This window comes from Taudactylus pleione, unplaced genomic scaffold (genome assembly GCF_031769625.1).
Source record: "Taudactylus pleione unplaced genomic scaffold, aTauple2 ptg000016l, whole genome shotgun sequence".
NCBI lineage: Eukaryota > Metazoa > Chordata > Amphibia > Anura > Myobatrachidae > Taudactylus > Taudactylus pleione.
Window position 1 is genome coordinate 13930685 of NW_028284418.1, and position 72089 is coordinate 14002773.

The window sequence follows — 72089 nt, forward strand, 5'->3', positions numbered from 1 at the left end:
GGAGGGAGTCTGTTTGAAATTCTGGAAAGTCTCCATTAAACGTGTAAGAGAATTAATTTTTCCTGAGAGTTATTCGATGATTCACCCGCACATAAACGCTTTGGAGGCCTGCCAGACTATCAGAGGATCGTCTTGGGCACTTTGGAGATTATCAGGCCTCAGTTCTTCCCAAAACATCTCTAATTTACTACGAGAAGAGGAGAAATTAGTATGAAACCCGACATAATTTAAAAGACCATATATCTAGCGTGGAAGAGAAAGAAACCCATACTAATGAATGATCTAGGAGGAACATAGGATTGATAGTGGTGTCTATAACATTAGAAACAATAGTATCTGACAGCAATATGTAGTCAATTCTAGAGAGGATATTGTGAGCGGCAGACAGACAAGTGTACTCTTTGTCAACAGTATGAATAGCCCTCCATATATCAGTGAGCTCCAATTGTTGTGCAATAAAGTGTTTACCAAGTTTTATTTGGAGATCTAGAATGGAAAGGAGAGTTACTGTCCATAAAGCGTGATATTATACTAAAACCAAAACGTAGTGAGGCATAAAGGTATAATTTAGTTAAAAGGGTACTAACGAATTGTTTAGTATAGGAATTGGAAGCATAGATGGTACATAAATCATACAGTAGAGAAAATAGCTTAACCTCTAGTATAGGGTATCTACCTTCTGGGTCAATAATCAAAGAAACAATCTCCAGTTGAAGTATCTTCCTGGCTAGTATTAACACACCTCTAGGTTTATAATTAAATGGGGCTGCAGATACCACAGACCATCCCAGAGTATTCAGCTTTTGAGACTCCGGAAGGAGAAGGTGCGTCTTGTAAAAAGACTATGGGGTCAATCCAATTCGGGGTGAACTGGGAGTGGCTATTTTCTCTTCGAAATCGCATAGCGAATTCATTTTGCTATCCAAATAGCAACTCGCACTGAACCAGAGACTGAATTCACATTCCTCCATTAGCACCTCCCTGAGAGTGAGACACAGAGCCGGATTATAGGCGGGGCAAACAGGGCGGTCGTCCAGGGGCCCCCACACACTGACCCACTCCCCCACTACAATAGAGGCCAATTCCCGGGATCGGGGGGATCCCGGGATTTTAGGCCAAAAACGCCTGGATTGACTGCGCATTGCGCAGTTTAGCCGGGCAGCATGAAGCACTTTGCTTAGACCGGCCCTTGGTGGCGAGCATGCAGCGCGGTGTGGCATAGCAGGCGTGACTTCAGAGGTTACGCAGCACGCTGCGCAGCCCCACCCCCCTCAGCGGCTGCGGAGGTGAGCTCTGCAGAGTGGATATTGAGTGGGGACTGGGGGAGCCCGAAATGAAATGCCGCAGTAGCCTCCTTAACTGGACTCTGGACTGTCGACTACGACGCTGCCGCCGCCGCCGCCACTGCTGTGTGAAGAGGATGAAGAATTGAGGAGCAGAACGGAGGCTGTTCTGTTTGCTGCCTGGAGGGTGAGTTTATTGTGTTTGTTTTCTTTTTTTATTAGTGTGGTGCTGGCTGGGGCTGCCATAAAAGTAGTTTTATTTCTGTGGGGGCCCCTAAAAGTTAGATTTTTTTTTGTGCTGTGGGCCCCCACAAGTTTGTTGCCCAGGGGCCCCCACAGACCTTAATCTGGCCCTGGTGAGACATGAAAAGGAAAATCTTTATTTTGGGGTTATAATGTCGGGACACTGTGCTGAACCCCTTGGACACCCCCTCCCCCAATGACTAATAAGTTTCCAATTAGCTTAATTAGTTCAATAATTCAATGTTATATTTGGGGGTAAAAAAAAAATTGTTCTCAAATTACACCAAAATCAACTTTTGCATTAGTGTAGGCACCCACATTGAATTACAATATTTGTTTTAATTGAAAAATAATAGTTTATATTTTTTTTTCAATTTTTCAAGGTGCCCTCAAAGTACCCCAAAATCAAATTTTATTTTTTTTTTTACCTTTTTTCATTTAATTCGTTTGTGATTAAGCGAAATTTTTTTTTTTTTTTATCATTTTCTTGCATTTAAAAAAACTAAATCAGCCATTTGACACCATTCAAAAACCTACAGTACCTTTCTAATGCCTTCTATATGGTCCTGCTAATGAAATTAACCAGTTTGGGGGGTCCAGGTTGGTCTCTCCACTTTTTCATGCACTTCGCTCACATTTCATTTGGCAGTGAAATCGCACCCCTCCGCTGCGAGTACGGCGAATAGGCATTTTTAATTGGATTGGAGAATTCTCAGAAGCACACATCAATGCGAAGTCTGCGAGTTTCAAGAAACAAACTCACTACTTGCAATTCGACGCCTATGTCTAACTGGAGTCTGTTTAAAATATACCAGCAATTTCTTCCTTTTGATCGTGGAGTGGATACCTCCACATTCCAAGATCCCACTTTGAAAACAGACATCAGAATGGGAAGGATAGTGGTAAATAACATGAAGGGGGGAGACACACAAAACAAAAAGGAAACATTACAAAACCACGGAGATCTGCAAAGGATCTTCCAAAGTTATAAACAGTATATGAACTTTACAGTAATAAAGAATCTAATCTAGTGAAAATAAAATTGAGTAATTATGCTCCTAGCCCACCAATTAGCTCAGTGGGATGAGAATTGTGATCCATAAATATATTGAAAAACAAAGGCAGAATTTCTGGGGAAAAAGAAAAAACAAATAATGCAAGAATATATAGACATACATTAATCACAAAAACACGGTAGAAATTGTGAGTCATCCATAAATAAGCTATAACACGGTCCATTCATGTGTCATCAGACGATACAGGACTGAAGCCACAATGTGAACAAGTAACCTCCCATAGTGTAGATATTTTTGCAAAAAGAGAAAAACAGAAGGCTCTTTGTTAAGTAGTGATAACTAATAAAAAAAATCTAAAACTTCACTTTTATTTACAAAGCTTAAAAATAAGTGTCCTGACATGACATAAACATATAATATATATTACAATTATTAATTTGCGAAAGTACGTAAATTAACATTTAGATTCAACGCCCCTCTCTTGTACTTACTGTATACCATTCATTTTAAATACAATCATCTCTTTCAGAGGGCATGAAATTGCTCCAATCCTAGTCTTATTAGTCCTCACTGTATCCCCCACAGAAAAAATTGTGCTGAATGGAGATACAAACAATTAAGCTGCATACACACACAACGATTTTGTAAATGAACGATTTTAGTTCATTTTTTCAAGGGAAAAATTAACACTGTGATTCAGACAAGGCATCAATAACATGTTCAACAATAATAAATGCTAGCAATAATTTTCAGCAAAATTGCAATTTGCAGACATTTTTAACAATTGTCAGTGTGAATCATGTTTAGCAGTAAAAAAACAATATTTGATGACACAGCGTATTTACACATGCTCTGCCAATATTTTGTATAACGGGAATAGTAAACCTTGCTAGTTCACACGCAGGTAAGCCTTTATAGTTATGTGAACTATCTTACAGTATAACGGTCTTAAGATGTGCAATACAAAATTATTATAGCACAATTAACTAATAATTTTTGAACAGTCTTGTTCAGCTTAACTCATTCAGGCATTATCAGTAATTGTTGGCTTGAAACAAAAAGCATGCTTAATTTGCATTTGGTATATGTAAATCCTCAGTGAATACTCTGTATATTAATGAATATATACACAGTGTATAATTGTAGTGTATATTATATGTTTGTATGTCGTGTCAGGACACTTATGTTTAAACCTTTGTAAATAAAAGTGACATTTTAGATTTTTTTGCTTAGTTAACACTATTTAAGAGTGCCCCAACAATTTTTCTTTTTGCAAAAAAGACATTGAGCGGTGTTGGTATATTTGTATGAGTAAAAATTTCTATGTTGTTCAGTGCGGAATCAATCCTTTTTCCTTTTCCCATGGTGTAGAGCCAGATCAAGGAAAATATATATTGGTATGGAAACAAAATACAGGTTGAGTCTCCCATATCCAAATATTCCGAAATACGGAATATTTTTAGCATGATTGAGATAGTGAAATTTTTGATGGTTCAATGTAAGTGAATTTCATGTATGTACACAAACTTTGTTTGAGTCACAAAATTATTGAAAGTATTGTATAAAATTACCTTCCGGCTGTGTGTATAAGGTGTATGTGAATCATAAATGCATTCTGTGTTTAGATTTGGGCCCTTTTCCTAAGACATTTCAATATGGTATGCAATTATTCCAAAATACAGAATATTCCAATATCCAAAATAGCCTTGGTCCCAAGCATTTTGGATATGGGAGACTCAACCTGTAGTATCAAATATGTAGGTAAAGATCAATGAAACGAGAATGAGAAAAAGTTCTTGAAGATTACGCCTTGTCGGCTTCCGGAGGAACCTCACCCTTCAATTATGCTTCTGCATTAGCAGGGGTATTTAAGCCTTTGAAGTTGTTACCATCGAACAAACGAAGGCGCGCTGGGTACAGGAGAGCAAACTTTCGGACAGATTGGGCTAACTGCGAACAGATAGAGGAAAAGCCTTTCTACAGTAGCTCTGGTCATTTCCAGGGAATAGTCTTTTTATGGAAGTAGTTTAGAGATCTGAACAAGCCAGCTCGTGGCTTAGAAGTAGAAGAGGGTCTGGGAGGGCTGGTTCTATGAGCCTTTTCAATTACCAAATCTTCACAAACATCTTGTACTGTATATCTAATAACTCAGGGAGAGTTTGCCGTAGGAACTGGTATAAAGTAGGACCTTTAAGGGATTCTAGAAGCCCAATGCTGCGCAATCTATTTTCAAGGTCATTCAGTTTTGCCCAGACTTGGGTGTCAGATTTTTGATGAGTAGAGGTGAGTTCTTCCAAAGAAGCTAAATCCTGAAATTGTTCACCTACTTTGGGTTCCAGGTTCAGTACACGTTTTGACAGTTGTTTGCATTGACTTTTGATGTCAGCTACTGCCTGGCTGTTGTAATGCTCCTCCATGTGCGGCTAGCAGAGGTTGCAGTCTCCCGGACCGCTTTTTCAACATCCTCATATGAATGAGGAGAGCTGGCAGTAGACATCGCTGAGGATGGAGGTACTGTCGGGCATTTACGTAACTGTGTCTCCGGCACGGTTGCTCCAGGGTCAGCGTGGGTTGCGGGCGCCACCTTGAAGAGGGACCCGCGATCATATTAGGCTCTGGAGCGTGGTGGAATGCCGGACATGGAGGATAACCTCTCCATGCAACGAGTGGGAGTATCTGCGGTGGTTCAGGCAATAGAGCATCCCAAAGCTGTCCCCCTATGGGAGTGGATGCACCTGAGCTGCACTGAGAACATTGCACCCAAAGGCTGTGTCTGAAGATGCAAATATATCGAAAGGAAATAAACTAACAAACATGTGGGCAGATGACCATATGGCCGCTTTGCAAAGTTGCTCTCCACAGAGGCACCACAGCAAGCCGTCCAAGAAGTTCCCACTGGCCACCGTTCCTCTCTCCTACTAGAGCTTGCGAAGGACCTGCGGGATCATCGAGACTGAAGGGAATACATAAATGAGTGGAAACATCCACAGAACAGACAAAGCATCTACCAGGAGAGCGTCGGGATCCCTGGTGTGGGAGCAGTATCTCAGTAACTGGTGGTTATCACAAGATGTCATCATATCTATGCCCGGTAGACCCCAACAACTGACCAAAAGCTGAAAGATGTCTGGATGCAGAGCCCACTCTCCAGAATTAACATCCTGATGGCTGAAGAAGTCCGAGTCCCAATTCTGGACTCTGGGGATGAACACTGCTGACAGTGCCAGAAGATGATGCTCTGCCCAGAGAAGAATGCGGCTGACCTCCTTATTGGCACCCCGACTGCGATTGCCGCTCTGGTGGTTTATGTAGGCAATGGCAGTCTCATTGTCTGACTGTATCTTGACTAGATGACCCTGGAGTAGAGAGACTGTGCCAGGCAAAGAGCTCTGCACACTGCACTGAACTCCAGGATGTTAATGGACAGTTGACTCTCCTGAGGCGTCCATTGACCCTGGAACGTCAGATGACCCCCCCCACCGCTGAAGACTTGCTGCGGTGGTAAGAAGCACCCAGACCTGAATCCAAAATGGAGGACCCCTGTCCAGGTGGGACCGGTGGAGCCACCACAAAAATGAGAAATAGAATTCTGAGGGAGAAGTCCTGACGTAGGAATGAGATTTGTTCCACCAAGCTAAGATGACTAGCAGAAGAGGACAGGAGTGGACCTGGACATACTCCACCATGTCAAAGGTGTTAACGAGAGACTCCAGAATTTGCATACAGGAGTGGATTGACACCCAATGGTGGCTCAGGAATGTGCAAATCTTGACAGCAGACCCAGTATCTTGTCTGCCAGAAGGAAGACTGTGTCCTGGAATCCAATAAGGCCCTTAAGTAGCATATCTTGAAAAGGTGGACTTCCACCAATTGATTATTCATCCATGCGACTGCAGAAGATCCACCGTCAGACAGATGTGGTCCCTCAACATGTCCAGAGACTTTGCCAGATAAGGCAGGATTTGGACGCCCCTGCGGCGAAGGGGCACTGCCATGAGCTTTGTGAAAACACGTGGCGCAGTGGACAGTCCAAAAGGTAATGCCTGAAAATGGTAGTGATTGTTCCCTACCACAAATGTGAGGAAGCACTGGTGGCTGCCTCGGATAGGTGTATATATAAATAAATATCCTGGATGTCCAATGATGCCATAAAATCCCCTGATTCCAAGGCCAAAATAATGGAACAGGGAGACTCCATGCAGAACCTGGGAACTCAGAGAAACCTGTTCAGTGCCTTCAGATTGAGGATAGGCTGAAATGATCCATCCGGTTTCTGGACCAGGAAGAGATTGGCATAGAATCCCATACCTCCCTGAGATAGGGAGACCAAGATGATGACCTTTAAGGCCAGAAGGGAGTAAATGGACCCTCAGAAGCTCCTGCCTTTCATGGGTATTAGTTGGCTAGTGGAAAAGTACTGGGTCGGAGGACGCCCCAGAAAAGTTAAAGCGTAGCCCTGAGAAACAACGCTTCTGAACCAGGCATCCGCAGTTTCCAAACTTGGGAAAAACACAGGAGCCGGCCTCCCACTCTGGTGACCACCAGGTGGAGGCCTGCCCCATCATGCAGCATACTTGTCCGCGGGCTTGGGCGTCTGGTGGACCAAGGCTACTTAGCCCTGGACCTAGAGCCCCTGAAGTACCCTGGCTTCAAGAAAAAGACTGACCCTTTGCCTTTCCCTGCGGGCGAAGGGAACAAAAAGTTGTTCTGGACCAAGGAGCCACAGATGGAAAAAGCTGTATTGGACACTGCCACTGTAGTGGTTATCTTGATCAATTCTGGACCAGAGACCCAATATGGAAGCACATCTAGGCCTTTTCAGAGTCCGAGTCAGCAGGGGGCTTTCCTGGACACTACAATGGACAGATACCTTAGAGCAGTGCTTCCCAACCACGGTCTTCAAGACAAACCAACAGTCCACGTTTTAGTGATATCAATGGCTGAGCACAGATTGTTAAATCAAAATAACTGAGGTATTAATTAATACACCTGTGCTCAAGTATGGCTATCCATAAAACCTGGACTGTTAGTATGCCTTGAGGACCGTGGTTGGGAATCCCTGCCTTAGAGGTTAAAACCCGTGTCAATGGTCATCTCACTCAGGTAGGAAGTCGCTTCCCAAATGTGTCCCACAGTGGGCAATAACTCCCCTTCTGTGCATTCCCGAACCTAGACTTTCCTCAGGTGCAGCCGCCCATCGGCCAATAGCCTTAACCACCCAAGCAGATGCGATGACTGGGCGAGCAATAGCATATGCATTGGTATAGATTGTTTTCAGGAAATTCTCTAGCTTCCTATACATTGGATCCTTAAGGGAAGCCATATTGGGAAAAGACACCTAGTGGGTAAAATTAAGCAATGCACATAGACACCTGGAAGAACCTATTAGGATGAACACATGCTTCGATAAAGGAGGTTCTCCAACTGCGCAGAATGAGGAAACTCAGTAGTCACTTTTTTCTGATGCTTGAATACCGGAGCCTTGGACAGGATTCTGCTCAGAATCCTCAATTAGGAGAACAGACTTAACAGCCCTGATCAGTGCCTCTAGGTCTACCTGAGACATAGCATCCTCCGGCACAGAGAAAGTTTAAATGTCGGAGGTAACCAAAACACTACGAGCCTCCACCCGAAAGGGGTGTAGAGCACTCCCGTCTGGATGGCTTGCGCCTGGATGTACTGTTCCTATCTAACATCTGTTGGAAAGATGCAGAAACCTGCGCTAACTCCTGTAAAAACTGTGTAAAAGATTGCATCCATGGCAGCTCTAAAGCTGGCAGCTGAGGAATCTGCGCTGGCAGGATGCTAGCAACCAGGAGGGTACCCGTAGTAAAACTAGGAAGGAGAGCTGACCTGGGAGCTGCAGACTGATTAACCAATGGAGATATTACCTGTGTCAGAATTACATGCCTACAACTGTGAAGTTGTGTTTTTTTTTATATTGTGAATCAAACAATATTTAGAACATAACAGAAAACTTCAGCGTGCATAACTATTCATCCCCTTAAAGTCAGTACTTCGTCGAGCCACCTTTTGTGGCAATTACAGCTGCATGTCACTTTGGATAAGTCTCTATGAGCTTGCCACATCTTGCCCCTGGGATTTTTGCCCATTCCTCAAGGCAAAACTGCTCCAGCTCCTTCGTGTTGGTTGGTTTCCGCTTGTGAACAGCAATCTTCAAGTCTGACCACAGATTCTCAATTGAATTGAAATCTGGGCTTTGACTACATTCCAGCATATTTAAATGTTTCCCCTTAAACCACTCGAGTGTTGGTTTAGCAGTATGCTTCGGGTCATTGTTCTGCTGGAAGGTGAACCTCCGTCCCAGTCTCAAATCACAGGCAGACAAACAGGTTTTGCTCAAGAATATCCCTGTATTTAGCACCAGCAATCTTTCCCTCGACTTGAATCAGTTTCCCAGTCCCTGCCGCTGAAAAACATCCCCACAGCATGATGCTGCCACCACGTTTCACTGTGGGGATGGTGTTCTTGGGGTGATGGGATATGTTGGGTTTGCGCCAGACATAGCGTTTTACTTGGTGGCCGAAGATACATTTTAGTCTCATCTGACCAGAGCACCTTCCTCCATACATTTGGGGAGTCGCCCACATGCCTTTTGGCAAACTCAAATCGTGTCTTATTTTGTAATGGCTTTTTTCTGGCCATTCTTCCATAATGCCCAGCTCTATGTAGTGTACAGCTTATAGTGTTCACATGCACAGATACACCAGTCTCTGCTGTGGAACTCTGCAGCTCCTTCAGGGTTGCCTTTGGTCTCTGTGCTGACTCTATGATTAATGCCCTCTTTGCCCGGTCTGTGAGTTTTGGTGGGCGGCCCTCTCTTGGCAAGTTTGTTGTGGTACCATGTTCTTTCCATTTGATGATGATGGATTTGATGGTGCTCCGGGGGATCATCAAAGATTTGGATATTTTTTTTTTTATAACCCAAACCAGAATTGTACTTCTCAACAACTTTGTCCCTGACTTGTTTGGAGAGCTCCTTGGTCTTCATGGTGTGATGCCTCTTGGTTAGTGGTGTTTCAGCCTCTGGGGCCTCAGAAAAGGTGTGTTTATACTGACAGATCATGTGACACTTAGATTTCACACAGGTGGACTTCATTTCACTAATTATGTGACTTCTGAAGGTAATTGGTTGCACCAGAACTTTTGAGGGGCTTCATAGCAATGGTGGTGATTACATATGCACATGCCAAATTTTCGGAGTTTTATTTATAAAGATTCTTTTCTATATATATTTTTCTCATTTCACTTCACCAAATGAGACTATTTTGTGCAGACCAATGACATAAAATTCAGATTAATAATAAAATAAAAAATTACAGGTTGTAATGTATCAAAAAAGGTAAAAAGCCAAGGGGGTGAATACTATTGCAAGGCACTGTGTGTGTATATATTATATATGCACACATATACAGACACACACATACATATATATATGCAGAGCAGAAGCACTGACTGTACTGGGGTACCCCTAAAATGAGCGGTATACAATAGCAGAACACACAAAACACACCAGCAGAAAGCACTGTAAAAACTCATATGCACACAGAACACTCAATGAATAGTGGGCAATAATGCTCAACAATCCAGCCTTAACAGCAGGAAGGAGCTATATACATAACATGACCACTGGGAGCGAGGTATGTAGGGAGACAGGAGTCCAAGCTCCTCTCCTGGTGAAACACTGAAGCAGGCTATGCTGTAAAATGGCCACCCAGAATCCTAGGGGAGGTGGAGAGATAGGAGTGCACCAGAGGCAGACTACTAGAGGAAGCGCGCCCCGTAGTGGGTGGAGGGGCTAATAGGAGTAGCCTGCCTCCCGTCTGGTCCAGACCCCAGAGCAAATTGCCGCCACCAATAAGCAGTTCCTAAAGTGCCCCAGGTGGTCAAATGGGCTGAGCAGAAGAACCGGAGCCCCCACTACCAACCAGTGTGGAAGACCACAGTTGATGAAAGCCGCGAGTATGCCACTTTTACCTAATCCCCGATGTGTGGCTGGCTGTTGCAGATGTATCCCATGTGCAGGAGTCCGCGGCTGAAGTCACTGGGGTTGATGGAGCGGCAGTGAGGGTGTCCTATAGGATGGCTTTCACTGCCCGCTCTAAAAAAAACAAATAAATAAAAGTAATGGGGGACCACCTAAAGCAGCTCCCTTAAAACAGTTCCTGCTCCTGCAGACACCAAATTAAAACTGGCTGCTGGTGGCAGGGTATAGAGGAGAGGGAGCCTGAGCTGATGGGAACACGTTTAAGTTTTTGGTGCCCAGAGTTTCCTCTCCAGGCTATACCCAAAGTCATCCCTGTGCCCCCTAGTGGAGCAAAAAGAAAGGCTGAAATGCACCTTGATTACAGCACACAAACCTGTATTTGTAGTAACAGCATGTTGACACTCTCTATCCCCCATAAATTCAGTTTCACTTCTATATTATGCATTATTCAAGAGTCTGGGCCATATTCTATTTGGAGCGAAAGTCCATTGCCGGACTTTTCGCTGCCATTGCTGGTTTCAGGTGCGAAAAAGTATCGCGCGCGTGCCAGCGCATCTTCGTATTCAATTTGAAATTGTCGAAAATGGGACCCGGTGAATTCGTAATCAGCTAAAAGTCCTGTCATTATTGGGGAAACCAGCCTGAAACCCCCCAAAAGACATGGGGGTTAGCTATGGGTACCCCCGAATAGCCCTGCTAAAGGTATGTATGGACTTTAAACAGCCTCAATAGCTGTAGTTTTGCCTTTTTTAGTAAGTAGTGAAGAACGGCATTTTGCTACTTTTTTTGGACAAAATTGGGGTACATGAAAATGGGTGCTAGCATATTTTAAAGTGGCTAATAGTATTAAAAAACGTAATAAATACACCTGCCGCAACCTGCAATAAAAGGGGTGCTGGGTGGTTTTTGGAAGTCTGCACCCCAAAACCCCAATTCTGCAATTCTTCTTGCCACCTATTCCTAGGTGATACTTTTTCGCCGGGTCTGAATCATTGACTTTGCGCACCAGGCGAAAAGTGGAATTGGCGAAAATGACGTCATCGGTAAAAAAGTTTTGCAGAGAACGGCTTTTCGCTCAAAATTGAATATGGCCCTCTGTATTTTATGGAGGTGGATGTTTATCTAGCTAGTTTCCACTCACTTTGTTTTTCCTGTTGATGTTCGAACTGATAAACAACATTCCATAACGCTCCTCTCGCCCACTTTTCTGTAGCAGGCTTTGGTATTAATCACCCTGGTTCTGAAGGTCTCCAATCTGACCCTTTGATTTGCTGCCTGAGCACTGATTAAAGGCAGGGGAGTAACTGCTGGTAAGTAATTGCAGCTACATTAAGTGATGATTTATGCAGAATCTGAGACTGGTGGGAGGTCATCTGCTTTACAGGACAAGGCTATAGCTACAAATAGCAGCATAACTGTGTAAGACCAATAACATTTATAAATTTGTTTGCAATTCAAACCCTCAGATAGGAAGGGTGAACAATGTTTTACAGTGAATAAACATATATAATATACCAACTGACCGAATGATTCATTTTAGTTGGTCATCTAAACATAAAATAGAATTTGATGAAGATGTTATGTCTTGGTGACATTCAGAAAGCTATAAAAGGTAAATGTTCCACAACCTAACTTGTCATTACATGTAATCTTGTTCTGTACCCACAAAGCAATCTACTATCCCAAGTAATCATTTATTTTAGGCTTGCATAGGCTGGCTGCAATTCCCTTCAATTATCTTGCAGGCAGGAAGTCTGGTAGGCTTAGGATAGAAATACCCCCAGCATGATGAAAGCCATCTCTCATGCACATGTGTACATGGTACTTGTTTTCTTGCTATAAATTTCTTCCCGTTTTAAAATAGGTGAATCTTGAGGCAAGATGGAGCACAAAGGGTGTATTTGGCAAATGTGCAGACCACCATTTTTACATGAGATACAGAACATCCAGTATAGGATTAAAAGAGGTTCTTCTACCCAACCATTGCTCTCTACAATCAGTCAGAAAGAATATAACAGTACTAAGCCTTGGAGAGAGATAAAGTGGGGGAAGATAAAGTACCAACCAATCAGCTCCTGTCAGGCTGTATTTGAGAAATGACTGTTAGGAGCTTATTAGTTGGTACTTTATCTCCATCCACTTTCCCTCTCTCCAAGGCTTAGTACATAGACTCCTATGTGTATGTAGCACTTTCCTTTAACTGCAACAAACGCATGTAGTGATCAGCAGCTACTTATGACAATGGATGGAGTGTGAACAGTGTAGGTGGTCACAGGGAGGCCGGCTGTCACAGTCTGATGACAAAAGACCACTAGTCAAAATCCCGCTGTGGCGCTAAACTTTACAGAATTGCTATCCTGTTAAAGTTCAGCCACAACGGATTAATATGTTTGTTCTAAGGTTACCCTAAATCCGAAAGCCGCACATCCATTTCCAGAATTATTATTTCAGCATTGCGTGTATATCAGTCCTCACAATTCAGGAAATCTTGTTACAAATTAGAATAATCATGTTAAGAAATATATTTAGCGCTGAGATGCAGATATCCCTAATGTATAAATCTTTTTTTTCCATGTCTAAAATATTTTTGTAAACACTTGGAATGTCACTAGCAGCTATTTATACACAGGAACGTTAGCATTCCTTGCGGTAAAAGGTACATTGGCTAACAAGTGTAAAATATTGCGGTTCTTGTCATTATTGGTCAGCTGTCCAATAAATTCACATCTCCGTGGCAAAAACATTAAATAAATTCTGCCTTAAAAGTTCCTATACAGAGGGTGACCCGGCCTTTCCACCAAACCCACCAGGGGTAGATTTACTAAAGCTTCTAAAACAGAGAAGTGCTGGTGCTGCCCATAGCAACCAACCAATCAGATTCTAGCTCTCATTTCTCTATTGCATTCTAGAAAAGGAGAGACAATCTGATTTGTTGCTATGGCCACACTGCCACTTGTCTGTTTTAGAAGCTTTAGTAAATCTACCCCCAGGTCTCTGTTACAAATGTACATACAAGTGTGGCACCATATATGACAGTTCTGACCATATGGGGTTATGGTAGACTGGTCAGGTTATAGAGGACACTGTTACTATGGTCCGATGGTGTTATTGTCACACTGTATTTACCAGCCAAACAACATACATTTTATAATAAGAAAAACGCAGCTTACATACAAATTTCACAAAACCACACCAAATAAACAGCTTATAATAATTAAAACAATTAAAATTATTTAATATAAGACATTTAGATAAATCTCTGCACAAGGCCCTAACATCTCATTGTTGAGTGGAAAGTGTTAATGGGACGTTTGTAGGAAGGTAGTGATACATCTGGTGCACATTACAGGAGATTTGATAGATAGAAGACCAGATATTGGTAAATATGTTGCTATAGTACAGCTTATGGCATTGGTGATAGGTCCTGGTTTGGTAAAAAGAAGAACTGGGGAACTCTGAAAGTAGACTGAAATGTGAGCTACTATAAATGAAAGGCAGGTGGGCTGTGAGGGACTCAGGTATACATTGGATGGTGGTGTAGTGTAGAAGGGATGATTAGGTACACTGACAGATGGAAGAGTAGAGTAAACGGTAGGACATATGGTGACGGAAGGCGGGTCACATACAAGTCTCTCAGAGTCTTGTGCAATGTATGTGATATGTGCAGGCTCCTGCTGTATGGAAGGTGAGAAGCTGTTGGACTGTGATGAAAGGTATATGGGGGGGGGGGGGGGAAGAGGTGTTCTGCTGGAGGACATAAGCTGAAAGCATGAAAGCTGCACAGAAATGCCAGTTGCACATGTCTGTTTCAGTATTGATGACTGATAATGCTATTGCCTTACAGCAGTCACACACTCTTCCCCACCAACAGCTGGTTATTATACTGCCTTATGTACCAGTATTTCCCACACCTCTTACATAGTAATCTTCTCATTCATGTCATTTCTTTGCATCATGATCCCCTCTGTATTGTACATTGTATAATATGTCAGTGCATTATAAATTAAGAATAATACATAAGGAATGCTGATGGATGGAAGGTAGGTAGTTGGGAGTATTGGGGGCCCATGGTAGTGTGAGGTTCTTCATATTCTCAATAAAAGATTGATGATGAAGGAAGTTATACATCAGTGTATTTCTGTGCTCCCAGAGTAATGTAGCTGTATACATGTGAAAGATGAAGTTATTTGTTCAAACTCCGGAATGTCCTGCAACCGTTATGTAAATGAGACGATTTACTGGTATGTTAGGGATGACAAAACAATAAACTTAAATGCAAAAACCGATTGTTTCCCAGTATAAGCAGTTTTGCATTATTCATATCAACAGGCAGCTGCACACAAATCAAGCCTTTGTTTCTCCATTAAAGCCCACGCTGTATATTATATGAGGAAAATCTTAATTTCACATTCACTATAGACATAATAGAATAAACAAACAGGTGATTTAGTTTAAATGGTTGGTGTTGCCCCCTAGTGGCCGTTCTGTACACTGCAGGCAGCTGTTATTTAACCCATAATATGGACATCTGTGTTGATGGTGAACACACTCTGCTAGGAGAGGATTGCAGCCCTGCTACACTGCACCAAGAATCATGGGGGTGGTGATATACAAGACTGGTCCAGTTTGCACAGTGCAATAAATAATATCCTTTCAATTGGCTGTACATGGTACAGAACAATTAAAGGAACATGTATACTAGAATATGAAACGGTTTACATAAGAAGACAGCCACGTCTTTCAAAGAGTTGCTATCTACTGCATCTTTGGTGCTATTACTCTGTAATGCAAATGGGATAGTAGTAGAAGATAAAAGACTGGTTTAACAGATATTCTTCCAGTTAATGATCCTTCCCACTTTATCTTCAGATACAGTTATTAAAAGTAACTTTTTTATGTTTTAACTTACAATTGCCTAGGGAAATCCATTTTTTGTTTTTAGAAGACACAAATGTCGTTTTATATGGCAGTGACAGGTTTAGTTGGAGATCTAACGACATCTTCCTGTACTAGGTTGAGTGGCGTCCACACTTTATACAGAAACCAATGGGCGCATATGATCCCTACATCACCCACAGCATCACTGATGTAATGCAGGTGAGAGAATGCCTGACATACAGCTGCTGGGATGACCGACTAGTACAGTTATTGGTAGATAGGTGTGTGTGTAGGTGTGTGTGTAGGTGTGTGTGTGTGTGTTAAGGAAGGTTTCAGTTTTCCTGTCCCTCTATGATTCTCTCTCGTCTCTGTTGTGCCTCCAGCACTGCCAGCTCCTTTGCCTCCTTCTTCTGATTTCGAGCTTCATACTCCAACCTACAGAATAAATAGTTTAAAGAATATGTTGTAGAATACAATAGTCATGTTTTGTAGTTAGCCATGCAAATGGTGCTACTTAAAATATGAAGATGTAGCTGCATGAGACTTCAACTCTGTCAAGTCTAAAGCTGGGTACACACTGTACAATTTTTACTCAAGATGTGATGAACTCGCGATTTGTCCTTGCGAGGAAAACCTCCGTTATTCACACGCACACGCTATATAATGTTTTAACTTCATCTGCCCTAGTGATCGGGAGGAAAGATCGTGTTCCTGTGCACACTGCTCAGATTATCTGTATAGTGGACGATTAATTAAAATAAAAATCTTTCAACAGATCGGTCCTCAGCATCTACACACTGCTAATTGTTTACAATACCGTTAAGCTGGCACACTTAGTGATGTGTACCCAGCCTAACATCGCTGGCAACTGGACCCGACGCGGGAGCCAGCATCAGGGTGCATGCACACTTGCCGATGCAGGCAGTGTCGGAGGGGGGGTCATGCTGCATTTGGCAGCATGGCCCTCGCTAATGACATCCCTGTACATGTAGGGCTGACGGAGGATGTTGCTGACAACGTGCTGGAGTGCGCATAGTCGGCGATATAGCAGGTACACACTAGACAATGTGCTCAATATGTCGCTCCGATCCGCCATATCTGACGACATATCGTCTAGTGTGTACCCAGCATTAACAGCATCCTGGAAGATGCTATCAGACCAATTTACTGGAGATTGTACTGTGTACACATTACACAATCCTCTGTCAGATGATCCTCAGCTTTACAGTCTATGTAAGATGCCTCACACAGGTTACAAAATGGTAAGGTCACCTCTGCTATACTGATACACAAATCCTGGTCCTGCTACAAATGACTGCTTAGTAAATGAAGACCATTCACCACACCCATTTTGTCCTGGTGATATTTGTCTGAATTACACTGAGGAACATTAAAAAATACATCCAGTAAGCCAGGGCCAAATTCAATAGCAGTAGAAAGGTCCAAGATTAGACTGATGTCTATGGACAGTAGGTGGAAATATAACCAGAGGAAGAAAATTAAGAAATATCAGGAAAAATAGTCTTAGACTAATGGGCAAACAACCCCCCATCAAATGCAGACCTGTTTTTTATAATCCTCTGCACAATATCATCAGTTGTGAGGTTGTTGCCACTGTCTATCGTCTGGAATATGCCACGCCGTTTAGGTTCCTGAAATAGTGAAATGACAGAAAATAATAACTGGGAAAAGAAAAGCATAGGGGGAACACTGACAGATATTAGGAGCGCTGCAAACAAATAAAGATACATTTAGGACTGCCTAAGGGGAAATGAGATGAAAGTTTATAAACAGAAGAGACACAAGTGAAATCTAGATTACTCAACTCGCCTTTAGGCTACAAATATAAAAGCTTATGCAGATCGTAAGATGCAATGGGAACACAAGTGGCCAAGAATGGTACAAGCTCATATCAAGAAACAAAAAGCATAGAAATGAGCTACAAATCCTCTCGATATGAGAGTAGCTGTCTAAGGACATATTGTGAGACACTCACTGCATAGGGGTCAGACCCATCCTTGTCGGGAAGAACCTCCGTCTTTCCATGACAAACAAGATCAACCTAAAGTTAGAAATAAGTTATTACGCTGCTCTGAAGCTAAAAGGATAAGCAACAGCTTCTGTCTCATTTTCATGTGAGCCATTTACAACATGCTTGCCTAATTCTCTAAGCAAACACTACTACCCCCCAAATAATCTGTGCTCATTCGCATCTGTTCTTCTTGCTAATCACAATTTACCTTGAAATGATCCAGTAAATCAGAAGTGACGGAATATGGAGCCCCAATGACGACTTCCGAAACATACTGCAATGGCAAAAAAAGGATCAACAGTGCAGAATAAGTGTGCAACGAAGAGACAAGAAAGAGGAGATGACAATCAGACAAAGGGCGAAATACAGAAAACACAGGTAAGGACAAAGCTGCTCACTGCAGAAGTACATACTAGTAACACAAGGCATTACTCACCCTGCAGGCCAAAACACTCAGCGTCCTCTCATGGATGTTCATTATAGGATAATTCTTCCTCTTATAGTGATTGACTTCCTGCAGAGAGACATTGTTAGCATACAGGAGAGGAACACAAACCAATATGGAAGTCACTGGGGTTCCTAATCACCTGGTCAAAATGCAATCCCACAATGACATATGGCTTCTGTGCCAAGCTGTGTACCTTCTCCAGGAAGTCTATATGACCAATATCTGCAGCAAATTATGAAGGATCCAAAAAATTCAGGAGATAAAGAACCATACAGAGATCCCAAGATTTGGTGGTAGCCGGATGTGTGGATAAATACTACACATACTGTACAAGCCAACGAAGTACAGCACAAAAGTGACCGAAGATACACTCACCACCTTCTCTCAGAGACCTCCAGGTGCTGAGACTTCTGCTTGTTGATAGTCACTGTTCTATATAAGCCTCTTGTGTGTTAGGTTTGTAGATTTTTGTAACTGAAGACACACATATATCATATCATACTCACAGAAACACGGATCATCGCTCCATTTTGTAGGATTCCAAAGGCATCAAACAAGTTAGTTATTCTGTGTATTCCATGTGTATCATATAGTACAGTGTGTATGAGGCCCAAGTAAAATAGAAGAGGTAAAGAGAAAGGTACATGGAATTATTTAGAAAAGGTAATAGGAATTAATAACATAAGCAGTAGAAGACGCCATGTAAACCATTTATAAGGCAAAAATGGAAACAGATATAAAAGAACAGGTGATGTTGGCAGCAAGGTTATACAGAGCGTTAACAGAAATGGATGTAAGGTGGGAGTGACTGTGGGGGAACACAACAGGTACAGTTGGTGATAGAATGTAAAGGATACGGAACAAATCGAAGGCTCCCGCCACATATATAATGCAGTCTCCAGGTTCAGGCTCCTTCCCGGAGGCAAACTGCATAATCTTTTGTGATGTCTGAAGGAACTGAGACACCCCTGTCCATGGACTGTGACCCCTGGCATCCTACATAATGCAACACTTTAAAGATTAGCTTATGAATCTTAAAAAGAAAAAAAAAAAAAAAACACCAGTCCTGCAAATATATAATTAGAAACCATATGCTGGAAAACATGTTACCAAATTAAATAACAAGGTTTATACCCTAAAACTTATATCATAGGAAGGAGTTATGGCAAAGCATGGTCACAAGTACACCATAGATGAACGCTTATGCTTTTCAACATGTTAGCAAGCAACAGTTACGAACAGAGTCATCAGGGAGCAGCAACAGACATGACATCACTGAAAAATGCACAATAGGTGATCATTAACTTATCATGCGCCCTTAATACTAGAGGTTTATTTACCGAGCATCGAGTTCTAAAACCTGGTGCTTCCGACCGTGTTTATGCCCGAAATTTAAAAAGGGCAATGCTTTTACTAGCGACACAGTTTACATTTCAGGCAGAACGCCGGGTTTTAGTAGAACCCGATGCTTAGTAAATAACCACCTAGGTATCAGTTTAGTGTGATTTGAGAATGCCAGGAGGAAAACAGAGTTCAAAAGGGAACTCTCTTCTACCGAGAAGATAATAGTCGAAGTCACCACTTAGAAAAAGTATTTTTGGCCTTAGCAGAGTCTAGTATACATGTCCATGCAGAAAAGTTTCAGATAATGAAGTCACATGATGGAGTATAAGCTATTTGTTGGGAACATATGAGAAGAGGCCAGATGATATACGCACTTATGTGATTGAAGAGACAAGGAGGAATTTATTGGTGCACAACAAAAATGTTTTGTAACCCAAAGTGATCAAACAGTAGTTCTGGTTCAGCTTAGAAAATTAAAGCAAATTATTTTGCTGCTTGGTATGGGTTACTGCAATAATGGTCATACATGTCTATAATAATAGCTATTAGCACCAACCTACGGTTAGTGTGGACATATGCATTAGGGAGATGGCAGAGACAATAGTGCTGAACAAAATGGCATTTAAAGCAGCTTCAGTTCAGCAAGTTCATGTGTTTGCTTTCAAGCTTGGGACAACCAGTGTACATATTTCTGGACATTTTTTTCAATTAAGATCTTTCAGGTGCCACTTATGGAGCTGCTATTTGGTGTGCCATTCATTGCTGGGGTTCCCACACGGCACATTGTGAGCAGCACCCGCAACTGAGGGCTTGATTCAGCAGTGCACTGCTGAACGCAGATTCCCGATTATCAGGAACCTGCGCATGTGCAGGAAACATTCTGTGAGTGTGCTGAATGGGCCCCTTCTAACACGCTCGCAAGCCCTTGAATGCCTTTGCCTGATTGACAGGCAGAGGCATTTAAGGGGCAGGGGCGGCCAGCGTTTCCGGAAATGGGGAGTGGCCATCTCAGAGACTGCATGGATGTACGCAGACTGCTGGGCTCGCTAGCCGGTCAGAGTGAGTAAGCTGAGGCTTACTCAGCTGTCTGGCTGCCTGCCGCCGTCCACCATCACGACCATCGACCACCGATGGTGGCGATGGTGATCCCAGCCTGAGACCTCCAACGCAGTGCTGGGATCGCAAATGCAGCAGAGGGTGTCATACCCATCCTGCTGCATTTGCATAATAGCAAGGAACGCAACTGCAAAGCTGCCTGCGTGCGATCCTAGCTGATTCAGCGATCCTTGCTGAATTAGGTCCTGAATGTTTAGTCATAAGCAATGTCATGTATAAGTAAAGGTTACCCCCATCCAATCTATTAGCATTAGTAACAGTGAGTGCTGGCAGCAGTGGCGTAACTAGCATATTTGGAGCCCAGGGCAAGTTAAAAAACGGATTCCCCCCCCATCAAGTATGTGCGCGCGCCAAAGGTGTGTGCCAAAAAATGGGGCGTGGTCACATGCCACAAGGGGCGTGGTCACTGGAAAATGGGGGTGGTCAACATGACACCACCGTTTCTCGTCACTCTGGAAACATTCCTTTCCATTCCATATGCACCTTAATGCCCCCAGTAGTAGTGCCCCTCTTGCAATGCTCACTGTAGTAGTGCCCCTTATGCAATGTCCCCAGTAGCAGTGCCCCTTATGCAGTGCACCATTATATAGTGCCCAATTATACAGTGCCCCTTATACAGTGCCCCCAGTAGTGGTCCCCCTATGCAGTGCCCCCAGTAGTGGTCCCCCCTATGCAGTGCCCCCAGTAGTGGTCCCCCCTATGCAGTGCCCCCAGTAGTGGTCCCCCCTATGCAGTGCCCCCAGTAGTGGTCCCCCCTATGCAGTGCCCCCAGTAGTGGTCCCCCCTATGCAGTGCCCCCAGTAGTGGTCCCCCCTATGCAGTGCCCCCAGTAGTGGTCCCCCTATGCAGTGCTCCCAGTAGTGCCCTTTATACAGTGCTCCCAGTAGTGGTCCCCCAATGCAGTGCCCAAAGTAGTGCCCCCCTATGCAGTACCCCCTTTAGTGTCCCTTAAATAGTGCCCCTGTAGTCCCCCCCCCACCCATGCAGTGCCCTCAGTAGTAGTCCCTCCTATGCAGTGCCCCCAGTAGTGGCCCTTACATAGTGGTCCCCCTTATATAGTGCTCCCAGTAGTAGTCCTCTATGCAGGGCCCCCAGTAGTGCCCCAGTAGTAGTCCTCCCCTATGCAGTGCCAGTGCCCTTTACATACATAAAACAAAGACACACAAAAAAACAACAACAGTTACTTGAATCCCCGCACCTGCCGATGTCCGCTCCTCCGCTCCTCCGTCCTCCCGGCCCACTCTGCAGTATGGGAGAGATGTCATGACGTTTCTCCCATCACCCACTGCGGGAGCCAGAAGGTGGAGCTCATGAGTGAGCTCCAGCCAGATTCCGGCCGTGGGTGCAGCAGCCAATGAGAGTCTGTCTGACTCTCATTGGCTGCCAAAACAAACACACCGCCGCCGGGTAGTACGAGTGTACTACCTGGTGCCAGCGGCGGTATGTTTGTTACTGTGTCCTGGACTGCAGCTGGCGGCACCCCCTGCGTCGACGGTGCCCAGAGCACCTGCTTTGCTCGACCCCCCTTAGATAAGCCACTAGCTGACAGCACAGCCTGTGTAGGCCCTGGCTTCCATCACTCTGGTGAGGTATCTAATAACCCAACCTATGTATGGGGGGCCTCTGTGCCAGGGGCAGAACTATGGGAGACAATGGAGGCGCCTGCCGCCAGCACGGAAGGAGCACCTCCTCCATTGCCCAAAATATATTCACCTCACTTAGGGCTGTAACTATATACTATGTACAGTCACAGCCGCCCAATACATGTCACCTCTTCCTGGCACCTGAGAAGCCACCATACACTAGTGGAGAGCTCAGTGTCAGACCATCAGCTGCCACCTTGCCTGTCCCTACTCATTGGAGTCGCTGCTCCTCAGCAGATTCTCAGCAGTGTGACACGTCTGGCGCCTCCCCTCACCCACAAGTCCCCGTCACACTCCTCCCTGGCGGCAGCCCTAGCATCAGACCTGTGCAGCAGTCCCGGCGCACCCCCTTACACACAACGTTACACGTAACACGTGAGCGCAGAGTGACTCGGTAGCGCCGAGCATCTTATTGTGCAAATGTTTTCCTTCAAATATGTCGTATTTGCACAGCAATGCGAATAGGACACACAAGCAGCTTCTGCTGAATAAAATTATATGTGGCATGCCTATATTCTGTGTGCGACTGCGAATGTATGTATATGTGAAATGCTACATTACAGTGTCAGTGGCTGTGACGAGGGGGGGCACCAATTTGTAACTAGCCCCCGGGCGTCTGGGATGAATTTACGCCACTGCTCTGTGCCATAGTGAAATAATAGAACATAAGCATTACTATGCTAACAGGATTTAGCCACATCAGACCCAGAACAGAAAAAGACCCTAGCAATATGAATTGGTGAAATATCTTCTCTATATTATCGGTATTAGACAAGAATGGGCAATCAATGTGCTGAGGGCTGGAGTTTCATTGGCATTTTACAACACTGCACTTTGAAATCCCCTTAGTGACAGCAATAATGAATGTAAAGCGATATCTAAATGTCACATGAGACGTCTTCTCGCATCTCTTATTCAGTGCTGAGTAAGACACTTGTATTTCAAGTAACTTATGAATATATGCCAAACTTGTGACATAATACAGAGAAAAAAAAAACCAAGGACAATAAATAGGAGAGAAAAAGATAAGGAAATACAGCTTGTATTTATCTACCAAAATACTGTAATATGTATTACCAGTTAAATTCCCGTAAAAATGACGGGAAAAAAAAAATAATAGTAAGATCATGTTGGCAACAGTTAAATGCCGCGCATCATTTATCCCACAAAGAAACCATCGGTTTAAAAAAATAAATAAATAAATAGTACTCGGCACAATTCCTAGTTCACAAATATTACTTTATCTACCACATTTTTTGTGTAAATCTTCTCAGAGGGCTTGATTAAGCATTAATCGGGAATCTGCATGTGTGCAGGACCCATTCTGCGAGTGTGCAGAATGGGTCCTGCGTGGTCGCACAGAGACCCTTCTATGTCTCTGACAGGGAGAGGCATTTAGGGGGGGGGGGGTCGCCCAGCATCCCCAAAAACGGGTGCGTGTCTGTCCAGTTTCCCGGGAGTGGCGAGCCCAGGGACGGCGTAGACGCAGTGTCCTGGCCTCGCAAGCCGGCCAGCCTGAGCAAGCTGACTCAGTTGGCTGGCGGCCCGGCGCCATCCACCAACGACGGTCAGAATAGTGATCCCAGCCTGCAACCTCCGTCACAGTGCTGGAATCACAAATGCAGAAGTGGGTGCCTTACACCTCCTGCTGCATTTGCATAGTAGCAAGGACGTAATTGCAAAGCTGCCTGCATGCGATCCTTGCTGAATCACCCCCAGAGTCTTTTACCAATGGACCCAGTTGCATGCCACCAATAATTTTGATTTTCACATTGGCAGATCGCCATACTCTGGACATTGACACAAAGTTGACCGTGACAAAAAAAACAAGATCAGGTAACTATATGCCAACTTTTTCTAATAACTTATTGATGGTCATGGTAAACGCTAGTTTCAATTTGGAAATTGCCTATGTCTCAATAAAGACAGTCTGATTTTGTCCAGCTCCTGTCAAGACTTGTGCAATAATCAAATTTGGTTTGTTGGCGCCATCTAGTGGCCGCCAACGCACAAAACACTTGAATTCCCCCATAGAGGTGAGGAGCAGCGTTAGCCATATATATATATTTCCACCTCACCTTAAATGTAAACAGGTCCCTATGGCCTCACTAATCAGTCTCTATAAGCTTCTTGAGAGGCTATCCTACACTCGCCTTACATAACCTATAGGACCCCCTTCAACTCATTTTTCATTCCACAGAGATTGCAAGGATTAAGTTGGTCAATGATTTGATAACTGCTAAATTTAAAGACCGCCAGGCACCTCTTATTCTCCTGAATCTCTCTTGCATATTTTCACTCTTCCCCACTCAACACTCATACAGACACTATATTCTATAGGTCCAAGACACTGTCCCATCCCGATTCCCATTCTACTTATCAGACTACACTTAAAGGCGTTTCTTTCTCTATATCAACCTAATCAGTACCTATCGTCTCAGGATTTCTCACCAGTGTTAAGGTAATTTCATTATAGATGTCCCTATGTCACCTCAATCTTTCAAAAGCTAAACTAATAATAATCCCACCAGCCAACAGAGGCTACCTACCTGACACCTCATAATCAGTTAACACATATTTCAAGCTTGGTGGTCATCTCAGACATAGAACTTTCCTTCCTTTCCTTCGTTCCTCACATCCAATATGTATCTAAAGCCTTTTGCAAGGAACAAATGCAGAGAGTGGTGAGCTTGACCACCTGGTATAACATGGAGGTACTTGAAAAATGATTGACACCGTTTTAAATGTGAGATGCATCATTTAGGATCCTATTATTAGAATAAGGTTTACTTCATGTCATACTCCAGATTCTGTATGCAGGTTGAAATTATATGTTTAGTATGTTGTATTCCATGATATGTCTCTGTAAAATACAGACTCATCTGTGGGCTATTTGTATTTTATTGGATTACAAGTTTTCCCTATGCCATGTCGTTGATATACCAAGAAATGCTGTGTATAACTTTTGTTCAATAAAAATAATGATAAAAAAAAAAAAATATTTCAGAATAGACATGAATCTCACAAACGACTTTACAAAAACTTTAATTCATGCACTCTTAATCTCCCACATTGACTCCTGTAATTACTGGTTTTCCCTTGACCAGGCTTTCATCCCTACAGCTATCAGTCCATATATTGGTTGTCTAGGTTCTAGAGTCCAATATAAAACACTGCACCAACATACATCTCTTCACTGGTCTCCTTCATTCAGCGAGAGATCGGTGTTTCTCAAGCACACTCACTACTTACTCACACTCTATAGAATACCCTCCACCAAACAACAAAAATTTACCCAAGCCTCCAAAACCTCAAGCGCTCTTCAGACAAGCTCATCAAATTCCTTATCAGTCCTAGGCTCTTCTACACATAGCGCACTCAAAACTTATATGTTCTCTCATGCTATACTCAAGCAACCTTCTGTTCCCCAAACCAACATTGCAGTGTACCTGGATCACATAACCTCGCCCAGCTATGCACTTTTCCCCATTGCAAACTAGCTGGACTCAAACTACTATTTCCCTAGAGATTGTAAGATGGCGAGCAGGGTCCTGTGATCTCTCTGTCTGTCTGTCTGTCATTATGCAGTCTTCTTGTATTACTGGCTTATTACCAATGGCACAGGACTGCAGCATATGCTGGCACTATATAAATAAAGGTTACTAAATTAAATAGTGGGGGAAGCGTATACTCACCTTACCGAAATTGTCCTGGTGGCGCTTATAATCTTGGGTAGCTTCCTGTAGGGAAAAAAAATATATATGAACGACAGTAAGATGGTCTGAGCACAGCCGCAAAGCAATCAGCAAGGATTAGCATGCAGCAACAATTAAAATACAATTGTATGGAAACAATAATTCTCCAGTACATTGGTTCCTCTCAGGTCCAACTTTACCTACACTGCGGAGGCAGTCATATTGATTCATGAAAACCTAATCTACGAACTCTCACTGGACACAGAGCACAATCTCAGTGCATTGGTACAGGTGGTCCAGTGATGCACAGGTGGCTGGCAATAAACACACTCCAGAATCTTTGTTTGCCCCCCCCCCCCCCCCCCAAAATAAATAAAACACACTGCTTCCCTTTTGTGTAAGGGACCGGTCAATGATAGCGCTTTACTAGCTGCACTGACCCACCATGTGATAATCTCTCTCCAGGCCAGGTGCCCAAAGCTGTTTTTTTTAAAGTATTTTTATTGAAGCATATTACACCGCAACGTAATATTGTGCGAAAATAAACAACATTTCAATAGCAATACAGGAGTCTAATATTGCAAGTCTACACAATATATCAATAATAAAGAAATGCACATGAAATACAATAGACAGATAGGCTGTCTCTAGAATGTACCCAAAGCTGCTTTTTCTGTACCCATGATTGCTTCATAGCTGTTCACTGTTTCAGCCGCAATGTCACTCGTCACCATATACTCTTGTGCCATCTACACAACACACTGCATCTAGCACAATCCCCACTACTCAATCACCTATACGTTACTTACTACACTGTGATGGGCCTTTGTCATGAGCAGCATCCTTCCCACCAAGTCAGTAGTTGACACTCCCTGTGTGCGCTGGCATTCCCTGAACGAAGAGTAGGAGACGGGCATAAAGCACACTCTACACAGCATTATGTCTTCTGTAGTACCTAGGTGTCTGCTCAGCATCCACTGACCTGTATCTTCCAGCCTGCTTCACCTCTTCATACGTATCCTTACCATCTACAGTCAGAGTGATGTCATCTGAAGAGTGTAAAGGAAAGAAAACTTTGTACTCTGTGTATCAGTTTCATTACAGTCTCATTTGTTCTACACAGCTGTTACCACTGTGTTCTTTTATAATGGTGGAGCAGGCTGGAAACAGAACTGAAGTGTCATTAAAAGGTTTTAAATAAATAATATCACAATTTAAGTTACACAAATGCCAAATTTCTTCACATTACGTAAACATTATGCACATAACAGTGACCAGACTACAGGATCATTGCTGGGCATGATGGACAAGACTGAAAGAAGCAGACTGTCAGCCTCTTATAAATGTACTTACAGACTGCATTAGCCACAGAAGTGGTCTGAGTCACTTGCTGGATTAGGCCCCGTGTGTTGCTAAACTGAACTATAACTGCTGCTTGAGCTACGGCTTTTGTGGGGTCAATTTCTAATGTATATTCTTACCACTTAGTTCATGGTTTGATTGCATGGGTACCCATATGAACCTTGAAGGCTTCTGACTATAAAGACAACTATGCAATCTAAATTATATTCCTGATATCTGCAGCTTCACACACAGGGGCTTATTTACAAAGTGTCGGGTTGTAAAACTTAGCAATTTTGATCATGTTTATGCCTGATATTTAAAGAGGCAATGCTTTTACTAGAAAGGCATGGCTAGTAAAAACATTGCCCTTTTAAATATCAGGCATAAACACGATCAGAAACGCCGGTTCTACAACCTGACACTTCGTAAATAAGCCCCACAGTACCAATGGCTTCTCCTACCAGATGGTTTGGGAAAATAATGCAGATGGAAATCAGGAGCCATTAGATACACTAGATATCAACAAACTGAAGGCATATACTTTATTCTTACATAAATTACATTTAGTCTTATGGTTTCAACTGGAAAGTTCTGATGCAGCACTGGTCGTCTGCTCAGAGACTTGCTTGTGGCATAAAGTCGAGGTTTTATTTATAGTGTGATGGTTACATTAGGCTGGTAGACAGATCACTCAGCCCTGGTGTAGTGGTTGTGCGTCGTAGAGAAAGAATTTTCGCTCTGGCATAATGGGTGCAAGAACTAGCTCATATGCACAGCTTCTGCACAGCGGCTGGTGCAAAATGCCAAACCCTCAGTGCTCTATGTGGGGCAACGTGGAATTAATGGCTAACAGGTGGCTGCAGGAGCAAGAATAGCTTTAGCAACCAGACAGCTTAGGCACCCTAATGTTATACTTCATATTGTATACAACTATCTTTTTAATAGAAAAGGCATCTGTACACTACTGTAGTGTTCATTCTAGCACCCTGCTCCTGTCACAACCCATGCAGTTCCTCTTTCCTGTCTGGGTGCTTATAAAACACTTAGCTCAGTGGTGTCAAACTCTGGTCCTTCAGCTTTTGTGGGACTACATAACACAACATGCCCTGCCACATTTTTAGCATGCCCAAATAGCAAAACTATGGCACTGCATGCTGGGATGTGTAGTTCCACTGCAGCTGAAGGGCACAAGTTTGATACCGCTAGAAGCACTAGAGCAGAGAGCGACACCCCAGGCAGGAAAGAGGAACTGCAAGGCTACCGCAGCCCTGCCAAAGGGGATACCAGGTGATCCCAGGCTGCGACCGAGGTCGCAGTACTGAGATTGCAGATGCAGCAAGGAGGCGTTTCCTACAGACACCACCTGCTGCATTAGCATTTTAGATGGACGAAATTGCACATTTGCTTGTGTGTGTCTATGCAATTCTGTCTATCTCTGAATCAGGCCCTGTATCCACAACAAAAGGGCTGGGAGATCAGCATGACCTGCACAGACTTCCTAGATTTATCAGATTATCGTACACACAAAACGACAAGAGACTACAACCATTTACTTCTACAGTGACCATCGTATGTAAAATCCCTTTCATCTACTCACTTCCATGGACGCAGAAATCACAGTTGTACTTGTCCAGTGTGTCCAGTGTTGTCACATAGGGAGCACCGGCTATCATCTCATCCACCCACTTAATGGCTCGCACCATCTTGTAGCGCTCTTCCTGGGTAAAGACTGGTGGCCCCTTGTGACGGGAAATCTCCTCTAAATAGATTATATTGAAAGCAATGTTGACTCAGCACTGTGGAAACATATCTTACTTATATCAGTCAAGTTTATGTCAATTTACTTCATAGAACAATATGAGTAAAGGCATAAATCCTACACACGAGAGGTCCTTCTTTATTCATTTAGGAAACTTATTAAAAAAAGTTTATAGCTATGGAGATCTTCATTACAGAAAGTTAAAAGACCTGAACAATACAAAGTTATTGCTGCTAGTCAGAGAAACCACCATGTATTTCTCCTGCAGCCACTGTGTGGACACTGCAACTCAAAGCAGGGAATGAACAGGGCTCATATTTAAAATGTAAATGAGTATATTTTGGTACAATACACAAAGTTATGGACAGACCCAGAAACAAAGTCTGAAGGAGAGATAGGCCCCATATATAATATTACAGAAGTAAGCTTATAGTGAACCATTCATCTGTCCAGAGAGATTGTGAAAACCAAGATCCAAGAGATTGAATAGCTGAAGAGAAAGGCTTTAACCTGATAACAAGATCAGGTTAGATAATGCATGCAGCCATTAATACAACAAGATCCTGCAGCAATTATATTCCTGGCTGCTGCAGCAATGAAATCGTGACAGACCTCAACTCTCACAGGGGAGTGTACATTTTCCTAATTGGTGTACAGGTTAGGCTATTGGTTTGTAACCACTTGCCTTGCGCATTGTATGTGATCAGCGCCAGCTGTGCGTCAGCTGGCATGGTTGCATCACATACGACCACGCAGCCCCACTCTGTGTCCCGGCTGTAGAAGAGGAGATCCATTCCATACATGTACAGAACGGATCTTCGGACTCCCTGGACCCCTAGGCAGTGATGCGGCAGTGCACTATTTGGCGGTTCTCTGCCTGTGCACAGATCAGTTACAGCAGGAGGACTGATTATCAGTCCCCCCTGGCACACGCTCTGAATGTGGGGTGGGGTTACCCATGGGGGTGGGAGGCTAAACCTCCGGGGAGGGAACTAGCTTAAGTAGGGAAGGGTTAAAAAAAAACTTGTCACAAGGTAAGAGGAGCAAAGAAATTGGCATTTTTTACAGGGATTTTTTTTATTTTTTACTGTTAAGGGTTTTTTTTTTTTTTGGAGCGGGGGGTAATGTTATTAGGATTTATGACCACCAGGGGGACCATTGCCAGTGGTGGGAAGCTATTTATAATGGGTTCTATGGACACGGGGGCGATGGGGGAGTTGTGCTAAACACCCCCTAGATCAGGCCTGGCTAACCTGTGGCTCTCCAGCTGCTGTAAAACTACAAGTCCCAGCATGCCCTGCCACGGTTTTACTATTAGGGAATACTAAAACTGTGGCAGGGCATGCTGGGATTTGTAGTTTCACAACAGCTGGAGAGCCACAGGCCTGCCCTAGATATATATTTATTTTTAAATAAAATATTTTAATATATTAAAATACTTTTTAAAATGTATTAAATAAAAAAGAAAATCATTACAATTTCTGGGCGGTTTTGTAGAAAAAGAAATGGTCAGTTAAGTGGTTGGAACTCACCAGTCTGCACTCCACACTACAACTGATGTGGCAGAGCCTAAAGTCATAGAATAAGGAAGGGATCTAATGTATAGTTGCACTTCTGAACCCCCAATTTGGAAACTGCTGACCACATTATTTTAGTATGTGCTAACCTTTTGAAAGTGAGATAAAGTCACCTCCCTGGTAGTAAATACGCTCTGCAATTGAGTGCATAGCAAGTTCCCTAGTCTCCCTAAGACATAACAGTGTCATGAAATCAGCTGGCATGTCCCCACATAAGATACAGTAGGGTGCTCACACCACTTACCATCTGTGTGTACCCCAACAATCAGGTAATCTCCCATGGCCCGTGCCTGGCGGAGCTGGTTGGAATGTCCATAATGCACCATGTCATAGCTGTACAACAAAACAGGAAATCTCATTCATCTGCTCATACAAATCCCCAGCTAAGCCAGGCTACAGGAAGGGAAGACAAGAACAATATACTACGTCTATCTCTGGTGCTAGAATTCATCATTCACACAATACTGCTTTAGTGACCAAGTGGCTTTATTCCACACTATGCATCAGTATAATGCAGCACATTACAATACACAAGTCTAATGCACAACATTTATTTACTTATCTTCCGTTTAACATGGAAAAGATTCAGGGGGGAAAAAATAATCCACATTTGTAGTTTTCATTAATACGAGCAATAGAAACATTGTACATAGTACAGGAATGAAATAACATCCAAGAATATAATATAACAAAACATGGGGTCTATTCACTAAGCCTTGAAGAGAGATAAAATGGAGACAGAAGTCCCAGCCAATCAGCTCCTGTCAGTTTACAGGCTGTGTTTGAAAAATGACAGTTAGGAGCAGATTGCCTGGGACTTAACTTTCTCCATTTTACTCTCTCTCCAAGGCTTAGTGAATAGATCCCCAAATCTTTTTAGTTGGTAAACAAAAGCTGTCAGGAGTGCTTATATGGCTGTACAAAGACAGAACTGTACTCTGAGAATATATTTGATATGTGGGTGAAATAAACAACTACACAAAACGTGTGTGTGCGCGTGTGTGTGCCATGTCACCATGGGTAACATCAATAAGACCACAATGTCTGAAACCAGGAGCTAAGGTAGGATGAAGCATTTGGCTTTGCCGATATTACACAATGGCGCTTTCAAACTCACAACAAATCCTAATAGCAGAATATTGATCTGAGGAGCTGACGTACGTCCCATCAAGGAAACTTAAAATAAAAATAAAATACATCTCACAGGTGTCAGGAGTGCGCTGCTACACGTGTTTTTGCAGGCCAAGGAGTGATATTAAATCATTCTACTGATGACATTCATTGAAAGAATGAATTGGAACACGCAAGGTTTCAAGTAATCTTCTGATTGACATGAGAGGAGTTCATGTAACACTCCCATCCTCACCTCACATAACCCATAGCACATCCCCTCCCAGAGGACAGGCCACTGCTCTCATCTTACAGCAGAGAATGCTGTGCACAAGTGTATGCCATTTCTTACAGGCTCATCAGCTTCCATATTGTGCTATTCTTATCATAAACCAACCATGGTAACAACTTTAAGAAAACATTGATCAATAGTACATCTTAATAATCTAACAGTGGACAAAATTTACGGAAATCTAAAACTTGCCAGCTATTATATTTTTTAGAACATTAAAAATTCAGCAGCATAACCAAACTTAAAGTTTCCAACAGGTTAAATGTGTAAGCTGGAAAAACGAACAAAAAACTCCCCTAAAAACACATAAAAATAGGTAGTCCCGGCACTGCCTGGGTTTTTATCTCTCTATATTTTCTCCGGTCTCTCTTCAGTGCTCCCCATCTTACTACATCTCTCGCTCCCCCATCATCTATTTCTATGATCAGTGTTTGATTTTATTATATAGATTATTTGCCAGTACAATGGGTTTTTTTTTTTTTTTTACCATTGTACTTTTTGGGACATCCACACCTCTCTGTAGCTTGCCCGTGCATCGGGAAGTAGTCGGCATCCCGACAGCCAGAATCCCAACAGAACACTATACCAGCTGCAGGATCCCGACGGATCAAAATGCAGACAACTTCAAATGATAAGTATTAGGGTTATGGTTAGGCTGTGAGAGGGGCGAGTAATTCTGGGCATCCTCTATACATTTTCCTGTCAGATATCTGTCCAATCTGGCTGGTTGGAATGAAAACCTGATAATGTGTGGGAACAAATGACTGTCGATCATATGGTTTTAAACACTGACAAAAGGACAAAAAAAATTGTTCAAATTGGTTAAATTTGTGTGTTTTAAAAATGGACGATTGTCATCTGCTCCCATACATTACCAGGTTTTCATTCCAACCAGCCTGACAGAAAATTGTATAGTGGATGCCCAGCTTTAGGCCGGTAACATATCAGAACAACATGTATCCCAGCTTACCCGACACCCGATGGAAGGCTATACCGGGCAGCAGTACACACGGCACAATCCGGTATACGACTGTACAATGTACCTTTCCATCCAGCATTCACCTGCATGCAGTTGTCAGCGATGCTGTCCCATCTGATGTGTAGCACGAGATGGGAGAACGCCGCCTGATGTGTACCGGCCTTTGGCTGCGGGAGGGGGGGAAGGTTAGGATGCCGAGGGGAGAGAGTTAGGCTACTGCGGGGAGATGGTTAGGGTAAGTCTGCAGGCGGGAGTAGGGCAGGTTTAGGATTTGGGTTAGCCTTAGAATACTTACCGAAAATCGCCGGTATTTTCACCGTCAGGATTCCACTGCCAGCATTCCGACCGTCCGGATGCCGTACCCAACCCTGTGCATCTCTATGTGCCTTATTCCTTTGTTATATACTGTTATACATTTGTGGTTGTGCATACTGTTAGTTGTTTTCAGGAGGGTCTTTGTTTTCATAATGAGGTGGCATGTGCTGAGTAAATACGGAAATCAACAGATGTGTTGGAGACTGTAGAGATGTATCCAGCCAGAACGCTCTGGTAGTAGCATCACTGACATCGGAGGGAGGGGTCAGAGTTCAGACCAACTATCATTACGTGACAATCTGATCACATCAGTTTTTATTACTCTTCAAAGATATATATGAAGAGGTGAGTGGATGAAGGTGTTATGCAACAATTTTTGCGAAAAATTACTTTTAGCAGATGAAGGTGTTATGACCTGGGGATCATAGTAACAATGTTATTTTTAAAAGTTGGTAGTCTATTTACCAATACACTTTCTATATAAAGGTGTTATGTCCAATTTATGTCAAATGTTACATTTAGCTTTAATTGCAAATATCTCAGTTTCTTCTAAATATAAACAGAACACCTTCATCCACTCGCCTCTTCATAGGTTATTGAATGGAACACGAGCATCTAATGTAAATTTGACTTTTTACTTGCACCTATATTAGGGATGTTTTAATTAAAAAAATAAAATAAAAAATAGTTAAGATGTATATTTCACTTGATTTAATGGACTATTAAACATGTTACTATCTCTAGACAGATCTCTAGCTACTATCTCGATCCAAATCGTCATTTTAAGTATTTAGTTAATTAACTAGAATATCTGAATTACGCGCAGTACAGAGCCTGCTATAATTAAAAAGATATTTGGTGACGCATTTCATAAACCAGTAACACCGGCATTTATGATGAACACATTTGCTTTACTGCTGGAGGGGGGGGGGGGGATGAGCACATGACTCACACTCTCTAAATTGTATAACCCATCCGAAGAATCAATAAGAGGAAACGCAACACCCTGAGTTAGCCTAGGAACACACAACTCCCCCCTCCTGTGTAGTACGAATCATAAATATAGTGGCTACTGGGCTGCAGGTTATGTAGAGCACTTTAAACCTATAGGTAAAAGCAGCAGTAAAGAATATTTAAGTTAGGATGGAAAGTATGTACAGATACTTTTCAGGACATGATTAAAATATGAATGAAGATTATGCTTTGCTGTTAAATTTTGAGTTTTACCTCCAGAAAGTTCTTATAGAGTATCTAAATATATACATTACTTGCTGCAGTTGTCAATGAGTATAAGGTTTCCTAGAAGCGTACGTCTGTTCCCTCGGACCCTCACCATAATGCACGGATCTGTTCATATCATTTTTACACATTTCATTGCTAATAGATTAGCAACATCCTTATTTATATAATTGGAAATTAGGCTGTAGTGTTTAGTATTTGACTAAAAGATCTTATTGATTGATTCGACTGACAGTTACAGTGAAAATAAAATACATGAACATGGAAGTAATAAATCAATCAATCCTGTTTTAGAATAATGAAATAAATAAAAATGGAACAGTCCTGAGTGGGACATAAAAAAAAAAAATCAGACACTCATGGGTATTGGAACGGAACGGATAAGTGGGCGACTTGTCTTCCCCCAAAACATTTGAGAAGCACTAGGTAATGTACTGGGTCACAGGATAACTGGTCTGGCCCCTCCCCTGGGACTAGCCCTACGCCCTTCTCTTCTCCCACTTCAAATAATCCTACCCACTTCCACCGTAGCTCCGCCTAAGTCTCCCCCCCCCCCGTGGACACAACATGCCCCTTTTGCTCATTGCACCCCCATCCCTTTGTGGCACCCCATGACCCTCCACACTCTTTCCACCAGATTCAGCTGAAGATTAGTCTCCATGCACAGCTCAGCCAGGGTGGGAGCTGAGTGTATCCTTCCTCTTCAATTTCTTCTTGAAGGTAAGTCACTCACGTGTTACAGCTATGTTTTACGGGCAGATTTATTATACATATTTTGCGGGATAATGGGGGGATACACGCAAAATGTAAATATCCCCTGAATGTATGCCTCTGTTTCCAAATCGTAATAGCTGTGACTGTAGCCTATGGGCTACATATTGCCCAATTTACTAGGAGTGGGATCCTCCGCATCACTGCCCAGTAACAGCCGCTCGCACATGCACAATCTAATGACCGCACATGCACAGTAGGTCCGCAGCATAAAGTAAAGCGATCGCTGATGTGATCAGTTTACTTATTGCAGGGTCGGACTCCTACCGGTGCGAGTGTCCCTGGATGGGATTTTTAATACATCCGAGTGGAAATTAAATTCGGATATCCACGATTAGCAGTTATAAGAAATTCTATTTATCTGGTCTAAAACCCAATAAATAATAAATGGGCACCTTACTGTTGTAATCGTATACTAATATAGTATTACCGTATCTGCATTTGATGTTCAGGGAGCTATGTCCATCCCAATAGAGTCCTCTATGTTTTTTTTTACATAAATGTGAACGTACGAGTGTGTGTGTGTGTAATATATATATGTGCCAATGCCAAAATGCAATTATATATCTTGCCCCCCCACCACCCCTAAGAACACTGTGGTGCCCCTACACATACTAACCCATCAGGGATCGACACGAACATAAATTGCAATTTTTATTTGTTCCCCAAAATCTATTTTATTCAAACATTTTTAAAATTGGTAAAAAAAAACAAAAAAAAAACCAGTACTGTATGTAACAAATGTTCAGTGCTACATTTTATATGACAAGTACAGAGCTGCATTGCATATGAAAAGAAAAAGAAAACTAGTGTAATCCTAATTTGCTCTTCTTGCTTCGAGTTAGTAGATCTACAGGTTTTTCTTACAGACCAAAAAGTTTTAGTTTGATAAATTTATCATAATCATCACACTTACGAAGGGAAAATACTACTCTTCAGAATAATGTTTATCACCACTCAGAAATGACTGGGAGCAGCACAAAGTTCACAATCACAGGACACGTTGTACTAATGTTGTCACTGCTCAGCCACAAGTTCAGGAGGAGATAACCAATTAATAAACTTTCACTACATGGCATGAGTTCCCAAGTGACACTGTGTAATCTGAGCAAGGTCACGGACACTGTAACCTGCACACAGAGGTAGGGCACTGTTGCACAGAATACAGTATTAAAAATGAGCTTTGGTAGACATCTGTATAAACAAGATACCCATCTACTGTGCAAAACCTAGGTGATGTAACATGACCTGCTGTAACCCTGCAACCTGGTGTCATTCATGTGACTGTATCACAAACATTAATGTGAGCAATGCCAATGTGACCATCCTGGTGAGATGTAACCACACCCTAAGTAGTGAAAATAATCACAAAACATTTATATTGTATATACATACACACAAATATATGTAATTTTATATGCATACGTAGTAATACATAGCTCACGCAGTTTTTGCTAAGATAGAATAATACAGAACGAGAAGGAGCAGCACCAGTGACTACTGAACAGCAGATACTCCCACACATGCTGTACACTGTCATACATATTGTAGAGACACGTATAAAGCGCAGCTCTCCATTAAGCCCAGTGACGTAAGGGAGAATAACGGCAGCAGATCGCCGCCCATCTCACCATCCATCGCACCACACCCGCACGGTCCTCCGGGACATATCCCGCTCTGGGGCGGGGCCGCCGTGTCCGTTCCGAATCATCTTGGACTTGGAAGTGTCAGCCGAACGGAAGTGTCACCAAGGCGCGCCCCCGGAAGTGATGCACACGGAGCGCTACCATAGAAACAGCAAGCGACCTCCAACACCGCGGCCATTTCTACTTTGGGCAGACTTGTATTACACCCAGCAGGACTGCTTTTATAAACGACAGACACTTTTCTAATTAAACATTTTATTTAAAAAAACAATTTAAAAACAAGACAAAACAGAAAAAAAATACACTGTGCAAACAGCATGGCTCTCTAGGATTGTGCAATGTTAAGCCTATTCAGAACCTATGGGCTAATAAAAACAGCTATAAAGCTATCTTTTTGATTTTCTTCCTTTTGTGTATCCTTTCCCGAACCAGCCCCCGCTGAGGGGTTCTTCTGAGACTGGCAGAGTCTGCTCTGTGGGCACATGATGAATCTCCATGGCCTTGATGGGTTTTCTAGTGTGACTGCCTTCTTCTTCAGGACGCAAGGGTACAGCCATAGAGAATATTGGGTCCTGAGATCTAGGGAAGAGAAAGTTGTGAGAGCAGGCCATATGTCAGGAGGAAGAGCAACCACATCGGCCATAGAAATACAAAGCAAGATACCTGTCATATTTAGGAACGTCCAGCTGAAGTTCATCCATCAGAATTTGCATGACATCATCACATTTCCCATTAATCTTCAGATTAGCAATTGTATCTTTAGGTGTCCACTGAGGAAATATACAGTTTGGTTGGAAGATACATTGTCGTTGCCTATATTGCCTACAGCACCTATTCTCTACTTTTGCAGCAACCTGCTTATTATCTTTTATTTATAGGACGCCAGCGCAGTGCATAACTTATACAACACAACATTGGTACTTCTAATGTGGTTGTTAAAAAATAAACCTGTCTGAAATCCAGAATGCAAAAGTTTTAACATGTTTTATTACCAAAAAGAGGTTTTAATACACAGAGTACTGAAAACATTTTTAAACATCACATTAGAACAGTAGACTGATCATCATGGATAAATGTGTTTTTACCTACATAGCGAAATTGTACTAATGAACAAAATAAAGATCTGGATCCGTACAAACCAGAAATATTTGTATGTGTTTTAAAAGAAGTCCTGATGTGTTTACACAAATATTGTATCTTACCTGCAAATTAACAATGTACAGTTTGGGACGTCGTGTAGTAGGTTTATTCATGGCCCACAGACAGTGATATTTCTTCAGGACCTGAAAGAACAGACCAAAATTAATGAAGAAAACATAACTGGGTAAAAGAAAAATGTAAGCAACAAAAAATGAGAAACAAGTACAATAGAAAAACTTAATATTGGAGAAAAGCAAAGTGTCAACAGGTACCTATTATTTTATGTAGATATACAACATACATGATAGTACTAATACATAGCATTTCATGTAGATATATAACATATGATAATACTTATACATAGTGCTGCAAATATAATATGCAGATTTGAGATTTGTATTGTATCTCAAGGAGCGGTCTTCAAGGAACACCCTTGTCAAAGTCCCAAAGCTTTCCACACTTTATTAATAAATTGCAGTCACAACAGGCAGTTACTCAGAAATCTGAACCACTACCATTTTATGGACTGTAGCTCAACTAGAGGATAAGGTGATGCAGTGCTATAGAAGATGCTGGTATAACTGAGTCTGTAGCCCTACAAAACATGGAGACTATGAACAATTCTGCTGAAAACGTATTTAGACATGACAAATAAGATAAGAAATCTGCCCCAGCTATCTTCATTAACAAAATATCATCATTATTCAGCAAATGAATCATTCAAGTCTCTCTGGTGGTTATGCTAATTAATGCACCAGTTTGTCATCTGTAGCAGTCCGCTAAGTATTTTTATAGATGAGATATAGAAGAAGAGGTGTACAGTAGTCAGGATGTTTTCATTTCAAGATAAAAAATGGTCCACATTAAGCAGTTGGACAGCTGTTAGTGTATTTGTAGCACAACCTAGTCACAACACAGAGTTTGCAGATGATAAATTACCTTTAGGCTGGAGCCAAGACAGAGAATGACATCAGCCTTCTCAGCAGCCTTCACTGCCCCTGACCAGTTCAATGGTTGTGTCAACCTTCCCCGCTCTCCAAAGTGAACTATAGAGTCTCTTAGTTCTCCCCCACACTTATGGCAGTAACGTCCTGTGTTGTGTTTATGAAGGGCTGTGCGTTCCGTCACATCAAATAATCGCACATATTCTCTGTGTAGGGAACAGGAAGTGCAAACCTACAGGAGACAGAAAATCATTAAAGGACAGCTGGAGAAAATACAAACTAGACCTAACTATTAGGAAATAGGCAACTTGTAACAAAAGGAGTATTAATAAATGGAATTTAAAAAAAAAAAAAATGTACCTTTAACCCTGTGCCTGTAAATCTAGTACACCATCAATATCCACATATATTATACCAATCCTGTGTTCCCAAACATCATATGCCAGTCTGTGCCCACACTGTTCTAGTCCCATGACCCCAAAATATATGCATCCACATACCCTTGCAATATGTGCAGTATAAACAGAACATTAGAACCCAGCCGCCTGTAGTGGTGGGGAGGACGTTTAGACCTGTAGTAGGACACACATGCCTATATTAGTGTAAGCTGTGCAAGTGAGATAGAAATGTCAGGTTCAAAGAAAACCTACAAAATCACATTGTACGAGTTAGGAGAGTGGAATCTGGAAGGTGATGATATGCTACAATCACAGGACAAACTATTACAGCTGGCCACTGCAGTGACAAATAACCAAACTGCTTTTACTTTGTCATTCATTATTTTATTAAACATAAAAAACAAAGAAACCATGTTCAATCACATTAAGCAGTGATAATCTATAGTAATAATATTGTCTACATCATATTTAAGTAATTTAGACCCACTCCCACTTACATCACTGCTTAAGTTCAGTGATGTTTAAGGGTAATCTTTTTTTGCCCAGTTATTTTCATTTTTTTTTTAAACAAGAATTTGATTAATTTTATTGTAATAATAAGCTGAAGTAGGAGAGGGTACAGAAAGAAAAAAAAAAAAAAGGGAGGGAGGACCAGGGTATAAATGTATTTCAATAAATTGCAGTTAAAGCATCAATATTACAATGGATGTTCTTAGCAATATATACAGACGAAAAGATCATAATATAATAAGGAGATGTGGGTCGTAGTATAACCTTTACATGAGCTTATAGGAACTCTCCTTAAGACTGGTGCATATTGATCTTTTAGGTATCTCACGGTGAATCAGTTCCTGATGGCTCCAATGGCTCGCCCATGTCCGCCTCCCATCGACACTCGTGAGATTCTGTCAACTAGGTTTTCATTTTGATAGCTGCAACTCTACCTAACCATGAGATGTATAGACTATTCCATGAGTGAAGGTCCTTTTTGAGAGAATCCAAGAGGGGGGAAATTAGTGGGGAAGAGTTAATCATAGTGTTTTAAGAAGATCCCAAGGTATTTTAATTGTCATGGTTGCCATTTAAATTAAAAGTTGTAGGAAAGGCGACTTTGGTCCTCGGGGGAGACATTAAGGGCCAGGACTTCCGTCTTACCAGAGTTCATTTTAAAATTAGAAAAACGGCCAAATTAAGTGACTTCATGCAACACAGAAGGGTGTTAGATGTGGGGATTCGGAATAGTAAGAAGGATATCGTCTGCATAGAGGGCTTTCTTATACTTAGAGGAGCCTATTGTAACGCCAGAGATATCTAGGTTCAAACGAATGCGGGCCACAAGGGGTTCCAGAGAGAGAGAAAGGGCAAATAGGAGTGGTGACGGAATCGGGATGTAATGCTGGCTGCCTCCTGTCAATACTGACAGCGGCATACCAATGGTTGGTATCCCGACGGGGGTCGGGTAAGTATACTTACCCTCTCCCCTTCTCCCCCTAACCCTCCCTTCTTGTAGCCTAAACCTAACCCTCCCTGTTAGTACCTAACCCTAGGTCTCCCCCCTTCGTGCCTAAACCTTAGCCTCCCCCGTTAGTGCCTAATCCTAACCCCCCCTCCCCCAAAACCTAACAATAAACCCGCTATGTAACCTAAACCTAACCCCCCCCCCCCCCCCCCCCCCTGCTGACAATAAGAACGTTTGTGCAGCCGTCCTTCTGTGTTCCGGTGTCGGGATTAAGATAGGCGTCTGTATTTCGACGCCTATCTTAAGTCCCTTGTTGGGATTCAGCCATCGGGACTTAGACCGATGGCCGCGCCAACTACATCCCCTGGTGACAGTTGACATCCTCCCTTTCCGGGTGCTGTTAAAATTGCAAAAACTGGAGAGAAGCAACCAATAGCAAGGATAGCAGCTGTAGGATTGTGGTAAAGCGCAGTGACAGAGTCTACGAAGGGGACAGAGAGAGACCCATGAACTCGAGAATGCGTAGCATGAAGGGCCAGGAGACCCTATCAAAGGCCTTCTCGGCATCTAGGGACACCACCAGGGCAGGGGTCTTCGAAGTGTTAACTACATGCATTAGATCAATTATCTTCCTAGTATTGTCTAACGTTTGGTGTCCTGATATGAACTCGACCTGATCAGGGTGAGTCAGGTCCGGTGTGATAGTTAGCCAGTCTGCTCTGAAGGATCTTGGCGAATAACTTTCGATCTTACCTAGTTATTTACATGCTCTGCCACAGCATTTCTATGGGGTTGAGGTTAGAACTTGACTTGGCCAATCCAAAACCTTGATTCTTTTCATTTTCAGTCATTTTGTTGTAGATTTGCTTGTGTTCTTAGGATCATTGTCCTTTTACATGATACAATATTGCCATGCATACCCTGGGATAAATGGTCTCATAGTTTTCTCTAGGTTGAGAGGAGTTTATAGTGGGATCAATTATTATGTAGATGGTCAGCCCTCCACCAACGGGTTCAACATTTAGTATTGGATTATTCAGTGGATACAGTGTTTGTTTTTCCAGACGCACAATTCTGAATTACACGTAATGTGGACGCTATCCTGGCTGCTTTCTGTGATCGGAAGTCCAGTGTGAACATTCACCAGTACTCACAGTTCTATGCATCTATGCTACTGCAATACCAAAATCAGCAGTGAACACCATAATTACCATTTGCACTAGCACCATCCTTCTTGTAGGAGATCAGAGTGAAATTGGAAAGATCTTTGCATATGTACAGATAAGAATAGGATGAAATAGTGTGTACAGACACATTGCAAATTTATTCTACATATGAATGCCCATTAATGCCCCATAGCCACGCTTTAATGCCCATCCAGAGCAAGCGAGAAGTGCATACGACTCGGAATTGCTCGTAAGCACAATAAGTTGTGAATGCAGCCCACACACCATGTGCAGTTTGCTAAATATCGCTTGAAGCGCACACATTCAGAATTGAGTGCAACTGAATATCAGGTCCAATGCTCCCAAAACAGAAGTCATGTTTCCTTCAAATACAATATTCCACACCTAAGCCATACATAGCAATGATATCTTTTGTGGGAGGAAAAGATAAAAGGGGCTATTTCCTGTTAACCCTTCCAGGAAAGCTATTCTTGCTCATTCTTTTTTGGATAGTATTCTCGTGAAGTTTATGATTTACCATGTTGAGGCTTGAAGACCACTGGATGTTGCTTTAGCTTATTTGGCATCTCATGGGACATTACATGGCCTGATCTTTGGATGAATTTACTGGGACACCCATAACTGGGAAAAATGGTCTCCAATTTCAGTTGTGAGAAAAGGTGACCAGCTGTCTTTGGGATGTTGCTCTGCAATCTGAATGAAGCCATAATGGCGATATTCGCAATGTTGATAGGCAATGTGTCAACATCCTCAAAATGTTGACATGTTTACAATGTTGACATTAGGGCTAGGCTGCAGGATGGGAGGGTTAGAGTAGGGGTAAGAGGACTGTACTCACTTGAATGCTGGCGCATCAGATGACTCCACGAGAACTAACCCCTTACGTGACCGGTAGGAGCCGGAAGCCGCAGGTGAAAACCCTGCTGCCCACGGGACCAGGTAAGACACCGCTAGACCACCATTGTCGGTTTGACGACATTCTATCATTTTGACATTTCAGCAGTGTCTACATGGTCAATGTCCACATGCTAAGCATGCCGACATGATGCATGTTGACACTATGAATGCCAACCTAGTACACCACACCCCTGCAATCACATCCCATGAAAGGATCACGGAGCAGCAGTCGAGGAGTGCCTGCTAGTAGTACTGGAAACATTATAAAAAAATATATATCTTTCTGGTGTGCTGCAACCTGAATGAAAGCACAGCAAAGCCTATAAGACCTCTGGCAGCAGTTGGACTGCTCAGAGGTATGGATACTATTTTTCTGAAGTAATGTTCCTGCTAGGCTCTTTTAGAAGGGAGCTGCGCCCTGCCCTTTTCTGCATATTTCACAGATGTGCCTGTCGGCACTTTCACATCATGTTTTGTTGATCATGGCTCCTGTACAGGAGTAGATAAGTAAACCAGGGACCAGGGTGACGCTGATCTCTGAGGCAGACCAGATGCCCTGGCACCTTGTATTGGAGAAGGGGAAGTTTTATGCACGCTGGCAGAAGGATGGAAGTAATGTGATCAGGCTGAGGTCTCCAGTTTCCTCTAATGGATTGTACTTCTGTACATACAGCCATGTCTGAAGTACCTAACAAGAAACTGAAAATATTGCCCCACAGTGTCCTCTATGTTAAACTGGCAATTGGCATATTATGACGGAGGGCTGATGGGCACTTAAGGGGTTTGTTGTACGAAACAGTTGAATGGGAAAGTTTTATTATTACATATAATAGTATAAATATTATATACTAATATAACACGGATTACATAAATTACAATAACTGTATATTTCAACTTTAGTAACACACAGAATCCAAACTTTTGCCCTTTAAATTAAAATGTGCCCTCCTCAGTGACCAGCCATATTCGTGAAAATAAAAATCCTACAGTGAACATGAGAAAGCCAAATTCTGCCTAGAGCAGGTCTTGTTCGCCCAAGCTTTCAATTTGTTTTTGCAAGAGATTTTATTGATTAAACCTCCGAACCCAGACTTCGTGGAACCAGGGTGGCAAGGAGTGGAGTGGTTGTTTTATGTAACCACCTTTAAAGAACAACCGATGAGCAAGAGACAATTTCCAAAGATCCTACTCTAGTCCACAGAATCACATACATGAAGGAGGGTGTACAATACAATTATACATACATTATTGCCCAGTGCACACTACTGCTCGAGGAAGAAAGGTCTTCAAAATATGCTCAGCTTACCCTGATAAATTAGAAACCATTAAAAAGGCGATCACATGCTTATCTCTCCTTACCTCAATGTACATATTTCCATGAACCTCAGAAGTCACTTCTCGGGATAAACCACTTCGAAGGTGAAGCCCATCACAGTTCTGCGATACTACATGCTGCACCTACAATATTATAGTGCAAAAGAGGATTACACCAATATCGCAGACAATACTAATGCAGAAGACACAAGAGTTTCATAGAGCATTAAAAGCCAGAGAAATGCTATGGGAAAACATCATAATAATATGTGTATGTAGAGTGTAAGTCAAGTAGCTTCAGCTCCTCTAAAAATGATAATGGAGAACCAAAAGCACATAAGATCCTGTAACAAGAATACCTAAAAACAGAGGAGCTACTATATGGGAGAAAACAATGGGGGGGATTCAATTATTTTCACCTGCGGCTGATAGTGTCGGGCGCACGACAGAGCAATTCAAATTTTGCTCTGTTCGGAAGCGTACAGCCGCAGGAGCATACATTTCTGCTCACAGCAACCCAGGCAGGAAAGCAGAAATGTGCAATAAGTATGATTTCTTCATCAGGATCCATAGGGCTCCACAGGGAGACAATGGGGTGTAGGTGGTACTACGAGGACTGGAAACCAACAGCAAAGCTTTTTTTTTCTATCCCAGGATGCTCCGGTCCTTCCCCCTATATACTGCCCACAGTCTGAAGGCAACTCAGTTGCGTTGGTGTCCAAACTGTTAAGCAGCCCAAGCTTTATTTTTATGATTTATATTTTATTTCATACAGAGCAAGCAGCGCTAGACAGTCCTCTGGACATCTGCTCCATCACCCCTCCGCAGCACCGCTACTCCAGCCCTCGGCTAGGTACTCTCGGACCCCAGACTGCACCACAGACTCAAAGGGACAGGTAAGGCGGGTTCCCGCGTCTATGCGCAGTTTTACCTCCGGTCTCAGGAGGCAGACCAGAGGCACTGATGTGGACCCCGGTGCTGTCTGGGACTCCGCTAGACTACCAGGGTGTAACCTATACAGGGGACAGCTAAGGCCAGAGACCCGGTGGTTGATGTCAGCAAAGGGGAGAAGGCCCTCTCCCTGCGGCTCCTCCCCCAGCTCAGGGTGCCATTCCACTGCAGTCTTGCCTCCCCTGAGCTGCTCCTCCCTCACCCTCCGCCCCCTCAGAGACTCACGGCAGCCATTTTCTGCATCAGCCTCGGGTATCCAGGAACGCTGGGTCCGGTCTCCCTGTATACCTCTTCCAGGAGCCAGGTTATACAGCGCTATTTCCTACAAGCCACTGCGGTCTGTGTAGTTGAATTTAGTGCCCACTGCAGTTATGTTGTATACTCTGCATTGTATGTGACTTGTGCTAGCGCTGCTGTCTGTTCATTTTTTCTACAACTGTCAGCTTATACCTTTCCCTTTCATTATAACCCTGGCATACTGAGGTATAGGGGGTTCATTGTACCTCACATCTACCTATATTTGTGAGGGCTGTCACATAGGGGATATCTGTGTTACGTACTACACTGTGCCTTATTGTTACATATATTGGGGTTGCTCACTGCACTGTGGCAGATTGTGTGCTACATTATCCTTGCAGCTATGTCTAACATGGGCAAGAATAATAAGCAGTCTGCTGCTCCCACTCAGGTGTCTTGCAAGTCCTGGTTAGCGGGCTTAGCTCCAGAGGATCTCATTCAAGATGGTCTATGTGCAGCTTGTTATACGACACCTGGCCCATCAGCCCCTGCATCCTCTCCTCAGGACTCCCCCAGGGTTTCTTTTTTACCAGGTTTTGGCAAAACCCCTATGGGATGGCCACAACAGGTACTCCCTGCGAATTCTTTGCCTCTCCCATAGGTAGACATACTTTCTACCTCAGTGCAGAGTCTAGCAGCTACCTCTACAGCCTTTCAACAAATGCTGCAATAGGAGAGACTTATCTAGGAAACCTACTAAGCATGCTGTGTTATCTTCCCAGTCCACCCAGCTATCAGAGTCTTAGTTATCATCTGGGGAGGCAGAAGATGCAGACCTCTCTCACTCAGACTCCCCCTCAGGAGAGAAGACGTCCCCCTCTAAATTGAATATACCTGCACTTGTGAGCTGTAAAATCTATTGTTGAAATAGAAGAGGCAGAACCCTAAGGCAAAATAGCCACTATTTAAGCGACAGAAGGTAGTTTTCCAAGAGTTTCCTCATTCTGATCATTTATCTGGTCTTATGTGTGAAGCATGGAATATACCTAGTAAAAAGTTTCAGCTGCCTAAACGCTTGATTTCCTTTTACCCTTTTCCAGCTATTGATTGCACTAAATGGGAAGTTCCCACGTGACACGCCTAGGTAAGAACGCTACCTTACCTATCCATACCTCAACCTCCTTAAAGGAGACTACGTATACAAGGATTGAAGCTTTCCTGAAATCTATATACTCTCTTACAGGAGCTATTACTCGCCTGCCAGGGCTACGGCCTGGGTGGCAAAAGCCATTGAGAGTTGGGGAAACGCCCTAGAAGACACATTTCCCTCTGATGCTTCAAGGGAACAGGTGTCCTACATATCTCACATTAGAGATGCAGCCTCCTATTTAGGAAAGGCAGCTTTGGATACTGGTCTCCTAGCTTCCAAGGCATCTGCGACTTCCGTGGTAGCCCGCCGTATTATTTAGCTTCGCTCATGGAAGGCAGATTCAGACTCTAAAAGGGTTTTGGAGTCTCTGCCTTATTCTGGGGATATCCTGTTTGGCCCAGAATTGAACAAGATTCAGAGACTGCGTTCTTGCCCTGTGCATCTACTACGAAGCCTCGGATGTCATCCTTTCATCCCCAAGGAAAAGCAAATGGTCAGTCCTTTGTACGGCAGTCGGCATCCACTAAGGCCTCCAAGCCTAGGACCAAACAGACCTGGGCTACTAGACGTCCACCTACCAAATCTGAGGACAAGCCTTCAGCCTGACGGCGGGGGCCTCTCCCTGGTGGCTCCCAAGGTAGGAGTCCTACTTCTTCAGTTCGACCAGCTCTGGCGTCAGACCACCTCAGACGCCTGGGTAAAAGTGGTCTCACACGGATACGCCCTCTCATTCCTGAGGCGTCCCCCCCAGCAGTTCTTTTGCACAGGACCTCCATCGGACTCAAGCAAAGCCCTGCTCCTCCAGAAGGCCATTCAGTCCTTACTGCTCTTGGGGGTAATAATTCCGGTCCCCTCATCACAGCGAGGGAAGGGCTATTATTCTACCCTTTTCTTGGTTCAGAAGGCCAACGGTTCTCATCTGCCTATCCTCAACCTCAAGTCTCTGAACAAATTTATCAGGGTGCCCAGGTTTCGTATGGAAACCCTACGCTCTATTGTCCTGGCTATGGAGCCTGGGGACTTTATGGTGTCTCTGGACATTCAGGACGCTTACCTACATATACCTATAGCGCCTTCTCATCAGCAGTATCACTGATATGCTATCCTACAGCAACATTACCAATTTCAAGCACTGCCTTTTGGGCTTTCTACAGCTCCTATGGTCTTTACCAAGATCATGGCAGTTATGGCGACCTATCTTAGTCGTCAGGGGATTAGACTGCTCCCATACTTGGACGATTCTCTTGCTCTTAGCAAGCTCCCCAGAAATTCTTCACCACCATCTACAAGTAACCATTGCCTTTCTACAGACACAGGGTTGGCTGATCAACTGGAAAAAGTCTTCCCTGACCCCTTCTCAAAGAATGGTACATTTGAGAGCCTTCCTGGACTCTCAGGCTCAGAGAATCTTTCTGACAGCAAACAAAATCTCTGTATTACAGCACAGAGTGTGCACTCCACAGTCGCCGAGTGTTAATTCACTCTGCAATGCAGACCTTGGGATCCAGGGTGCCCACCTTCGACATGGTGAAGTTCGCTCAGTTTCACTCCAGGCACCTACAACACCTGATCCTCTCCAGGTGGAACAGGCTGGCCCATCTGCTCAGATACCAGATGATGAGCCCCTCTCTCTCTCAGGTTCGCCTGTCCTTATCCTGGTGACTACAGACGTCCCACATAAAAAAGGGTCGACCCTTTTGGATTCCGGACTGGTCACTCATCACGGACGCAAGCCTCCGCGGGTGGGGCGCAGTGACCAGCCAGCACTCCTTCCAAGGATGCTGGACTCCAGGCTGAGGCGATCTTACCAATCAACGCTCTGGAACTCCAAGCCATTTACAAAGCCCTCACTCTGGCTCAGAATATTCTTCAGGGCAGGCCACTACAAGTACAGTCCGACAACACCACGGCAGTGGTCTACCTCAATCACCAAGGAGGTACTCTAAGTCTATCAGCAATGGCAGAAGTGTCCTGCATTCTCACATGGGCAGAGCGCCATCTCCCAGCCATCTCCGCAGTATTCATCCTGGGGGTTCTCAATTGGTCGGCTGATTCCCTCAGCCATCACGACTTGCATGCAGGGGAGTGGTCTCTTGAGACATTCCTCTTAAAGTCTAAAGGGTTTTCTAGTTCTGTGGTCTAGACCATGCTCAGAGCGCGTAAACCGGCCTCTGCCAGGATTTATCACTGGGTGTGGCATACATATTAACACTGATGTGCTACTAGAAACTATGACCCTCAGGTTTTTAGGGTTTCTAGAATCCTTGCCTTTCTTCAAGCTGGATTGGATCTCGGACTCCGCCTAGCCTCTCTGAAAGTGCACGTCTCTGCTCTATCCATCTGGTTCCAGCGCAGAATTGCTCCTCTTCCTTCCTGTAAGATGTTCTACGTATACAACCTCCCTTTGTCCCTTCTGTGGCTCCGTGGGATTTGTCGTGGTTCTCTACGTACTTCAGGAACCTCCATTCGAACCACTGGATTCAGTAGATATCAAATGGCTCACTGAGAAGACTCAGTTTCCCGTAGGGTATCAGATTTAGGGGAACTTTCCTGACGCTCCCCATTTCTAATCATTCATCCGGACAGGGCTGTTCTTCAAATGCGCCCTGGCTTCCTTCCTAAAGTGGTTTCTCGTTTCCACATTAATGAGGAAATTGTGGTTCCGGCCTTTCAATCACGAAACCCCTCGGCATGGGAGGCCTCTTTGGATCTGGACCGTACTAGTTCCATCAGGATATCGGATTCCCTCTTTGTCCTATATGGATTCCACAAGAAGGGATGGCCAGCCAACAGACTCTGGCCAGATGGCTTTGCATGACTATCTCATAGGCTTACACGCACACGGGTCTTCCTGCGCCGGCTAGAATATCTGCTCATTCTACTCGCTCTGTAGGACTCTCGTGGGCAGCCCACCGTGGCGTGTCTGCCGAACAACTATACAAGGCAGCCACGTGGTCTTCTGTCCACACCTTTCTTAGGTTCTATGCCTTTGATACATTTTCCTCTCAGGATGATTCCTTCAGGTGCCAAGTTCTCCTTTCAGCTCAGGAGCATCCCGGTCCTTGAACAACTGCTTTGGGACATGCCCATCATCTCCCTGTGGAGTCCTATGGACCCTGAAGAAGAAAAGGAGAGTTATGGTAAAACTTACCCTTGTTAACTCTTTCTTCGAAGTCCATAGGGTCAACAGGGCAAACGCACCTTGCTTCTATGGGTTTCTTCTCTTGGTCACTTGTTTCCTTCTCTGTGTGAGAGTGTGATTCTTCAGTGTACCAGTCTTCCTTCTCTCCTATCCTGCATTGGGCTTGTTAACAAAACCGAGTTGCCCTCAGGCTGTGTGAGGGTATAGGGGGAAGGACCTGAGCATCCTGGGATTGAAAAGCTTTGCTGTTGGTGTCTAGTCTTCCAAGTCCCACCTACACCCCATTGTCTCCCCTGTGGACCCTATGGACTTCGAAGAAAGAGTTAACAAGGGTAAGTTTTACCATAACTCTCCTTTTTTGTAGCTAAACCCTGTCTTTTTGGGTGTGACATGCATGGGTGCCCAAAATCAATTGAATATCGCACCCCAATCTCTCATCACGGGAGATGGGGTGCGACACAGCAATTTAATTCCCCCCTATATGTGGTTCACATTACAGTCCTGAGGTCATAACTCAATTCCTGACTAAGGCACTATCTGCATGAATTTTGTATGTTCTTCCCGTGTTTCAGTGAGTTTCATCCAGGTACTACGGTTTCCTCCTAAACTTTACTGGTAGGTTAATTGGCTCCTAACAAATAATGAACCCTAGTGTGTACGTGTACTCATGTGATACGGAATATAGATTGTAAGCTCTACTGGGGAAGGGGGCAGATATTATCGACAGAAATACAGTCAGGTCCATAAATATTGGGACATTGACAGAATTTTCATATTTTGTCCTCTCTTCACCACCACAATGGCTCTGAAATGAAACAAACAAGATGTGATTTAACTGCAGACTTTCAGATTTAATTTGAGGGTAATTACATCCAAATCAAGTGAACGGTGTAGGAATTACAACTGTTTCTATATGTGCCTCCCACTTTTTAAGGGGCCAAAAGTAATGGGACAAACTAAACAATCATAAATCTAACTTTCACTTTTTAATACTTTGTTGCAAATCCTTTGCAGGCAATTACAGCCTGAAGTCTGGAACGCGTAGACATCTCCAGATGCTGGGTTTCATCCCTGGTGATGCTCTGCCAGGCCTCTACTGCAAATGTCTTCAGTTCCTGCTTGTTCTTGGGGCATTTTTCCTTCAGTTTTGTCTTCATCAAGTGAAATGCATGCTCAAATCGGATTCAGGTCAGGGGATTGACTTGGCCACTGCATAACATTCCACTTTTTAGCCTTAAAAAACTCTTTGGTTGCTTTTGCAGTATGCTTCGGGTCATTGTCCATCTGCACTGTGAAGCGCCGTCCAATGAGTTCTGAAGCATTTGACTGAATATGAGCATATAATATTGCCTGAAACACTTCAGAATTCATTCTGCTGCTTTTGTCAGCAGTCACATCATCAATAAATACAAGGGAACCAGTTCCATTGGCAGCCATACATGCCCACGCCATGACACTACCACCACCATGCTTCACTGATGAGGTGGTATGTTTTGGATCATGAGCAGTTCCTTTCCTTCTCATCTCTTCCCATCACTCTGGTACAAGTTGATCTTTGTCTCATCTGTCAATAGGATGTTGTTCCAGAACTGTAATGGCTTTTTTAGATGTTGTTTGGCAAACTGTAATCTGGTCTTCCTGTTTTTGTGGCTCACCAATGGTTTGCATCTTGTGGTGAACCCTCTATATTCACTCTTGTGAAGTCTTCTCTTGATTGTTGACGTTGACACATATACATCTACCTCCTGGAGAGTGTTCTTGATTTGGCCAACTGTTGTGAAGGGGTTTTTCTTCACCAGGGAAATAATTCTTTTGTCATCCACCACAGTTGTTTTCCGTGGTCTTCCGGGTCTTTTGGTGTTGCTGAGCTCTCCGATGCGTTCTTTCTTTATAAAAATGTTCCAAACAGTTGATTTGGCCACACCTAATGTTTTTGCTATCTCTCTGATGGGTTTGTTTTGATTTTTCAGCCTAATGATGGCTTGCTTCACTGATAGTGACAGCTCTTTGGATCTCATATTGAGAGTTGACAGCAACTGATTCCAAATGCAAATGTCACACCTAGAATCAACTCCAGACCTTTTACCTGCTTAATTGATAATGAAATAACGAGGGAATAGCCCACACCTGTCCATGAAATAGCTTTTGAGTTGATAGTCCCATTACTTTTGGCCCCTTAAAAAGTGGGAGGCACATATTGAAACTGTTGTAATTCCTACACCGTTTATCCGATTTGGATGCAATTACCCTCAAATTAAATCTGAAAGTCTGCAGTTAAAGCACATCTTGCTTGTTTCATTTTAAAACCATTGTGGTGGTGAATAGAGGCCAAAATCTGAAAATTCTGTCAATGTCCCAATATTTATGGACCTGACTGTATTCTCTGTAAAGTGCGGCACTATATAAATAGCCTAATAAAAAAAATAATTCCATTCTTTAGTAGACAGCGACATGGAGAAGAAACTAAAAATGCTCAATGATCTCTAGTTCCCAAAATTATACAATTTTTGGTAATGGCAACCCGACGTTTAGTGTATGGGTGAACTGTGAGCTGGACATACTTATGCTGGCCGAATATTTTTCGACAAAATAAAAAAAATTATACTATAGAGAATCTTCATTCTTAGGAGTATCGGCTCAGGAAACTTGAGACAAACAGCAGGGAAGGGGACCATTACACATCTGTTGCAGAAAGATATTGGTGCAATACATTTGGTTAGGACTAGGCTACACAGTAAAATAGTTATCACCATCTACAAGACAGCACAGAAAAGCAGTTGTAAACGCTTACCAGCCCTGCTCGATGTAGCTGTGCAATGCACATGTGCGTCAAGGTTGGCTGAGCCTCACTTAGATCTCCAGTACTATGGAAACAACAATTATTCACAAATAATTAAAATATTCTCATTAAGGATCCATAAGACAGGCTACCCTCATAGGACACCGCTCACCTCACACTCCTGCCCTTATTCAGAAGAGTCCACACACCACTTGGTCCCCGATAATCTGGAATAGCAGCTGCCTGTAAGAAGCAAGCAGACATCACATGAATTTCCACTAACCTTTGGCTAAACTACTGGTCATGGAGTGAGGTCACAAGCTGATACTTAAGCAGTCTTTTCATTGGTTTAGTACACAAAATGCCTGACTCTACTGCGTGTTGGTGACAGGTGCTCTTAGATTTAACATCCTTAAATAAATAAAAATAATAAAACTAAAATGGAGACTCAAAATTGGCACCATATATTTGGCAGGTTACTCTTTACCAAAATCAATCTCAAATTTATTACAATATGTTCCATAAGTGGTTCAGTTTTACATGATTCTTTATATGTACATATTGGGAACAGTGGCTGCACATCATATTGCAACATAACCAGATATAAAGAGGTGAAATGGGACGGGGAAGGAAGGGATTAGGAAATACTACCTGAAATTCATTAATGACTGATACTGCTAAATGCAATGTCAAAACCGGGTTGTTAAGTCCCCAAAAGTATATGATACTAGTAATGGAAGGCCAATACTAGATGAGGATTCTCACAATTGTTCTAATGCTTTCAGAATTTTCTCCTAACATACAAAGTAAAAAATGCTTCTAAAACAGGGCTCGACAAATCCCGAGGGCCAGGTCGCCATGGCTACTAGATTTTGCTGCCTGACTACTAGATTTTGCAGTGAGGGAGGAAGCAGATCTTCATCAGCTCCGGCGGAGGTTCGTGCCTATAGTATTGCTGTGTTCATATCATGCACAGGAGTGCATGTGCTGAGTGTCGCCTGTGGTGACTGCTGTGCCTCTGTCCATCCCGGCCTGCACTGACTACTCCTCCTCCATCCTGGCCTGCTCTGATCCCTGCTGTCTGTCCCAGTCTACTCTGATCCTTCTGTACGTCCCAGCTGTCTATTCTCTCCTATCTCTGGCTGCATAGAGCTCTCCGGTAGTAGGGTCTATGCGTGGCCAGGTATTGCGGAATGTCTTCAGAGGGATAGTGGTGTGACCACGAGGGGAGGGGGGTTTGTTGTACTTTCTGGCACCATTATTTTATGTGAAATGTGGTCCGTTACTACTGGAGGGTGGGGGGGTGGAGCAGGAGGGCTGTGCAGAGCAGCGAGGGGAGCCTCCATTTTACTGTATCCATTCAACTGTGACCATTTTGTGGACTAGTATAGTGTGTATAACAGTTGCATATTACACAGAGCTGTGCTCCTCACTCACTCCTGTAATTTTTTTGGGGTACGGTGGTCTGGCTCCTAGATTTTAGAAAAAATTGTCAAGTCCTGTTATAAAATATGGGATAGATATTACATGGAGTGCATTGAGGGATTCCATTTTGTAAGAAAATTAAACTTAAGCTAATACCTTTCTATCTTTCTGTTATTACCCAGTCTCATTTTACAAAGGTTTTGTCCCCAATTGTAAAGAGCAGTGGAATATACTGGCGCTACATACATAAATGTTATTAAAAAATAATAAATGCCAACAGAATAAGACACCAGATTAAAAAATACCATATTTTTACAACAGCTCATACCAAATTATATTAGCACTGCAAATGACGTTCACCCATGCATCACATACAACATTCTAGACCTGTAACAACACAATACCAGTCATCTGTCAACTGATTATTGTTGTATCACTTGCCTCCAAACATACTACCACCCTGCCTGTATCAAACAACAATATAGACAGCAGGTTCAGATTGGTCCTCCTACTCACATCCCTTTACTGTAACAGTTTTTAAGTGGCAAACCTCAAGATTCTGCCAACTGCATGTTAGTGCAACTTTTATATTTGGATGTCATAACCAAGTATCAAATCACTATGTGCTGGATGTCCCACGCAAATTCTTGATTTTAATAAAGTCTTGATTTAGTTTGTTCTCTAATTAGTTTTATACACTAATGTATGCTTACAATATTTTTTGTCAAAGATGTATGGGAAACAATGAAAAGATTGGGAGGAGAAATGGATAATAATTAGTAGGACAACAGACAGGAGTTTTCTACGGTCCCATAATTAAGCTATTGTAATATTCTCTTGCAATTTTTTCAAAATTCATAGATTTACATTGTATGCATTTAGTTATTGTTATATTTTGCTTTTTTATGCCACAGCATTAATCATATTCTTTAAGTATGTTATTGCTGTTTACTGTGGTGAAAAGGATGTAAATATTTATGGTAACAGGTAATGCACCAGTGTCACAATAAAAAAAAAAAAAAACACTAATATACAAATAGCTAATGTACAGCTCTCATTATTTCCAGTGGGAGTGGAAAAAGTTACTGTCCATGCTTCAATTAGAACAAGATGCCTTACAGATATTTGAATTCACCCATAACCCCAATACATAAGATGCAATTAAGAATGCTCCATTAACCAACTTCAAATGGCTAAACTATTCTGTCGGCCAAGAGCTTAAAGTGGTTTTGATTCCCCTTTCCTGCTATCAGATGCTTGCTCCTCCATACCGTGCTGATCCCGGCTCCAGTGTAGATCACCATATTCTTTGCCCCACGCACAGCTTCAGCCAACTCTAGAACCTTCTCTTGAAGCACTTCAGCTTCATCAACAACCTGAATAGGCAATATACCGTAATTAATTTGTTAATCACCAACAACAGACAGCATTCCAGACATTAACATTCGCTGTCACATACAGTATTGGTATTTCTAGAGGTCACAAAAATCAGATTAATTCTGCAATACGGGTTTCCCCATACAGCATATTGGTTCGTCTGATTAACCCATATGCTATATGGGGAAACGTGTTAGGAATTGTGGGTATACAGGACACTGACCTCCTATAGCACCATTGTGCTGCCACAATCAGCCCGGGTTACAACAGTGGAAGCCAGGAGCGAGGCGGACACACAGGCTGAGTCAGTCACCATTTGTGTTGCCACGCTCAGCCCGAGTCATGACAGCAGGCGGACCCACAGGCTGAGGTAGTCACCGGCTGCACACTGGATGTGCCTAATACAAACAAACTATATCTACAATACAGCACTGCTCACACTGATAATCACCCCGCTATTTCACTGTGCAACAAGCGGGTAACCGGTGAGTAGCTTAGAGGTGGTGTGCAGACAGTCAATGAGCCAGAAGGTATTTATTTTGTCCGGACAAATTGTTTGAAGCCTGCATGATCAAGCTACCGGCGGGCAAATATAGTAACTGAATAGGTCTGCTGGATGAATTTTTTTCTGAATTTACATGCCAATTAACTAATTTGTGGATGATTTTGCGTTACTTATCTAATTATATGCCAAGTGACTGCCTTTGATACTGAATAAATTGGATGAAAAACGGTCCATTGAAGTCACCATTAACATTTAAAGAGATACATGGTTTCAAAGACTATGGGGTCTATGTACTAAGCAGTGATTAGAGACAGAGTGAAAAGTGATGTCAGTGATAAGGTGCCAGCCAATCAGCTCCCAACTGCCATATCACAGGCTGTGTTTGAAAAATGATAGTTGGGAGCTGACTGGCTGGCACCTTACCACTTTTCACTGCTTAGTACATAGACCCCTTTGTCCTCTATATTGAGCAGAAGGCGATACATTTTAACAATTATGTCTCATGAGTAGCACTCAGTTATATTATGTCATTATCTTTTACAGTGGTATAATATGTTTTATATGTAGGTTTTTACAACTTTATGTTATTTTGCTTTGAGGAAAAAAAGTTTATTTTTATAGTACACTCTTGACTCCTCCTTCTGTACAGATACAAGTCAGCACAGCCTAAACCTTTTTTTCTAGTTTACAGTGAGGTATCTATGGTGACTACCTTCAATCAAGTGTGGCTACCAGTACTACATCTATGTTTACCGCCTGTGGCAGGATCAGGGCCATCAGGCATTGATAGTAAATGTTTAGCCCACTGGAAGTCCCCTTCTCACAATCTTGTCTAATACTGTATGTACTATAACACACACACACAAATATATTATAATTATATATATATATATATATGTATTCTTAAATGTTACCATGCATAGTTGCCCACATTGCTATTTTCTATTCAATTTTCCTTTGTACTGTAGGAGATGTGTCTATTAACAGGCCACAGGCACTCCACTGAGTTGCGTCTTGTCCGATTAGACATGCTGGAGACAGGTTGCACATAGCGACCGTAACGGGGTAAAGGCTGGTGGAGGTTCCAGGGCCAAACCTAGTGTAGCAAGTCTCTGCGATAACAGGAAGATTTAAAAGATGTAGTTCCAGTGCAAAAGTGTGTTTATTGCTTCATATAACCTGGTCAGTGCTGACGCAGAATCACTAATCCAGTAGGACTGGATGCTGGGTGGAGTGTATTGGCTACCAAGAAGTCGCAGAGTGGCAAGAACTGGCTGTCAGTGGATTGAGAAGCTTCTGTGGAGGGTTTTCTTTGTGCAGGCACTAACAGTAAAAAGACATTGCATCTAGTCTTGGTTACATGAATAGAGGAGTGAAGCTCAGCAGCTGGAACTATACATCTAACTGACCAAGACAAATACGCTGGTGACATACAGGAGTGTGTAATTTGCAGTGTGATGAACTATTATGATCTGTTGTGTGCTTTAAAAAAAATAAAAAAATAAAAATATATATATATATATATATATATATATATATTTTATATATAAATAGGGTTGAACCTATTATCTATCTAGGCAATTTATTTGAACCACATCGAAGTACCAGGAAGGCCAGGGGTGATAAATGAAGCCAGATTAAATTCTCTGTGGGGATTATGTAGCATGCTTGCCGAGTTCGCTATGAAACTATGCACCTTCACTGATTTTCCCTCACACCCTGTAGAGGTGCACAACTAAATCAGTGGACACTGGGGTTTATTCACTAAGCCTTGGAGAGAGAGAAAATGGAGAAAGATAAGTCCCAGCCAGTCAGCTCCTGTCATTTTTTTCAAACACAGCTGGTTGTCTGGGACTTATCTTTCCCCATTTTATCTCTTGGCTGGGACCTCTCTTTCTCCATCTTCTCTCTCTTTCCAAGGCTTAGTGAATAGACCCCACTGTCTACGTTAATGGGCGCAGTTTGACATCAGGGTGATGCCAATGGCAGATCTATGATAATTGTATCAGTCCCATCAGGTCTGACCTGTAAGCAGGGGTAAAGAGCTAAACATTATCCCAGTATCCTGACATTGCCATCACCTGCCCTCTCAGTGCCTGACAGCGATGGATCCACCCTCACTGTCATCCACCAACCCACAATCTGGCTCAGTTACTAGTGAGGTTTCCATGGTATTTGCCATCAACCTCCCTCCTGCTCTTCTACCAGTGCCTTATCCATGGTGACAGCCATCACCCATCTCTCCTGCCTATAGAAGGACTACCAATGACATCCATGGTGACTATCAGCACCCATTGTCCATATACATCTAGCTGACAGGGATATACCCCATGGTGACTGGCAAAGCCCTCCCGCTTGGAGACCATCATCACCCACCCTGTTACCGATGAGATACAAGCGGGTGACACACCGACCTCCTGCTCCCGGTACCGGAGCCGCTCCCTCCGCTGCCGTTGCTTCTCCAACTCCTGCACCAGCTCCGCACAGCTCTCCAGCAGCCTCCGCTCCCCGGGACTCCGCTCGGCTTCCGGCTTGTAGAGAATCCGGGAGATCTGCAGGGAGACTGACCGTTACTTCTGCCGTTCCCCGCTCCTCCATGCCGCAGCCTCGCCGCTCTCTCCCGTTACCTGTCTCCGCCGCTCCCGGTGCTGCTCACGCCGCTCAATTTCCTCTCGGGCTTCCGCTTTCCGTTCTGCACGTCCCATTATACCGGTAACTTTCTTGCTTACCTTGGAGACAGAGAACTTCCGCTTCCGTGAGTTACCGGCACCGGAAGCTGCGTCACATAACTAATATAAATGTATTGTGGACAGTACGTGGTAGCCGTAGGCTAGCGCCGCCGCACGTTTCCTATTTTATATTCATCATAGGCGGCGGCCACACCGGCACCAGGATTGGCGGTATCGGCGGCAGCGCACCTTGCGTCCTCTTCTTATTTTTTGTTAACTGACGCATGCACTTACCGACCTCTTATTCTCTTACTGACTGCCTATCCTCTATTACTGACTTCCTATATTCTTCCTGCCTGCCTATCATCTTCTTACTGACTGCCCATTCTTACTGACTTCCTATATTCTTACTGCCTGCCTATCCTCCTATTACTTACTTCCTATATTCTTACTGACTGCCTTCTTATTACTGACGCCATATATTCTTACTGACTGCCTATCCTCTATTACTGACTTCCTATATTCTTACTACCTGCATATCCTGTTATTACTGACTGCCTATCTTATTACTGACTCCATATCTTATTACTGACTATATATTTTTACTGACTGCCTATCCTCTTACTGACTTCCTATATTCTTACTGACTGTCTATCTTCTTATTACTGACTTCCTATATTGTTACTGACTGCCTATCCTCTTATTACTGACTTCCTATATTCTTACTGACTGCCTATCATCTTCTTACTGACTGCCCATTCTTACTGACTGCTTATCATCTTCTTACTGACTTCCTATATTCTTACTGCCTGCCAATCATCTTCTTACTGACTTCCTATATTCTTACTGACTGCCTATCATCTTCTTACTGACTTCCTATATTCTTACTGACTGCCTATCTTATTACTGACGCCATATATTCTTACTGACTGCCTATCCTCCTATTACTGACTTCCTATATTCTTATTGACTGCCTATCCTCCTATTACTGACTGCCTATCTTATTACTGACGCCATATATTCTTACTGACTGCCTATTGTCTTCTTACTGACTTCCCATTCTTACTGACTGCCTATCCTCTATTACTGACTTCCTATATTCTTACTACCTGCCTATCCTCTTATTACTGACTGCCTATCTTATTACTGACTCCATATCTTATTACTTACTCTATATATTTTTACTGACTGCCTATCCTCTTACTGACTTCCTATCTTATTACTGACTCCATATATACTTACTGACTGCCCAGGGCCGGCTCGTGGCGTGTTCACCCAGTGCGGTCGAACAGGGACGCCAATAATAAACAAAGAAACCAAGCGCCACAAAGGGGTGTATATCAGTAATTATGAAAATAAATAGTAGCTGTGTATGAAGCTGCCCTCCACCTGGGAGTAAGCCACCACTCCCAATAGGCACCAAAAAAGATGCCAAAGAACTAAAAAAATGGTATAGGTGGAATGGCGCTAGAAACACATTATAGCATTGAAACAATGTGATAATAAATCATTTAATAAATAGTAAGATTACAATGAAATAGATACAACAGAAGAAAATAAGTATAAAACATACTAATAAAATTGTGTCTCAGCAACAATAAATGGATGAAAAGAAGTATCCTATAGCAACTGCAACAGTGTTACCAAAAATAAAATATGGCTACTTGAAGCTCCGTGCAGACAGGGAGTGGACCTCCACAAATGAATGGTTATTGAAACCAATATGCGGCCATATAGAAAGTCGTGGTGGGGTACCCCAAAAGTGTGCCAATGGATGGGTCTGGGTAGTAGTATACCGCTTGCAACATTAATGGCTCATGCTCACCCCTCAGACGCGGAATGCAATGAGTCCAGAATAGGATACGATGTCAGCCCGGAGTGGAGCTGTAAACTCTGAGGTCCGGCACACATCGGCGTGAGGTCACCAGCGGGATAAGGCCGGACTCAGCAATGAGGCGGCTCTCTCTGATGATGAGCGACCGGACTCCCAGTGATCTGCAACTCTCTCCAGAGAGATGTGGGCGGCGTGTGTTGGCTCACAGGGCTCAGCCGCAGCTGATAGTCCGGTCCTGTGATGACTCAAACAGGACTCAAGGTGGAAAGAAAACCGGGCTGTGTGTAAAACCGCTAGCTGTAGGAGTGATGAGATGATGGTGTACTGGTGCAGTAGATAGAATAAAAGTGGTCTCTGTAATCCTTAACACGTTTCACTGCAATATAGCAGCTTCTTCAAGAAGGCAGAATGAGTGAATGTAGCATGGACAGCTAATATATACCCATTTTCATTAATGGACCACCTGTGAATCAACACCTGTCAGACATCAACTGGCTAATAGGTGTGTGTTAGAATTTCATTACCTAATAGGTCGCAATTCAGAAATTAAGCAGAGATACTATATGAATAACAGAATATACTGATATTACAAAAACACTAGATTTGATCAATATAAAAAACTAATAAATAAATAAACATACAATAAAAGCTATTTTGGATAAAATATTTTAGCGTGTTACAGTTATGCTGGGCATACACGGCAAGATAAAATGTCTGTCAGAAATCTCACAGTGTATAGCCCGACATCTGCGCTCCGCCCCCGGGGGAGGAGACATTTCCCTGTTCCTTCCGTAGGAAGGAACACAGGAAATGTCTGTCTGTCGGCTGCGCTGGGCATACACTGCCCAATGCGGCCGACAGTTACCGGGTAAATATCGCATCGGACGGGCATGCTGGACAATCCAGCATGCCCGACCGAGCAATATTTAACCCTCGGTCGCCCCCCCCACGCTACAATTATCGCGGCGATCTGCCGATATCGGGCGGATTGTCCCGATAATTGCAGCGTGTATGGCCAGCATTACTAGCTGTGCTTTAAATTGTTTAAAGATATTATATCAAAACACATCAAAATATTTCATGAAGGATTCATCATAAAGCCTAAAAGCAACAGCGAGCTCCCAGTTGTAGCATAACATGAATAACTTTGATACATCATATAAAAGTGTATATAGAGAGCAAATTATTCCTACGGGGCACATAGAAGTAAACATAATGTATTGAACCGTTAGTTGTGAATACAATGGTAATCACATGATCAAATTGTTAGTCATGCTAATCTAATCAGATATTTAATAGCATCAATACCAAAAACTAAAAACTAAAAAAATTACACCAAGAGACTCAATGCACTATTATTAATACAAGAAGAGAAAGGGAGAGAGAGTCGAGTGAATGATAGAGCTGGAATCCACATGAAATCTTAGTCCAATATCTATCTACAAACTACTGGAGACACTACGTAGAGCAGGGCCATAGGACTGAAGAAATCTAAGCCAAGCACAAAGAACCCCCATTCCTAAACCAAAATCAAATAAGTTCTAGATCAATATTTTCATTAAGGCCCATGGGGCTGAGTGTCTGCATTTTCAAGATCCTGGCTGCTTCTTGTTTACACAACATCCTGAATCTATTACCTCCTCTAGTCATGTGTGGTATCTGCTCTACACCGACCACTGTCGGACCCTTACTATCACTATTGTGGTATTCCAAAAAGTGCCTAGAGACACTATGCTTAATTGATTTATTCACAATATTGCGTCTATGTTCCAGAAAGCGCTGTTTTAACGGGCGTATCGTGCGGCTGATGTAGAGCAAATCACATGGACATGATAACATATAAATTACAAATTGTGAAGTACAATTAATAAAGGAGTTTATGATAAATCGTTTTTGAGCTACATATGAGAACACAGATTTAGTTTTGTTCAAAATATGTGTACACGTGATACATTTATTATGGTTACACTTATAGCAGCCTGTAATTTTAGGGCCACTCAGGGTCCCCTGAGAAAAATTATTAGAATCTTTCATATCAGATTTAAAGAGACTAGGAGCCAAAATGTTACCCAGATTTTTGGCTTCCTTAAAAACTATCCGAGGTCTAGGGCCTAAGTGTGTTTTCAAGACAGAATCAGTCAACAACAGTTTATAATTATTTCTCATAATTCCAGAGATTTTATTCGCAGATAAATTATATCTAGAAATAAACACGGGTTCCCCTTCTTTATGTTCTTTCGATTTTTTAGTGGTATGTCTGGTTTTGTGTGAAGAACTGATATAAAAAAATGTAGCCCTATCTAATGTTGTGGATGTATGAAGTGCCTCATCCAAAATTTGTGAGGGATAATCTTTCTCAGAGAAGTCTTTGATCAGCACCAAGGCTTGTTCCTTAAACTTATTAATGGATGTACAATTTCTACGAATACGATATAGCTGGCTTTTAGGAACATTATTCAGCCATTTTCTTTTATGATTGCTAGAATATGGTATAAAGCTACAAACATCGACAGATTTTCTATAGTTGGAAACATTGACATGATTATCTAAAATATCCAAAGAAATGTCCAAAAAATTAATATGATACAGGTGATAGGAGTGAGTAAAAGTGAGTCCATAAGTGTTAGTGTTCAAGTATTAAAAAAAAACCTTAAAACAGAAGATTCATCACCCTCCCAAATAAAAAATAAATTGTCTATATATCGGCAGAAGAGGACCAGATTCCCAGCGAATTCGCCACCCCAAATGAGCTCATCTTCAAGACGGCCCATATAGAGGTTGGCGAAACTCGGTGCGAATCTGGTCCCCATCGCCGTGCCGAGTGTTTGTACGAAGTGATAGTGATTAAACAAAAAATAATTGTGCTGTAAGATAAAAAGAATAGATGAGAGAATAAAATTTCGTTGCCCTTCCAGAATCGCACCATCCTGACTCAAATACCATTCCACGGCTTCTACACCCTTAATATGTGGAATATGGGTATACAAAGCTTGTGCATCGCACGTGACAAATAGGTAGTTGGGTTTCCATATTTTACCTTCAACCATTTGAATAAAATGTGTAGTGTCACGGATGTGCGACCTGAGGGCAGTGGCATGTGGTTGCAAAAAATGATCAATATAAAAAGATAAATTAGACGTGAGACCCCCAATCCCTGAAATAATAGGATGCCCAGGTGGTGCATGAAGGGATTTGTGGATTTTAGGAAGGTGATAGTAGATAGGAGTGACCGGGTGCAAGGGATATAGAAAATTGAACTGGTCTTTGGATATAGTCTTATTGTCCAATGCAGACCCAAGAAGACTTTTAAGCTTAAGTTGATATGATATAGTGGGGTCAAATGGAAGCTTCTGATAGAAAGTCGGATCAAGTAACTGTCTATTTGCTTCTATAAGTTAATCTGAAGTGTTTTGAACCACTACCCCACCCCCCTTGTCAGCCATTTTGATCGTGATAGAAGGGTCATTGTGCAGGTTCTTAAGGGCTATCCGTTCTTGTAAAGTAAGGTTGAAAGAACATGGATGTGGTTTCTCATCGCATAATACTTTGAATTGTTCCAATGTAGTGTAATAGAAGGTTTCAATTGCACTAGTCTTGTGTTGTATGGGAAAAAAGTTAGATTTAGCTTTGAATAAATGTTGATGATCAGACCCTAAATCAAAAATAGGGATCTCGGCCTGGGGTGCATGAATGGCTCCATCTGAGTTTTCTGATAATAATTCATTCAAAACGTTAAGACTCGTGCGATCGCCTTCATCAAGAGTGATGATAGTACCATCAATGTTTTTTCTATCCAAGTTCTTAGCTGCAAAATATCTAGCTCTACATAGACTGCGAACTTACCTATTCAACTCAATGAATAATTCAAAATAATTGGGTGTGGAGGAAGGAGAAAAGTTTAGACCTCTTGAAAGTATACGTATTTCATCATCAGTTCATATTTTAGAGGAGAGGTTGAAAACACCTTTGGCTATCAATGGAACCTTTGATTTTTTCTTATTCTTTCTCCCTCCCCTACTACCTCTGGGTCTGAATCTCTGCTTCTCTTGGGGGACTGATAAAGGCTGGCATATCGATTGGGATCCTGGAAGCGATCCGTATATGGAGGATGGGTGTCTGGTTTGTCTTGTCTTGTTTTGCCTAGACCTAAAAAATGCGATCTGTGGGGAGAGGTCTGTGTAGGGGTTCTCATACTGTTTTTTCTATAAGAGATTATAGGCAGTGGGCGAGAAGGTTGCGTTCTAGGTCTGTACCGATGTTCAGATTCCTGCCATATGTCCCGATCTGATATAGTTGAACGGGATAGTGGTCGATATACAGAGGGTTTGTAGTGATTAGATGAAGGGTTCCTAGAACGCCCTGTATAGACAAACCTTTTATTATAAATTCTAACCATATCTGAATTGTAATCCTGTAAATCCCTTTTAAATTTCTTTTCTTTTCTATCTATAATCTCCTTTTCATATGTAACTAAACGTGTATTTGTTAGTATTTCCCTTTCTTTATAGTGATTATCTTCTTTAAATTTAGTCAATTGATCTTGTATTTGTTTAATCTCAATCTCCAATGATCTAAATTTGTTTTCTCTATAATCAATTAATAACTGCATTAGCGCAAAAGAACATTTGTCTAAAATAGTGTCCCATTGTTTGAGTAAATCAGGATTTTCATTAAAAGACAATGGCCCTGATTCAGAGCCGGACGCTCTGACCAGAGCGCTCGCTCTGAATCAGGGCCCACCTCCATAAATATGGAGCGTCTTCCTGGACGCTCGTATAGCTGTGGGTCACCACCCACAGCCTATACGAGCGTGCAGGATGATGGTCGCGATGGTCTTGACCATCGCCAGAGCGAGCAGAAGCCTGCGGTTGAGTTTTTCAACCGCAAGGCCACGAGTGATTTTGGCTCTATCAGAGCCAAAATCACTCCCACTGACATCACTAGTGATGTCAGTGGGGCCGGCTTCTGACGGTAGGCGTTCCCTTGGGAACGCCTCCGTCTGGCAGGCACGCCCACCAAAGGGGGCGTGCTGTCAATCAACATCGACAGCACGCCCCCTTTGATCAGACACAACGAGCGAAGGAAAGTCCTTCGCTCGTCGCGTCTCGCGCATGCGCACGACAGAGCTCCCTCCGTCGTGCGCATGCGCAGTGCACACCATCGACCCACTTGCGAGCTGACAGCCGCTCGCGAGTGGGTCTGAATCAGGCCCAATGTTTTAATAATTCTAAGGCCCCGAGGAATTTTGTTATGCTCAATATATTTTTGCAATGACATTTTGTCCCACCAGTGTCTGGCTTCAGCTTTCAACAGATTCTTTAATTTGTTGAAGCCACTAAAAATCTCCTCATGTGGACTGGGAGTATCTAGTGACTGGTGGGTTTCATAGTTTTTCAAAATGTCATTGCGTCGCTGTATTCTATCTGTGTAACACGACAAATTCATAATTAACTGAACAACACACCCTAAGGGCTGCTCAGTTGCGGCAAAAAATTGTATAGACAAAAATAAACAAAGAAACCAAGCGCCACAAAGGGGTGTATATCAGTAATTATGAAAATAAATAGTAGCTGTGTATGAAGCTGCCCTCCACCTGGGAGTAAGCCACCACTCCCAATAGGCACCAAAATGGATACCAAAGAACTAAAAAAATGGTATAGGTGGAATGGCGCTAGAAACACATTATAGCATTGAAATAATGTGATAATAAATCATTTAATAAATAGTAAGATTGCAATGAAATAGATACAACAGAAGAAAATAAGTATAAAACATATACTAATAAAATCGTGTCTCTGCAACAATAAATGAATGGATGAAAAGAAGTATCCTATAGTAACTGCAACAGTGTTACCAAAAATAAAATATGCCTACTTGAAGCTCCGTGCAGACAGGGAGTGGACCTCCACAAATGAATGGTTATTGAAACCAATATGCGGCCATATAGAAAGTCGTGGTGGGGTACCCCAAAAGTGTGCCAGGGACGCCACACCATAGACTCGGGTGCACCCCTCCCTAGACGAAGTGTCCCGTGGGAGGTTGGGCACCTCCACCGCCGCAGCTGTGCGGCAGTGCCGGTCCCGGAGAAGAGGAATGGATGCCGCGCTGGGCTTGCCCCCAGCCTGACGTTACATTACTTGAGGAAGGGCACGTCCTCAAATAATGTAATTTAGGAGATGTGGTCTATGATAATTAGGCCACAGCCCCATTTTTGGTCGCACGCGGCTTTCCCTGGAGCCAGGCCTTGTGACTGTTTATATTATTATGCTGGGTAACCACTTAACGATGTGTACCCAGCCGATGTGTTGTGTGGGGGGGTGCCGGCTTCGACAAGTGCGTTCACACTTGCCGATTCAAGGACTGTGCTGCATTCGGAAGCATAGCCCCGCTGACAATATGCATGCATGTCCGACGGGTGATGTTGCGCGGGAGCGAGGCATCGGCAGCGACATAGTGGGTACACACTGCCAAATGTGGATATCGTCTACTGTAGTGCATTGCTTCTCAAACTCTGGGCCTGATTCAGACCCGCTCGCGTGCGCTGAGCGCTCGCAAGCGGGTCGATGTTGGCCAAGTGCGCACGCTGGAGCCGGCTCCGTCAAGCGCATGCGCGAGTCCCGAATAACGATGGCCAAGCCGTCACTATGGGTCTCGCACCAAAGAGGGCGTGCTGTCGATGGTTCCCATGGGAACGCCTACCATCTAGGGCTGGCCCCACTGACATCACTAGTATTCTTACTGACTGCCTATCCTCTTATTACTGACTTCCTATATTCTTACTGACTGCCTATCCTCTTATTACTGACTGCCTATCTTATTACTGACTCCATATATTCTTACTGACTGCCTATCTTTTTACTGACTGCCTATCTTATTACTGATTCCATATATTCTTACTGACTGCCTATCCTCTTATTACTGACTCCCTATATTATTACTGACTGCCTATCTTCTTATTACTGACTCCATATATTCTTACTGACTGCCTATCCTCTTACTGACTGCCTATCCTCTTATTACTGACTACCTATCTTATTACTAACTCCATATATTCTTACTTACTACCTATCCTCTTATTACTGACTCCCTATATTATTACTGACTGCCTATCCTCTTATGACTGACTCCCTATATTCTTACTGAATGCCTCTCCTCGTATTACTACCTATATTCTTACTGACTGCCTATTTTATTACTAACTCCATATATTCTTACTGACTGCCTATCTTTTTACTGACTGCCTATCTTATTACTGACTCCATATATTCTTACTGACTGCCTATCCTCTTATTACTGACTGCCTATCTTATTACTAACTCCATATATTCTTACTTACTTGCTATCCTCTTTTTACTGACTCCATATATTATTACTGACTGCCTATCCTCTTATTACTGACTCCCTATATTCTTACTGACTGCCTCTCCTCTTATTACTACCTATATTCTTACTGACTGCCTATCCTCTTATTACTGACTGTCTATCTTATTACTGACCCCATATATTCTTACTGACTGCCTATCCTCTTACTGACTTCATATATTCTTACTGACTCCCTATCTTATTACTGACTCCATATATTCTTACTGACTGCCTATCCTCTTATTACAGACTCCCTATATTCTTACTGACTGCCTATCCTCTTATTACTGAATTCTTATATTCTTACTGACTTCCTATATTCTTACTGTCTATCCTCTTATTACTGACTCCCTATATTCTTACTGACTGCCTATCCTCTTATTACTGACTTCCTATATTCTTACTGTCTACCCTCTTTTTACTGACTCCCTATATTCTTACTGACTGCATATCCTCTATTACTGACTTCCTATATTCTTACTGACTGCCTATACTCTTATTACTGGCTGCCTATCTTATTACTGACCCCATACATTCTTGCTGAGTGCCTATCCTCTTGCTGAGTGCCTATCTTATTACTGACTCCATATATTCTTACTGACTGCCTCTCCTCTTATTACTGGCTTCCTATATTCTTACTGACTGCCTATCCTCTTGCTGACTGCCTATCCTCTTGCTGACTGCCAATCTTATTACTGACTGCCTATCTTATTACTGACTCCATATATACTTACTGACTGCCTATCCTCTTATTACTGACTCCCTATATTCTTCCTGACTGCCTATCTTATTACATACTCCCTATATTCTTACTGACTGCGTATCTTATTACTGACTGCCTATCCTCTTCTTACTGACTTCCTATATTCTTACTGACTTCCTATCCTCTTACTGACTTCCTATATTCTTACTGACTGTCTATCTTATTACTGACTCCCTATATTCTTACTGACTGCCTATACTCTTATTACTGACTTCTTATATTCTTACTGTATTCCTATCCTCTTACTGACTTCATATATTCTTACTAACTGTCTATCCTCTTATTACTGACTTCCTATATTCTTACTGACTTCCTATCCTCTTACTGACTTCATATATTCTTACTTACTGTCTATCCTCTTATTACTGACTCCCTATATTCTTACTGACTGCCTAACCTTTTATTACTGACTTCCTATATTCTTACTGTCTACCCTCTTTTTTCTGACTCCATATATTCTTACTGACTGCCTATCCTCTTATTACTGGCTTCTTATATTCTTACTGACTGCCTATCCTCTTGCTGATTGCCTATCTTATTACTGACTGCCTATCTTATTACTGACTTCCTACATTCTTAGTGACTGCATATCCTCTATTACTGACTTCCTATATTCTTACTGACTGCATATCCTCTTATAACTGACTCCCTATATTCTTACTGACTGCCTATCCTCTATTACTGACTTCGTAAATTCTTACTGACTGCCTATCCTCTTATTACTGACTTCCTATATTCTTAATGACTGCCTATCCTCTTGCTGATTGCCTATCTTATTACTGACTTCCTATATTCTTACTGACTGCCTATCCTCTTATTACTGACTCCCTATATTCTTACTGACTGCCTATCCTCTATTACTGACTTGCTATATTCTTACTGACTGCCTATCCTCTTATTACTGACTCCGTATTTTATTACTGACTCCCTATATTCTTACTGACTGCCTATCCTCTTATTACTGACTCCCTATATTCTTACTGACTGCCTATCCTCTTTTACTGACTTGCTATATTCTTACTGACTGCCTATACCCTTATTACTGACTCCATATATTCTTACTGACTGCCTATCCTCTTGCTGACTGCCTATCTTATTACTGGCTCCATATATTCTTACTGACTGCCTATCCTCTTATTACTGACTCCCTATATTATTACTGACTGCCTATCCTCTTATTACTGACTCCCTATATTCTTACTGACTGCCTCTCCTCTTATTACTACCTATATTCTTAATGACTGCCTATCCTCTTATTACTGACTGCCTATCTTATTACTGACTCCATATATTCTTACTGACTGCCTATCATCTTACTGACTTCCTATATTCTTACTGACTCCCTATCTTATTACTGACTCCATATATTCTTACTGACTGCCTATCCTCTTATTACAGACTCCCTATTTTCTTACTGACTGCCTATCCTCTTATTACTGAATTCTTATATTCTTACTGACTTCCTATATTCTTACTGACTGTCTATCCTCTTATTACTGACTCCCTATATTCTTACTGACTGCCTATCCTCTTATTACTGACTTCCTATATTCTTACTGTCTACCCTCTTTTTACTGACTCCCTATATTCTTACTGACTGCATATCCTCTATTACTGACTTCCTATATTCTTACTGACTGCCTATACTCTTATTACTGGCTGCCTATCTTATTACTGACTCCATACATTCTTGCTGAGTGCCTATCCTCTTGCTGAGTGCCTATCTTATTACTGACTCCATATATTCTTACTGACTGCCTCTCCTCTTATTACTGGCTTCCTATATTCTTACTGACTGCCTATCCTCTTGCTGACAGCATATCTTATTACTGACTGCCTATCTTATTACTGATTCCATATATACTTACTGACTGCCTTTCCTATTATTACTGACTACCTATCTTATTACTGACTCCATATATTCTTACTTACTGCCTATCCTCTTATTACTGACTCCCTATATTATTACTGACTGCCTATCCTCTTATTACATACTCCCTATATTCTTACTGACTGCGTATCTTATTACTGACTGCCTGTCCTCTTCTTACTGACTTCCTATATTCTTACTGACTAAATATCCTCTTATTACTGACTCCCTATATTCTTACTGACTGCCTATCCTCTTACTGACTTCCTATATTCTTACTGACTGCATATACTCTTCTTACTGACTGCCTATCCTCTTATTACTGGCTTCCTATATTCTTACTGACTGCCTATCCTCTTGCTGACTGCCTATCTTATTACTGACTGCCTATCTTCTTATTACTGACTCTATATATTCTTATTACTGCCTATCCTCTTATTACTGACTCCCTATATTATTACTGACTGCCTATCCTCTTATTACATACTCCCTATATTCTTACTGACTGCGTATCTTATTACTGACTGCCTGTCCTCTTCTTACTGACTTCCTATATTCTTACTGACTAAATATCCTCTTATTACTGACTCCCTATATTCTTACTGACTGCCTATCCTCTTACTGACTTCCTATATTCTTACTGACTGCATATACTCTTCTTACTGACTGCCTATCCTCTTATTACTGGCTTCCTATATTCTTACTGACTGCCTATCCTCTTGCTGACTGCCTATCTTATTACTGACTGCCTATCTTCTTATTACTGACTCTATATATTCTTATTACTGCCTATCCTCTTATTACTGACTCCCTATATTATTACTGACTGCCTATCCTCTTATTACATACTCCCTATATTCTTACTGACTGTGTATCTTATTACTGACTGCCTATCCCCTTCTTACTGACTTCCTATATTCTTACTGACTTCCTATCCTCTTACTGACTTCCTATATTCTTACTGACTGTCTATCCTCTTATTACTGACTCCCTATATTCTTACTCTCTGCCTATACTCTTGTTACTGACTTCTTATATTCTTACTGACTTCCTATATTCTTACTGACTTCCTATCCTCTTACTGACTTCATATATTCTTACTGACTGTCTATACTCTTATTACTGACTTCCTATCCTCTTACTGACTTCATATATTCTTACTGACTGTCTATCCTCTTATTACTGACTCCCTGTATTCTTACTGACTGCCTATCCTCTTATTACTGACTTCCTATATTCTTACTGTCTACCCTCTTTTTTCTGACTCCCTATATTCTTACTGACTGCCTATCCTCTTATTACTGGCTTCTTATATTCTTACTGACTGCCTATCCTCTTGCTGATTGCCTATCTTATTACTGACTGCCTATCTTATTACTGACTTCCTATATTCTTACTGACTGCCTATCCTCTTATTACTGACTCCCTATATTCTTACTGACTGCCTATCCTCTATTACTGACTTCCTATATTCTTACTGACTGCATATCCTCTTATTACTGACTCCCTATATTCTTACTGACTGCCTATCCTCTATTACTGACTTCCTATATTCTTACTGACTGCCTATCCTCTTATTACTGACTCCCTATATTCTTACTGACTGCCTATCCTCTTATTACCGACTTCCTATATTCTTACTGACTGCCTATCCTCTATTACTGACTTCCTATATTCTTACTGGCTGCATATCCTCTTATTACTGACTCCCTATATTCTTACTGACTGCCTATCCTCTATTACTGACTTCCTATATTCTTACTGACTGCCTATCCTCTTATTACTGAATTCCTATATTCTTACTGACTGCCTATCCTCTTATTACTGACTACCTATCTTATTACTGACTGCCTATCCTCTTAATACTGACATATATTCTTAGTGACTACCTATCTTATTACTGGCTGCATATCTTATTACTGACTCCCTATATTCTTACTTACTGCCT

General features: G+C 42.5%; 2 protein-coding genes across 2 annotated transcripts; both read right to left on the reverse strand.

Annotated features, from left to right (window-relative positions):
• Positions 1 to 13764: 13764 nt before the first annotated feature.
• PCYT2 (phosphate cytidylyltransferase 2, ethanolamine) lies at positions 13765 to 36844 on the reverse strand. Its single transcript, XM_088474784.1, has 13 exons — positions 36724 to 36844; positions 30631 to 30719; positions 28648 to 28809; positions 26689 to 26755; positions 26516 to 26597; positions 25707 to 25751; positions 18766 to 18904; positions 18048 to 18130; positions 17897 to 17974; positions 17669 to 17734; positions 17425 to 17490; positions 16992 to 17080; positions 13765 to 15863 (listed from the first exon to the last, which is right to left on the reverse strand). The coding sequence occupies exons 1-13, from the start codon at positions 36801 to 36803 to the stop codon at positions 15761 to 15763; spliced, it is 1149 nt and encodes a 382-aa protein (XP_088330910.1). The 5' UTR covers positions 36804 to 36844; the 3' UTR covers positions 13765 to 15760.
• Positions 36845 to 37016: 172 nt separating this feature from the next.
• On the reverse strand, positions 37017 to 58517 carry SIRT7 (sirtuin 7). Its single transcript, XM_088474770.1, has 10 exons — positions 58271 to 58517; positions 58058 to 58195; positions 55033 to 55137; positions 52509 to 52579; positions 52349 to 52421; positions 44123 to 44221; positions 38818 to 39054; positions 37941 to 38021; positions 37402 to 37508; positions 37017 to 37317 (listed from the first exon to the last, which is right to left on the reverse strand). The coding sequence occupies exons 1-10, from the start codon at positions 58346 to 58348 to the stop codon at positions 37125 to 37127; spliced, it is 1182 nt and encodes a 393-aa protein (XP_088330896.1). The 5' UTR covers positions 58349 to 58517; the 3' UTR covers positions 37017 to 37124.
• Between the last annotated feature and the right edge of the window lie 13572 nt (positions 58518 to 72089).

What these genes read in the sequence shown, in the direction of transcription:
- PCYT2 (XM_088474784.1), bottom strand. Translation starts at nt 36,803, where the DNA reads ATGATTCGGAACGGACACGGCGGCCCCGCCCCAGAGCGGGATATGTCC. An exon ending in TGTTGGGGTACACACAGATG is followed by an intron (nt 28,810 to 30,630) that starts GTAAGTGGTGTG and finishes TAATCTATTTAG; the next exon opens with AGGAGATTTCCCGTCACAAG. An exon ending in CAAAGGCCCATCACAGTGTA is followed by an intron (nt 25,752 to 26,515) that starts GTAAGTAACGTA and finishes TTTTCCCTACAG; the next exon opens with GAAGCTACCCAAGATTATAA.
- SIRT7 (XM_088474770.1), bottom strand. Translation starts at nt 58,348, where the DNA reads ATGGGACGTGCAGAACGGAAAGCGGAAGCCCGAGAGGAAATTGAGCGG. An exon ending in ATGGAAATATGTACATTGAG is followed by an intron (nt 39,055 to 44,122) that starts GTAAGGAGAGAT and finishes TGTCTCCTGTAG; the next exon opens with GTTTGCACTTCCTGTTCCCT. An exon ending in TGTACATTGTTAATTTGCAG is followed by an intron (nt 37,509 to 37,940) that starts GTAAGATACAAT and finishes ATATTTCCTCAG; the next exon opens with TGGACACCTAAAGATACAAT.